Source organism: Argentina silus (genome assembly GCF_951799395.1).
Source record: "Argentina silus genome assembly, chromosome: 20".
NCBI classification, from domain to species: domain Eukaryota; kingdom Metazoa; phylum Chordata; class Actinopteri; order Argentiniformes; family Argentinidae; genus Argentina; species Argentina silus.
Genome location: NC_139674.1, coordinates 10,703,009 through 10,758,008, shown reverse-complemented (window position 1 = coordinate 10,758,008; position 55,000 = coordinate 10,703,009). Strand labels below are relative to the sequence as shown.

The 55,000-nt window shown below is 44.8% G+C and overlaps 4 protein-coding genes across 4 annotated transcripts in view; 1 reads left to right on the top strand and 3 right to left on the bottom strand.

The window, feature by feature from the left end:
- snd1 (staphylococcal nuclease and tudor domain containing 1) overlaps window positions 1–12,372 on the bottom strand; it is a 159,730-nt gene extending 147,358 nt beyond the window's left edge. Inside the window, exons 1-9 of the mRNA XM_083692103.1 lie at window positions 12,154–12,372; window positions 9,449–9,598; window positions 8,964–9,084; window positions 8,525–8,606; window positions 4,660–4,820; window positions 3,488–3,579; window positions 2,314–2,472; window positions 1,951–2,057; window positions 1,611–1,701 (exon numbers count right to left, since the gene is read on the bottom strand). Of these exons, the coding sequence (XP_083548229.1) occupies window positions 1,611–1,701; window positions 1,951–2,057; window positions 2,314–2,472; window positions 3,488–3,579; window positions 4,660–4,820; window positions 8,525–8,606; window positions 8,964–9,084; window positions 9,449–9,598; window positions 12,154–12,228 (1,038 nt within the window). The 5' untranslated portion in view covers window positions 12,229–12,372. The remainder of the gene's footprint in view (window positions 1–1,610; window positions 1,702–1,950; window positions 2,058–2,313; window positions 2,473–3,487; window positions 3,580–4,659; window positions 4,821–8,524; window positions 8,607–8,963; window positions 9,085–9,448; window positions 9,599–12,153) is intronic.
- A 3,740-nt stretch (window positions 12,373–16,112) lies between these two features.
- pax4 (paired box 4) lies at window positions 16,113–19,013 on the top strand (the record flags this gene model as incomplete). Its single annotated transcript, XM_083691888.1, has 8 exons — window positions 16,113–16,122; window positions 16,276–16,320; window positions 16,725–16,855; window positions 17,012–17,231; window positions 17,517–17,663; window positions 17,936–18,018; window positions 18,209–18,290; window positions 18,913–19,013. The coding sequence occupies 8 exons, from the start codon at window positions 16,113–16,115 to the stop codon at window positions 19,011–19,013; spliced, it is 819 nt and encodes a 272-aa protein (XP_083548014.1).
- Window positions 19,014–22,215: 3,202 nt separating this feature from the next.
- On the bottom strand, window positions 22,216–43,416 carry hgfa (hepatocyte growth factor a; the record flags this gene model as incomplete). The annotated part of the gene is made up of 17 exons (XM_083692113.1): window positions 22,216–24,041; window positions 24,271–24,413; window positions 24,665–24,774; window positions 25,048–25,185; window positions 26,435–26,509; window positions 26,809–26,959; window positions 28,448–28,590; window positions 29,888–29,981; window positions 30,861–30,994; window positions 31,301–31,466; window positions 33,817–33,935; window positions 34,569–34,689; window positions 35,411–35,553; window positions 39,297–39,411; window positions 40,040–40,152; window positions 40,507–40,657; window positions 43,353–43,416. 17 exons carry the CDS (start codon window positions 43,414–43,416, stop codon window positions 23,856–23,858), a joined length of 2,166 nt encoding a protein of 721 aa, XP_083548239.1. The 3' UTR covers window positions 22,216–23,855.
- A 9,672-nt stretch (window positions 43,417–53,088) lies between these two features.
- LOC310820471 (voltage-dependent calcium channel subunit alpha-2/delta-1-like) overlaps window positions 53,089–55,000 on the bottom strand; it is a gene marked incomplete at its 5' end in the record, with an annotated part of 88,097 nt that continues 86,185 nt past the window's right edge. Inside the window, one exon of the mRNA XM_083692102.1 lies at window positions 53,089–55,000. This exon is cut by the window's right edge and continues 1,599 nt beyond it.

The following is a 55,000-nucleotide window of genomic DNA, read 5'->3' as shown; positions in this document are numbered from 1 at the left end:
GGATCCATCGGGAAGGTCAAAAGGCTGCAATGACGGGACGGAGCCAATCGAATGAGGAACATCAAGTCAAGGTGGCATTGAACCGTCTAACCGGCTCAAGTCAGCAAATTAAAACGTTGAGGAGGTGCAAACCCTGCAACACTCCTAAGAGATAAAACATACCAGTCCACCCAATACAGACATCACAATACCAACACCAATATATCTAACCAATCTAGCCAAAAGATTCAAGTTGCCATTACAGAAAACGTTGTGGCCGAGGGCCATCTCCGAAACATCCAAAAACTCACTCATCCCTACACAAACTTTCTGCGGAATAGACCCGCCCCCGCCTCCTCCTCTCTCTCTCTCTCTCAACCCCCCCCCCCCCTTTCCATCTCTGTGCCCTTCTTTGCCCTTCTCCCCCCCCTTCTCTTTTCAGCTTGCGTTCCCTGGGCTCAGGAAGATCTGAGGGCAGCTGAAGCCGATATAAATGTTTTATCCATTTTCCAGAGCTCCAAGTCTTCTTCTCTTCTGACTCAGGGGAAAAACACACAGTGTTTATTTTTTTTTGGTGTGTGCAAATTCTCAAACTCATTCTGTAAGCAGATTGCTAAGCAACACCTTTATGTAACCAAAGGCTAGCCGTGAATTTTTCAGGGGGTCTCGAGAAAAATAAATAAATAACGCAACTTTTGGGAATTTATGAAACCTTTTTGATACTCCCCCTCCTAAATAAGAGACATTGTCCGAGGAAAGACAGAGAGTCTCGCTCTGGGAATGAACAGAGAGAAAACTAGGTTGGGAGAGCCCAGTTCTCAACATCGGCGCAATTTACACTGTCGTCGAACAATGAAGAGGGCTTACGATGTGTCATCTTAAAACACCAATAAAGGCTCTCAGCTACATTCCAGAGGTCCCTGCCGGGGGCTTCATCTCACTTAGGTTGAAGTAATGGGCTTTGACAAGGGACGGTTCTGGACACATTTCAAAGGCAGCCCCCCCCCTTGATATTAAGACAATCATTCTCCCCCCCGCCCCCGATAGGAGAGAGCTAATAAAAGCTAATATCCCACATCTTCAGTTGGGCTCGTTGGCCTCAGCGAGGGGCGCTGGACGTCAGCTATTCTGAGGTGATTTGACTGGGGAGTGCTCAAGGTTGCTGCTAAGCACCACTCTTTGTAGCTCCTCTGTGTGTGTGTGTGTGTGTGTGTGTGTCTGTGGCATATTTTGTCAGAGCTTCAAGGACTGCTGCAGTGCCGTGACAAACACAGTTGGGCCGTCTAAATGCTGCAGTAGAGACACCGCGACGGACGACGGTAGCCACGGAAACATTCCCCCTGACAATTCGACCACGTAAACAAAAATAAATAAATAAATAAATCGGCGACGGCTGCACTCCGTTCCGGGAAGTCACTCCGCGATCCTACCTTCGGCCCTCGCCAACCACCCTTCACAGATGTGATGTGACCGGATAGGTGAAAGCAACATGGATGGAGGACACCAGACCTATTTCTTACACCTACCTGGTCACCTCAGATCTGTAGAAGGGGACAGAGCTAGGGCGGCAGAGAGGTGGGCACGAGGTGTTGTTTGTATTGAGATGCAGCTCTACGCTCACAGGGGCTTACCTTGGCTACGAACTGTCTGTCCTTCTGGTCCATGTTGGCTGTGGGGGCCACGTAGTCCTTCCAGATACGGACCTTGCGCTCTTTGGCAGATCTATTCAACAAATAGGGGGGGGGGGGGATGTACCACCATCATTATCTACACTTAAAGTACTAGCTTTAATAGTACACAGTAGTCAGTTGAGTCTGTGAGACTGGTCTCCTGTCAGGTCAACCTCTCTAAAGGAGAGCAATGTGAATCCTGAATCAAGTGGAGCTTATATGCTTATTGAGTTGGTAGCGGTTTGTGCATGCAGTTGAACATTGCATTCGTGCAGTTAAAGGATTGGGAACTGGGACTGACTTTTCTCCAGCTCTGAGTTTCTCTGCTCCCTGTGTGTAGACGGCCATGGACCAGTCCACGCAGCGGGCGAACCCCTCCTTCAGCAGCAGCTCTGTGATGTTACCGTTCTGGAGGACACACGCACATACAAAATCGAGTCAAATACATGGTTATGTAAACAATTAAGACAACAGGGTTATAGATAGTGCATGTGTATCTAAATGTGGAGTGTGTGTTAAAACATGCAGTGTGTGTGTGTGTGTGTGTTAAAACATGCAGTGTGTGTGTGTGTTAAAACATGCAGTGTGTGTGTGTGTGTTCAAACATGCAGTGTGTGTGTTAAAATGTGGTGTGTGTGTGTGTGTGTGTGTGTGTGTGCCTCACCGGGTGTAGGATGGTTCCCAGTATGATCTGGTTGGGGCAGCTCTCCAGGATGATCTGAACGTCTCTCTGGAGCAGGCGGGACTCGGTGAAGAACTTGGCCTCGGCGGCAAACGGCTCTGGTGTTTCTGTGCCGTCCGCCTCGCGCTTGAACGACGGACACTACAGGAGGAGGAAACAGATATGTTCATTACATCTGATCATCATGTTCATTCATATACATATATTCAGGTTCGCAGGCACATGTCAGTATTGACCCACATTTAAGATGGATATTCAGCATTCAGGGTACAAAACTCATAACCATCAAATAGTTTAGTTGAATTCAATTTAAATTTTTTAATCTAAATTATATTTCTTTTTTTATGGTGGATCAATACAATTTGCCGGTGAGACCAAAAATCCCAAAGGCCTTCGATAAAAATCAACCAAAGTAAACAAAAATACATAGAGAGTTGTGTATCATCCACATTCTACAATATGTTATGAACTGTCGTCTTCATGAGCACAACCTATTTATCCTTATAAGCTATCACATACATAAATACAAAACAGATGTACAAGACAGAGCTGGAAGATTAGGCAGTAAAATAACCGCACCAAGACAGAAAAACAGCTCCAAAAGGGGTGTAATGTCTTAAGTGTGAGATGGCAACGATTTGTTATCGTAAGTGCACCATTTGTAAAACTCAGCTCTGAGAAGAAGATGGATGGTGAATTTGGAAATGGGAAAAAGAGGGATGTTAAAATGTCTTACGTGGGTGCGATAGCAATAACAGAAACGTCTCAGGCTTTATTGCATTTCTTATCCCTCATCCCTATTCCTTATCTCTTGATATCGACCATGACTCAGACATACTACATGTCACCTGGGGAGTTTCTCTCTCATCAAATATAATGGTGAAATTCCAGATATGGGAATATCCCCTGTTAAAAGAAATAGGACCCCCCCCCCCGCAGTAAAGTGAATACATCAAGAGAAAACTAAGAAAAAGAAAGATATATCCTCCATTTAACGTTATGAAAACACGCCCCATTAAAAAACAATATGATTATCCTCTACTGGAAGTAATAAGAGTACATTCCATTCAAAGCAGTGGGATGTGTCCCCTGTGGACCTGTGTACAGTCGATAGCGTCCTTCCCACGGCAGGGCTTGTGGGCGCTTGGTGACTCACCTTGACCCCAGAGAGCATGACTGTGACCAGGTAGTAGTCAGGCAGGAGAAGGGCACGGACCACGCTGCCGTCCCGCACATGCTCAATGACGGCTGAGAGAAAGAGAGAAAGATGGCGCGCGAGAGAGAGAGAGAGAGAGAGAGAAAGACCGGGTCATTCAGACAAATCAAAAACAGCACACAATAATGCAGCGACCATCTCATTCAGTTCTATAGGTATATCATGTTCTATAGGTTTGTTTAAGGTACAGTGAGACCAATTCACTTCCCCGTAGGTATTTTTATTCGAGCCCCAATAAAATAGTTCTTCTTGATTATGTGAGTTGACCACAAAAAAAATTACTTTTGGGCTATATCTCGGGCCCCGGAGTGTTCTGGGCAGGCTCAGGTCCGGTCTGGAGGTCAGGAAAAACCATGCCTTTAATTCAGTGATCCTATACAGTACAACATGACCTTAACCCCTTTTACTCGATTCTCACGCTTTCAGAGAATCGAAGCGGTTTATACGTGTTGTCGTTTATGCCTCGGAATCCTCATCCCTCCTTTTGTGTGTGCCCTGACCTCTAAAAACGCCTCATAGGGCGAGAGAGGCAGCTACGTGAAGTACATTTTCAGTTGTAAATGGTGTTTTGGGGGGGGGGGCTTGAATGGATGCAGACTGACTCGAGGCTCGGCCGTAATCCAGACACAGGAAATTGCTATTCCGATTCTAGGCCACAGAAAGTCAATGGAGGGCACACTTAAAGCGATCCGGCTGGATTGCTACCGCCCATTTAAAACAGGCCGGCTGTCTCCCTGAATGGTAAAAAGAAAGAGAGCAAAACTCCCACCCCATTTCTCCATTCAATTAAAGGGAGGCGAAATGAGCTGCGCCGCTGTTAGCAGCAGTCACCCGGGTAGAATGGAGAAATACATTACACGGTGGGAGAGGAATAGAAGGGGGGGGGGAGGGGGGAGTCGTAGAAGAAGCCCGCGAGGTGTAATACAGGGAGCCATTATGGGCCCAGACACAGACATGGAGGGGGTAAACAACTAGAGCCAAAATGGTGGATTCCGCAATGGTGGTTTTTATGGACAAACTGAGTGCCAAACTGACAAACTGCTCTGTGTGTGTGTGTGTGTGAGTGTATATTCATTGCACCGCATGTGTGTGTTCTGGATTCCTCGACGTACCATTGACGGGTTTCTGGTGCATGGAGTCGACAAAGTTGCGGGGGTTCTCGATGCTGTACTTGAGGTCTCGGACGGTTTGCATTCCGCCGCCTTCGGACCACATGCCCTTCTTGGAAGCCTTGGCCTGGTCTTCAAGATCACACAGTCTGGCCTGGTCTGGACTGTAGAAAGATGGAGGAAAAGATACAATCAGTGTACCATACACAGGTACAAATCTTCCCACTGAAACTTTCACTGATAATCGTTTCAGTATAGATTTTTTGTGGTTTGGTTTTGTGACCCACCAGTTAGATTAAAAAAAAAAGTGTTCTAAGCCGCCACCACCACCAATCACACGTGTTTTGATACCGTTCCTCATTCCATTCCATGCATTACAATGAGCCCGTCCTCCGTCTACCTCCACTGCTCATAAACAAAATGGAAGTTCAGGGGAACGACTCAGTTTCACTCTCTGTTCATGCGCCAACATTTCCTCTATGTGCTTACCACCAGCGTGCTCAAACACCTGGCAGACGGCTACGAGTGGAGTTTCCCAATTTCACTCATCTTAAGAGGGCTTTTCAAAAAAACACCTCTTCGGATGTAGCTTATTAAACTGTTGGCAAACAGCGTTTAACAGTGTCAGGTGTACGAAAACAAAATGAGTGTTGATTTAAGTGTTTGCATTTGAAGGTTTACTAAGAAAGTCTGACTATAGCATTACTGCATCTAAGGCAGATTGACGATAGCATTGCTTTGACTTTAATCCTGGAGGCAGCCTGTGGCCTCTGCTGTGGAGCGTTATGTAAGCCTTGCTATGATGTTTGGGCCGGAGACGGCCGATAAGCAGATTGTAAGAGCCTCTAAAGATCACAGCCCCTTTGAACACAACATGTTGTTCAACAATTCCCTCAAAAGTATTAGGCAGCGGGCCACACATATCAATTAATTTACTGCTGGTTCAAAAACTAAATCAATAATTCTGGCCCTATCTTTAAAGACCATTGTTGTTTTTGATTTGTGAGTCCCACTTCTTGTTCTTTTCTAATTGTTCTCCGTCATGTGAAGAGTTTTGTTCATGTGAACAATTATTTTTTCTTTTTTTTCTTTTTTTAAATCATGGAAAAGTAAGGCTGCTCAATTCCTGAGTGCGATTCTGTGGTTGGGGCTTTGTTGTGTAAATTGAGTTTTCCACATCAACTGAAATTGAGGATGCTTGGTTTAGAAAGGCCACAAAGTAGAACTCAATTAACACACACACACACACACAAAATGAGAGAAAGGCCCTGTGATCTAAAACACTGTGTTCCTAATTGGAACATTGGACTCGCGCCCAAAACACAGGTGCTTTGTTCCCCCCTTTGCACTGTTTTAGACACAAACCCCAATTGAAATAGAACTGTTTCTTGCTTACAGAGCAAGAAAAAATACTTTCTGGGACAGGCCACGGAAGCCAAGAAAAGTCGATAGCATTTAAGCTACTTACGAAGCTACAGTAGCTGTGGCAAGCTGAGGGGGACAAAAAAAACACTGCCACTGAGGCTAGCGGGCGTTAAAAGGGCACAGCGAGATACTGGGACAGGCTGGCGAGCCGTAATCAGCAAACATCATTAAAGTACACAGGCGGTACTTTGTACTCGAAGGGAAAACACTATTGAACAAAAGATCGACTATTTCTTCATGATATTTCACTCAATATTTCTATTTAGGTCACACGAAGGCTCACTGGCTGAGAAGAGAGGTCGAAACCTATTCTATCAAACCAAGAGAGAGAGCAGAGTGGCGGGGGACGGGGGGGGGGACGGGAAACCGAACATCGACTCACAACTGACTGATGAAAAGTAGCATCATGTATTATGCGCAGATAATCAGCCTTATTGGGTCATTTACAGAGAGTGCTGGCGGTTTGCCAGGCTAGGGAGTTATACATTAATGCTCACCAATGACGCAGATGCGCTACACTGGTGGGGGGGTGGGGGGTGTTCCCCCCCGATGGGTGGGCACAGTTTCCTCACACAACTGGGACCTGAGTTTAAAGCATCAGCAGGGGTGCAAGGCAGAGTGTTATCCATGCTAATTTGAATTCCCTCCCCGCACACTGTGGAGTTACATAACCCCCCGCTACCCCTCCTTAATAATTCAACAAACGGCCCCAGACAGCCTACTTTCTCATTGGTTAGAAGGAGCCTGCCAAAATATCAGAGTGTGGTCATCTTGATTCACTCACTGAAAGAGACGTTGGATGAGAGGGAACTGTGTGTTCGAAGAGGGAGAGAGAGAGAGAGAGAGAGAGAGAGAGAGGTGTGTGTGGGTGGGTGTATTAGGAGAGGTGTGTGTCTGTTTGGGGTGTGTGTACTGTATGTGTTTGAGGAAGTGTGTGAGTGAGTGAGTGAGTGAGTGAGTAAGCCAGCGACCATAGAGGAGAGGGTCAAGTACACATGCTTGCCTGAAGACCAAGAGTGTGTACAAGAGTGTGTCCCAGCTTGCCTTAGCAGTGAGGGTGGGCACGCAGCCCAGGAACTTCCATTTTAATTGGCTGCTGGCTTCTGGAGCCGCGGCCAGGTTTTGAGCATGTGCTCGTCCGCCCCGTTTGAAGCCCATCATTGCCCTCCGATTTAAGCGATCATCGCGGGCAATCACAGGGCTAATGAATATGGGGGCCACGGCGCACCGGAATAAGGCTCAGGGCCCTCCCTCTGTAATGATGTCAACACCCGTCCCACCAAACGATGCCCGCGTAGAGCATTTACATTAGCGGCTGTTCCGAGCCATCGCGTGGAACGCTGGAAACGGGTCGTTAAGCCCGAAACATGCAGGCCATCTCTGGGGTTTTTTTCCCCATTCGTTTGCTTCCCGTAGTGAACAAGGTTTTGCAGCATGTTGTGTGTGGCTATATCCACAAGGGGGAGATAAATCACTCAGGGGGTGAATGGGCGTTTTGGGAGAGTTATGATACAAATGGGGTTTTAATTGGATGATATGGCTGTATGTGTTAGAGAGACACTGAGCCTGCTGATCAGCGGAGCCTCGGTTTTACAGCAGGGCAATACTGCCACCATCTGGAACGTCACATTAAATCCCTGAGCCTCGATGACAGTGGGACAAAAACAAGAGATGGAAAAGGGAGTAGAATTACAATGTCTACTGTGACATCATCAAACTGGCCGACCGTGACATCAAGCTGGCGTATCGTGACGTCACACTTGGCTCTTGTGACATCACACGAGGCTGTTGTGACATTGCATACGCGTGTGAGCGAGGTCACACGGCTCTCAGAATCTTGTCATGGAGAACGCGGCAACCTAGTGACATCACACTAGGTATTTACGCCATCACTGTGGGTGCATAGTGTGATCAGATCATAATGCACAAAGAATTGTATCACATCACGTTGCATATAACAAAAAAATCTTGAATTGATTGATCTACATTGTGCATCTTCCAAAAAGCCGTGTTTCGTGCACCAGTAGCAAATTCTATTGGGTTGATATGGGGTTACCAATGAATTATGAAGCTTCTATGGGTTTGTGCTGATATCTGCACAGGCCTGAATAGAGCATTGCTACAAATCGATACAACTTTCTCAACACACACTCAAACTCAACATACTGTATCAACTCTTGCTTTAGCTAGTGTGTTACAAGCACTGCCAAGTCTATTGGCACAGTGGTTAGTGCACTGGTTTCGGGAGTGGGAGGTCACATGCTACACCTCCCCACACACACACACACACACACACACACACACACACACACACCAGAGGCATCATATCATCATCAACAATGACCACCCCACCCCTAGGCCACAAGGTTTACAACCATACCCCTCCCACCGCTTCACAACATCCCCACTCAGTCGAAGGCGAAGGCAGTATTACAAGTCTTACTTGTTGCCTCTGATTCCTTCCCTGCGGACCATGGCGAGGCCTTCGTTCACCAGACACTCAGCAAGGTTCTCTCCTGTCGTGTCTGTGGTGGGAGAGAAGGTGAGAGAGAGAGAGATAGATAAAGAGAAAGATCATTTTACATACAAATCAAAAGGAATGACAAAACCTTTGGTGAGGGGGGGGACTGTGGAGGGTCTACCAGGAGGTATGAAACCGGTGGGTGTGCATGATCCGTTCATTAGATAAACGCAAAGGCAGTCAAATAAGGGAGGGAACTGAAACTTGTCCCAGCAGAAAAGGATAATGCATAAATAGAACTGCCTGCTATCTAGGCCCTAGTTCTGGGGCACTGTGCCAGCCAGGCCTGTGTAATTGGTAATTGGTAATTGAAGGAGGGGGGGGGGGGGGGGGTCAGTACAGTGGTGGTCCTCCTCCTCACCTCTGCCCAGGTAGACCGTGCTGTACTCTCTGCCCTGGACGGTCTTGATCTCCACGTTGAAGCACACCTCCTTCCCAATCAGCTTCTTCCGCAGGTACTCTCTGGCCTGGAAGGCCCAAGGCTGCAAGGCGAGAACAAGAAGACACGTTGACCTGTTGATCATGGCGGTTTTCTACCACTTGGGGGCGCCAAATAATCACAACTGCCCCCCCATTGACCCTTGGCCAAAAACTTCAGGCCACTTGTATGGATTATCCTTGTAAGGAATGTAGATAGGACATACAGATACTTCACTTGACGACAACAGATACTGTACATTACGTAACTGTCCAATAGATAAATGATTTAACCATGTCAATGGTACTCAAAATACAGATTACTCCTACTCCGCTTCAATGCTGGATGGATCAAGTGGGTGAGAGTGTGTCTGTTAATGCAAACCCTCCTACACACACTGACACAAACACACACACTGACACACACACCTCGTCAGGGGTGTCCTTGCTGTCGGGCAGGCTCTGGGCGGCTCGACGGGCGAGCGCTCCGGCCCGGATGTTGCTCAGGTTGATCTGGCGCTCGGGGGGCGGCCCGCCCCGAGGTTGGCCTCGCACGATGATGGCACATCCTGACAAGATCTACAGAAAAACAGAAGAGTAGATATCAGCCTAACTGTTTATAGGGGGGAAGGGACAACATGACTGGCATCACTGTGGTGGTGGGGGGGGGGGGGTGACGGATAACAACAGGTAGGCTGGACCTCGAGGCATTGCTTGTTGTGCTACACAGCTCATAGGATGTAACGGTGAGCTGAAGTCTTGTGTGATGACAGCAACTGTCCGGGGAAGCAGTTACTGTACGGCTGTAAGCCAAACAACGGCTGTGGTACTTGAGGTAGCAACAGTTGCAGTGTTGTCAATCGTAGTGGTGGTTGTAGCTGTATCAACAGTCCTTCAAAAGTGGCTGGTGAGTGTTCAGACAAGGGACGGCATAATTTATCACACATAATGATAATGCTTAAAAAAATATAACAACATTGCTGTAGAGTCCATGACAGTGTCTTATTGCCTGACGGTCTAGGAAGCATCAGATGAGAGTTTCCACCCCACTCAAGAGTGACTCACTCCTCAGAGTACCATGGCTACAGTACAGGAGGCCTATGCTGCAGTTCTAGACTAGTACTGAACTAACACTGGAAAAACAGGCACTTCTCTCCTCCTCTCGTTCTGTTTACTCAAGGGCTGTGTTCCAATCCACATGTGGCCCTGATCTCTAGTCTTCTTTCCTGAGAGACCCACGGTGGAAAGGGACTGGATAAGTGAAGTGATAATAAGCCTGTTCAGAGTGGTAGTTTTTTAGGGAAAGGACTGAGACAATGGTACCTCGGGACTAGTGGGGAAGCTTGTATAGGTCAACATTACAGAAGGGAAATGCCACCTTCTCTGTCCACACCAAAAGTCAAATAGACAACAAATGAGGCATCCCTCTACTGTATCTTGTCTGTGCTTGTACACACACACACACACACACCTTACTCCTACAGTCCAATGCCACAAGTGGTAAGCCTAATGACTATTCCCTTGCTCTCTGAGAAAAACATAAGAGTCGCTGGGAATAAGGCAGGTCTATATAATTAGGCCTCTGCACGCTTCTAAAAACAGGACTCCCAATGGCCCTAAAAGAAAGCCATCCAGCTCTCACTTAGTCTGATAGCTGGATGCTACTGTGTGTTGGAAACATCTAGCTAAAAGAGACAAACAATGATTTGGCAACTGAAGTTGAAATGCTTTCCAATAAATTACCTTCCATGGCATACTGTAGAAGGCATTTAACATCTGAAAAGAACATTCACATGCAAGTTCTCTCTGAAACAGGAAGCTGTAGCATTAGCTAGGGGCATTATAGGGAGCTAGATGATAATCTGAATCAATGCCAACTGTGCTGCTCCACACAGGAATGTGATTAATGGCAAGTCCATACGAGCGACTCGAACTATTGACTTGAAGAAAACGTTTAACCTGGATTCAATGTGAAACGACAACGTGTCTCAGGGGTTACTTTGGGCCACTGTCGGTAGACTGTGATACGACCACTACGAATGGGAGTAAAAGGGGGGGCCGAATAACTACGTGTCAGTTTCTCGTGGTCGCTACAGGCAGAACAGCAGAAGCAAACAGCCCGAAGATTCAACACTGTCAATGTTCTATCGAGGCCTCCGGGGTTCGATTGATAGTCTGGTCACATTCTTTAGGCGGTAGATAATTCAACCCAAACAAATACCTGAGCTACTAATTATAACTGTTGGTGAGGTTGGGTGACTTGAAAAGTGAAAGAAGGAAGCAAATTAGCTAGCCACAAGCTAGCTCGCTAAGTCGCTTAGAAATTCATTTAGGAGAAGATCAACTTTGCAAGCGAACCATGTATGGAACCCACAATACGCATGATTCCATTCCAATAGTAACACATGCTCAGACCAGGACACGAACTTTGAACACTCTCCACTGGCTATCTAGCTAGCTAGCTCGCTAGCTAAGTCAGATGGCAGGCTTTCACACCTGCCAATGAATGATAAGAAGTCATTTAAAGCCAAACCATTAGCTTATAGCTAATAAGCAATGTCTAGCAAGTAAGTCATTAATACTGGCAAGCCCCCTTGTTGTATTTTTTAGGTGGAAGACAAACATATGTTACAGAAGCACAGCAGGCACTTTAGTTCTGCTGTTTGCTTAGCATTGTTGCTGTTTGTGTTTTGAATGATCTCGTAAATAGCGTCGGGGTGTTTGTCATTGCTACAATGTTTACAATGAAAAGAGTGTTATCAATGAACTTGGGAAAAACACAGTGAGCCACACACTTCAAAAAGTAAGCCGGCAGCTACTGTACCTAACTAATCTCCAAGTGCTGCAGGTGTTTGTCGCTAACACTACTGGTGTGCCAACTCAAGTCACTTGAATGAATCTGTGATGTGGACAACGACGTTTAAACACACTGACAGTGCCCACCATGACATGGACAGTGCGTGTATGTTATGAAAAGAGCACACAATGATTGAGAAGTTGCATTTCAAGCTGTTTGGAAATCCCCAGCTTCCCAGGTCCCAAGCTAACAAGCTGTTAGCAAGCTAGTGTGTTAGCAATGCTAGCTAGTCTAGCTTACATCCCATCATATCCCCACACTGTCCATATGTTCCTACCATCTTGACTATTCCTCTCTGCAGTGGCGCTGCTGGAGCAGGGTTCGCCTGAGATTGTGCCGATACAGATGCCATGTCCACTGATTTCGATACGCCGTTTAAGGGAGAGCCAGGTAAGAGAAGCCGGGAAGCCAAAAGTGACTGTTCTACTGAAAGCCAAGACGGAAAGGCTGAACACCGATGAACACACACGCTTTACCGGAAACACACTGTAGCATGCATACACGTCAAAACCGTTACTTTTCCGGGTCCAGGATCGTAGTGATCCGTGCACATTGGGCATCTCCTCGGCGCGTAAGCGTTGTTGAAACGATAACTTCCGGTGCAGAGGAGGTACGACACGTCAGCATAGTATTAACCCTCACGGAGGATGGTACCATTCATAAGATGTTCGCACTGACACACATACGAATGTCCCCATGCTTGCACGTTCAAAATCAACAATAGGCCTACAGTGTTTTTATCATTCAACCGATTGAAATAAGATGTCACATCTTTTGGAACCAAATATAACGATCAAACTAATTCTAATTTGTTTTTTTTAAGAGTGGAGAGATAAGACTATAATTAAAGCAGATTTGGCTCTCATATTCTGAAATGCGTACTGTTAGACTCTTATCAATGTCTGATTTTTCCATTGTCCTTTCTATATTCTCCTATTTTAGAAGACAGTTTTGGAGTAGGTATAGTTTTGGAGCACTACAATGATTTAGGGGGTGCTATTTGGATGAAAGACCCTGATGATCCTTTTGCCCTTTAACCCAATGTACTTGTGTAGACGTTAAGGTATTGGACATGAGTAAGTAATCTGGTGAAAACTCGACCTGGCCTATCAGAGGGAACGATATATTCACTAGGCCAACTCATTATATTCATGATACTACAACCAATAACACAAATGCTACAGCATCCATTACATATTTGGGGTGCATCTCATTAGTGGCTTTGTTTCCTTGTGTACTTTATTTGATCTGCACTGATCTGTAGACATGGGCTTGATGACAGCAATATGGAGGATGCCCACCAGGATATTTTGATTATATCTGTTTCCCAAGGATTGTAATATTGGCAGCTTATCTTTGGCTGAGTGCATAGTCCATACAGTATAGGTCCTTGAAAGGTAACGCCCAGTAAAAACATGTCTAAACAGATCTGGGGAATATTTCAGAAATGTATTTCATTGTATGGGCACTTGTGAGAGGGTTGTTTATGACATTGGTGCTGGTTAGAGTGCACTGTCAATGTCTCTCTGTAAAATAATACTATAAGTAGCCTACTGTCCTTAAAGTCTAAATTAAATATTGGAACCGGATCAGTATTGAACCTCTAATTTTTGCATCACTGCACAAAATCAGGACTATTCCACTATACCAAGTAGACCCTTTGATTTGTCATTACTTTATTCTAAAACAGAACAATCCGCATTTGCTGGATAATAATGGTTAACTATTGCAGGACTAACTCATTGTCAAGATTACCCCCAAACAAACCTGTATGTCACAGGCGCCCAACTGTTACCCTACCTACTGTTGTCATTGTGGAGGGGAAATGAATGTCCATATTCTTTCAAAAGTAATAAGTAATAAGTGTTTGCAACAGTTTTTGCTCAAAAGTAGTTAGAAGGATGGACCTGCGTTCCACTGTCTCATTCATACTGGATATCCAGAGTATGAACCTAAGGACCGTGTTTGGTGATCAGAGACATATCCATTGCTCCATACCTGAGCTGTTTTCTACTCATACCAGACTAGTTAAGACCCTTTAACAAGGTGTACCATAATCTCTTAAGATAATTACACCTGATTAGATCACCAGTGGGCTTTGTTCAGCAGAGGGTAACTTGCACAGTGGCAACCACACAGCATATCCTGTACGGAATAGGACCCATTCTACATATCCAAGTTCGATTTTGGAGATAAGAAAGAACATTTCAAAAAGAAGAGGAAAGAAAAATGCCAAGTTACTCTTCCATCATCATTGTAATTGCTGTAACAGTAATTCAGGGGTTATCATGACTGAAGAACATACATAGCTTATTGTTTAACCCAGAATATAGATGTCTAAATAATATGTTGCTTCCTTGTTCAGTAATAAACTATCAAAAGTAATTATGAGAAATAATGTATTATTCCTTTATTATTGCATTAGTATAATATTGTGTATATTATCCCCCACAGATTATATCAAAAGAACAGTGTTGGCATTTGACCTTGAGAATGACGCTCATATTGCTTACACAAGTCGATGCTTTTTGAATAAATATCCGTTGGGGTTCAAACGCGGTCCAAGGTAACTTGGAAACCAAATGAGGTGAAAGCGGAAATATATTGCTTTTGTGCTCATATTGATCGAAATACACATTCCACCTTCACACTCCTTCCAAACAGAGTCAGATTGTTTCATGCCATATATCAGCGTGGAGCAATGTTCTTGAAGGTAAGGCTCTACTGGATGTTCTGTATCGCGCATGATGCAACTCGGTGCGCTTTGGATAGGTTTACGGTTCCCTTTTACGCGGGCGAAATAGTGACATTTGTTATCACTTAATGACACTAGGAAGAATAAATGTATATATGTGGAGCAAAATAGAACATTATTTATCATTCAGATGTGGTAGATACGTCTTTTTAATTTCGCATGAGACAAAAATGTTTAGCCAACGCATTCGGCGAACTTGGTGTACATTTACGCACCGAGAATGTTTAACCATGCCCGTGCCCACAGTGCGACTGTTTTATTAACCTTGGTTTGTACACACAAAATGTGCAATAAAGTACTCCAAATCAATCGCCGCATGAACTCTGTGCAGTAATAAATAAATACTTTATTTGTCTTTTCTGTCTGTTGGCAAGGAGATCATGGTGTCCGAGATTTTTATCCTCTATGTACAAAGCGTCCTGTACAGGAAATATTATCGTGCGCTAACTCGTGGTTAATGTATAATTTGGGCCATATGGCATTTTAAAATCCACCCTTTATTTTGGTGGCACTTCGATCTGTGTGGACCTAGCTAATGATGCCCAATTAGTCATTAAACAGGGGAAAAGACGAGGCTTGTGTGGTTTCACATTTGCTAATATTTGCTCGTCAAATATTTCCTTTGAAACGTTTACAACGCATTTTATCTGCTGGCTGGTCAAGAGACATCTGCGAGGGTTTTTCGCCTCTCTATTTCATAAATGAAGTCCCAATTGGTCCCCTCCATTTGCCTATCCGAGTCTATTTGTTCATGCTTGAAAGAAAATGTAATAAAAGAGGCTGGATGATGGATTTATGATTTATCAAAAGCACTTTACCATATGGCAGTCGACATCTGAACAGATTTCCAAATGTTTGTTTTAAAAAAAGAGACTGTATCGGACTAATCTAAAACACTTACCTGGAAAGGATGCTCAGGTCACGTGACCTGGAGATGTCCCATAGAGATGAAAAAAGCTTACCTGTTGTTTCACATTTAGTGAAATCCGATTTTGATATACCAATTGCATTGATGTGCCACAACAGGTGCATTGCTTATTTATTTATTTTATCTTGATATATTGTGGACAGTAGATTTACCAATTATAGGCCTTCTTCGGGATGCAGTGTCCATATTCCCTCAATGAATCCCGGTGTATGCGCAAGGTGAAATATATGAGAAGATAGATAGGGCCTAACTGATAGGAATAAAATCCTTTAAATGTGCAATTAGATGTGCAAAATCAACCTGTTGCCCCCACAATACTTACATGGTCTCATGTTTCACGTCCTCCATTGCAATAGCAGATATGGGCTAGCACAACTTTGAAAACAATTTTCACTAATAACACATTTTCACATCAATATTCACTAGGCCTATTTCTGTTGGTGCCCATGTCGAGATACAGTTGTGTAGTCATTCCAATAGTTCGTGTATGCACTTTAAAATATGAGGCCAAATGATCTGGTTCACAGCTTGATTCAGACAGCATCGAGTCTGAATGGGCCACTGTAGGTCTTTACTTGTTACAGACAATATTGACATTTCTCGCAGAGCACTACGTCATCTAAAAGACCGTGTTGGGCTATATATTTGTGCAGTCAAGCGTGATTCCTTTCAGTGGACTCTTGTGGTGCGACAGGTGTGAATTGGAATCCGCCTAGACTCTTGGAATACAGAGAATAGCCTGCTGCATCCACAACTGACAGGTGAGTTCCTGAAACTCTTTTCGTATTGTCACGGCATCTTTGTGCACCCTAATATCAGGCACCCTATCAACTCAGTTGTGTATGAAAGCCTACAATGTCTATCAATTGTTGATGTATTGGATCTCTTACTCATCGGAAGATTATGATTTGGGATTATGCGTTTTACAATTGTTGGTTTGATCTCTAGGTTTGGGAGATTTTGCCATGTGCGGAACGAATGACCTGCAAAAAGAAGGTTTTGAATGATCTTGCCTAATACATTTTGTGGACTAATAATATGGCTTTTCATTGATAGACCTATACTAACGAAGTAAAATAATTGTCCTGACTTTATGACTGATGTATCGTTTGTATTTCACCAAATATGTTACAATAATCTAAATGTCCGTCTCAATTTCAAAAAGATGGTGGTTGCGTAAACCAGCTTGGAGGGGTGTTTCTGAACGGCAGGCCACTGCCATCTTATAAAAGGAGAAAAATGATCGAACTTGCGTCGGAGGGTGTGCGCCCATGTGAGATCTCCAGGATTCTACAGGTGCGCATCAACCTCAGGCAACGCCTTTGCGCCTACGATTTTCGATTTTACATGGCATTAAAGTTGATTGTGCTTTGTTTGTATCCGTGTGCTATAACCGCGTTTTGAGTCGTGCGTCAATTTATGAAAACCCAAAAGCGCACTCCTCTTTGGCAGGTGTCCAACGGCTGCGTCAGCAAGATCCTGAGCAGGTACCATCAAACCGGACTCCTGGACCCAAAGGCGATCGGAGGGAGTAGACCTCGTCTCCTCACCCCCGAAGTCATATCCAAGATAATCCAGTGCAAGAGTGAACACCCCTCTATTTTCGCCTGGGAAATCCGAAACAAATTGGCGGCCGAACAAATCTGTAACTCGGCCAAAGTTCCCAGTGTAAGTGAGATCACGCTTTCCCACACACATATAATGTTTTATAGTTGAGTGCTAGATGGCTATATTTTAATTCATTTGCACTTTATTTTATGCTGGTCAAAGGTGTCTTCTGTAAATCGAATTCTGAGGAGGATTCAGCTCGACCCTGGGACTTTGGGTGTGGAGATTTCAGCGTTGAACCCAATCAACTCAAGTAAAGCATTTTCGTAGGCCTATCTTAAAAAGAAAAAAACAACAAGGTTTGAATGACATATTGACAATCTAAAAATCACATTCGTCTTACCGCCAGATCTCCCTGTAGATACCATGAACCAGATGGTTGAGAAGGAAAGGGAAGAGATGGAGACCGTTGACCTGAGCGATCTGCAGCCTACAGGTCCACAGCATCGCAACCGTACCACATTCACATCAGAGCAATGCAGAGTATTAGAGGAAGGTAAAGCACAACTAACAGTAACACCCCTCTACAGTACAGTTCCAGTGCAAATTCCCTTCAAAACTAGCCAACAACAAGGCCTATTTTGGGTACATATGTCAAAGTTAACCTACAGTACAATGAAATACAGTTCTTAACTTTTTTTTAAACTATTTCATTTGTTTTGTTTTGTAGTTTGTAAGTTGTCATCTCTGATCTCTGACATTGTGTGTTGAATTCTCCTTTACAACACTTGTCTCCTCCTCTTTGTCTTTACCTCCTAAACCCACTAGAATTCACTCAGAGTCACTACGCAGATATGTTTACCAGAGAAAAACTGTCATCAGTGATCAAGCTTCCAGAGGACACCATAAAGGTAAAACTGTCATACAAAAACATTTGTAATACAGCACAATTCATTGCAAAAAGTTAAAACCATATTTCACATGGACAAAATAAACAAATAAACTTGATAAACTTGAAATTGTGATGTAAGGTAGGCAACCCACAATGTTTCTTTACAACTGTACACCTGTATATTTCCTCCTTGCCTTTCCCCTTTGAAGGTCTGGTTCTCAAACAGACGAGCGAAGTGGAGGAGAGAAACTAAACAGAAGGGTAGTGTCCAAGGTGTCCAAGGTGTCCAAGGTGAGTGTGTCTGTCCAAGGTGTGCAGTGTGAGTGTGTCTATCTGTCTGAGGGTACATCAAGGAATGACCTCATTTGCACCAAATGATCAAGTATTAACATAGTCAGGCCTACAGAAATCAAATCAATGTGGTGGAGTTCACCAATCCACACTTCAGAAAAAACAGTTGTGAATTTGGAAGCAGAACATTTTGATGTATGTGTACTGTAACTAAAAGGTTTGGTTTCTACTCTTAAGGATAAACTTATTCTCTCTACAGCTACCATTTTGAGGGACCAAAATAATGTGGATTTTCCTCCAGTGAATCCTATGACAATAACAACCAATCATGTGACTCAACAGGTACACAAACATTCAGTGTATAAACATGTTCATGACCTTAACACATAAGTACACACACCATATGTACATTTGTGATTTCCACCTATGTCAACTTAGAGAGGCACACCACTGTTATGTGTGATAAAGTGTAAATTGCCACGTGAGAACATTACTAACTCAATATCCATTTAATATTGTGTTTTCTTGTCTGTTGTGCGATTGAGACAGTGTGTAGCGTGTGTGTTGTATGATTCTGTACTAGTGTGTACTGTAGCATTTCTAATTCTGTTCATGTGTTTAGACTCACTGGAGACAGAGAAGGGGTCTGGGAGTCCATTGCGACACCACATGTTCAGACGTTTCCCAGAACTACAGCACAGCGACTGCTACAGAGAGAGGTAAGGCTTTCTGAAGTCCTTCACTACAACTATTGACCAGTTACATTGGCCATTGACATAGAGAGTTGCATTTGCTAGTAAAACATCATTTGAAGACTGAATGTACTACCTCATGAACAGGTATGGGAGGAGTAGAAGCGTTTGGCGACAGAAGCTTCTCCATTTCTCTTCCATCCTCATCATCTCATCACCTAAGCAACAATGCATTCCCATTGGCCCCTCACGCGAATGAGACATCTCCATTGGCTCACCACGCAGAGAGATTCGCTTTCCCATTGGCTCATCATTACACCAACGTGAGGACAATCTACCCATTGGCCCATCAGGCAGAAAGGACGGGACACCCATTGAATTACAATTGGAATCAGGAGGCAGCTTATCCACTGGCTCATCATCAAATGGATGAAAGGTTTCTATTGGCTCATCACAAGGACATGACATCACATCTAGGGCAGAATGTGCCACCCTTGTTCTCGCATCAGTGAAGCCCATAAATTAAATAAACAGTGTTTAGCTGACTTGTTGACAACAGGAGGATATCAAGATGATGTCAAATTTACCTGAATCTCCGATCATGGATGTAAACATCTTTTTTGTCATTTAACAGAGCGAAATGAGTGAAAGATTGCTCAGAACGATAACAAGTAATTATTATGAGCAGTGCAAGGAGCTAAATGTGCAAGCATTCAGGCAATTTGTATGGCTTATTGTAAAAGTTAAATAATGAAGAGTACATTTTATGGTTTTTAAACCACAAGTCGTTTCATGAATTAAAAAAACCGATTATCATTCACTGAATTAGATTGATTGATGACACTCTATTAAAACAGACTTCCTGGATTGAACTAATCTGACTGGAGACTCGAGACTGTTGAATCTTTGGCCTGGCCAGCAGAGGGAGACAAAGGCCAATAGATGCAAGCCTGCATTCCCTCCTTCCTACAGTACAGGTTACCTTACTTTCCACTGGTCACAGATGTATAGACAGAGAGAAATAGGCAGAACAATAGGGCAGGTACATGGGGATGTGATAATGGACATTAGACAATTGATTATTGACGTGAAGGAAAATAAAATTCCTTCACGTTGGTGTAACACAGACAAAGGTGGATGGATGCACCTCTACTGTAGAATCAACAATGATTCAATGCAAGCTATTCAGTTCAAACTATCAGGACCAAAACCTATTTTTTTTGTCTGTAGTTTTAAGGGTTTCAATATCTCACGGAGTGTTAAGCCCTTTCTGTCCAGGTTCAGCTTTAAAAAAAAACTGCTTCCATGTAGGCTTTGGAAAGGAGCATGCATATTTCAGCACGCTGACTGAGCAAGATCAACACATAAACATGGGTCAGGAAGCTCAAAGTTATATTTAAGCATACCTCCCATTGCATTGCCTAATATTTTATCTGTCATTGCAGCGAAAAGCATGGTTCTAATATGAGTGCCATAAATCATTGTGTTAGATTGTAAGGTCATAAGACCTTTTCATGAAAGCTTTGCACCATGTTCCAAATTCCTTTTACAACGCTTTCCCACCAAGATTTTCCATTGGACTTCCCAACAAGAGAATCCTTCAAAATCGGTTTCAAAACGTCTAAACCTGACCTGATGTCTGTCAGGCCGGCGTCAGTTTTCATGACAGCAAAAGCACGGAGGAAGGGAGATATTTCAAATTCTGTTACCATGAGGTGGAAAAGCCTTGGGTTGATTTATGACAGGCCATAGCGGGTAAGGCAGAGGTCAAGGCAACAAAGTGACGATGGTCAAGATGACAAGGCGGCCATTCTGTAATTGGCACCAAGGAACCTCAGGAACAGGGCCATGGCCTGATTAGCCACCTCAAACTTGATAGGATGGACAGAGAGTAGAGTCAATACAAGTATTTCCATGGTGAGAGGTTTGAACTCAAACTGGAATTTGAACATTAAATACGTATGTTGAATTATTCTGAGCGCCCATGCTTTTCAGAGGGGATGTGCTACCCTGGATCCCATGAACACATATACACACACACACACACACACACACACACACACACACACACACACACACACACACACACACACACACACACACACACAGTACAGTATGAAAACAGGGGAACAGTGTAATTTACATAATTTTAATATTAAAATGTGAATATGACAAAGGCTATACCATTTTTCTAAAACAAATGGTACATATCGAAGAATGAACCCATAAAAATAGCAGCCATTATAATGTTTACAGTATACAAGTTTATAAACAGAGTGACCGGATATAAGTACAAAAATATTGTAAATAAGTGGCAAATAGTATTTTACACACAGTTTTTTACATACTATTTACATAACAGTAAAATACAATTACAGCAACCTCCCTAAAAACATAGTCTACAAAAGAGAAGTCATTTCAAGGTATTTCTCGGGACAAACACTGAAAAGGCGGAGGGCCAAATCCTAATTTGAAATACTTGCGCGTAACTCTGACTTGGGAAAATAAAGTTATTGAATTTAAGTGCTCCTCAAAGAGTAATAACTGACAACATAGGATGTTCGGGAACATTTAAGATCCCTGGTTTTACTGCTATGACATTCTCATGTCACTTAACTTTCTGTATCCCTCAAGGCAAAATGACCGTGAAATGGGGATACGGAACGTTTCAAATTATAAGCCAGAGCCTGAACCCCCCTTTTAGCAATATGTACCCCTTCGTCAACTTGGATCTCTGGCGCCTTCTCACTGGGCCAAATTGAAAAGAATAAATACACTACATACGAACTGCTAATCCGTTTAAATATAAAATATAACCAGACGGGAGAGGAAGCTGATGTTTCTGAGTTAGGCAAAAATATTCCAGATCTATAAGACCTATAAAATAATACAGAGTGCCAGAAACACACTCAATAAATCCACAGTTATGTACAAAAAAAGTCGCTCCACACGAAACTCCTACTGACCACACACAGCCCTCCAGGGGCCATATTTTCCCTCCAGAGTCATAAGCCATGTAATGTTTGGCTAACTGTTGGAGAACAGTTGGCCCACTGCTAGCCTGTAACCCTCACCATCAAAGTAACTGTTACTATTAGCTAGGGAACAGTTAACCTACTGCAGGGGTGCACAACATACGATCCGTGAGGCAAATTTGGCCCGCAATCTGAATTCTTGGGGCCCACAGGTGTCTTGGTAAAAATGTTTTTAGTTTTTTTAGGGGTGAAAAAATGTTATTAAATCTACATTTTATTGACTAAAACCTGATAAAAAACTGGAAGAAAACTGTTTTGTATTGAAAGATTAATGTGGTAGATTGTGCCATTGTGGTTCACACAATCTCCCATATGGCATGAGTGTCTAGACACACACATGTACAGCTCCTCCTCTGGCTGGCTCGATCGGGGTGATCAGAGTCAGGCTGGGGGATGTTAAATCATACTGGACTGTTCCTACTTTATGTCATGTTTATCTATCTATCTATCTATCTATCTATCTATCTATAGTGTCTTCATCTAGCCCTTTAAAAATGCAATGAAAGCTAGGCAGAGGCAAAGAGCATTGACAATTCCTAGGTCTTGAAGAAATGTTTGATATTTGAGAAACCATGCTGCAATGCCTTCTAGCAAGTGAACATCATTGCTACCAGGTGAAAATAAAGAGGCCCTATGCAATGCCAATATATAGTATGTGTACCATTTGTCAGCCCCTTAAGTCATGTCAATATCTGAAACCGGCCCCCTTGACAAATACGTTGTGCACCCCTGACCTACTGCGAGTGGGTAACACCAGGCCCACACTAGCATGAGCGCCATTTTTAAATATCCACATAAAAAAAACGATCAGGACAGGTGAGCGAAATCACGAAATGACAGATGAATGCATGAGATTTCCAAAGGCTTGCTCGGCGCAGTTCGTCTCAAACAGAAACAGTTCCTACATTAGCGCTGCCGCTAATTATTCTTGCAACGCTCGTGCACGCTACGTGGGTCATGTGGGGCTGGTGTTACTCTCACCATCAAAGTAACTGTTACCAGGAACAGCTAGCCTACTGCTATTGACCTAGCCATGCTAACCACGACTGCTGTTGGCTGAAGAACAGTGCTGACAGTGAGGAACCCTCACCCCTTTAGCAATGCCTGTATTAGTGAACTTATAGCCTTTCCATTGCAGAATTCCAAATCCACCCCCTAGCCCCTACCCCCTTGGCACTCTTGACAGCACCTTTCTAATCTCCTCAGATCTAAGGGGTAGTTTAGGTCTTGATGTGGGATTCATAATACGTATCCTCAATGTGACCTTAAACCTGCGGGACATTCCAACTACTGTCTGGATTCCCCCCCGCATGGCTGTGGTTTTGGTTCTGACCATATTCAAGTATTTACCAGGAGACAATACTGAGTCATCAATACCATTCCTATTGTCTTGTGGGACGAAATGAGAGAGTTCTCATCCTTCGTATGGCTTAAGAGTTTCAAAATATTCAACTCATAATAAAAAAAAACGGTCCATGTGCCAGAAACTGATATTTTAAAAATAAACGGAATTAAACTAACTAACAACCTGCATTTGTTGATTTGCATACACTGTAACAACTGTTCACATCCTCGTCTTCCTCTCCCTGACATGTCCTTGTATGACAGCCTCTGACCGTTCCAAAACAATGACCCTACTCTTGGTCTTTCCCTTGGGGGAGATGTCCAGCCACAAAATCCCCCAAATGGCCGCTTCCCGTAAAGTCAGTTTCTTCATTCTTATATCTCCCAACGGTCTTGTATACATCCCTGTTGGAGAGATCCATTCTCTGGCCTGTGGCCACCCCTCCTCCTGCAGGCTGTCGTACAGTCCTGTATCTAGAGTTGGTTGTGTTCTTTTAGTAGTCATTCCTCTCCAAGATGGAGTAATGCCTGTAGACTTTGTGAATCCACTCAGAGTAGAAGGCCACATTGACAAAGATGGCGGGTCGCCTGGCGAGGGCACAGCCCCGTCCATGTATGCTCACGCCAACGATGACTTTACGCTCTTGCTCCTGACACACCAATGGGCCACCGTAGTCTCTCTGTGAAGGATAAACCAATTACAGATCAGTACGGTGGTGAACATACAGCCAATCAAATGGCATTCAGATGCAAAATGGTTTGTTTACTTAGCTTAGCATTAGCATTGCATTAGCATCGGTGGGTGCAAAGCAATGTGAGCGATAGGGTCCCTTTTAGCATGCTCCACATTACATGCTTATTTTTAGGTATGGTAAGCCAAATATTTTCAAGGAATGTTAACTAACTCACCTCACACACTCCCTGGTCTTTGCTGCCTCCAGCACACACTTTGCTTTCAGTGATGGGCAGGCTACCATCGTGGAGTTCTGAACACCTGTCGTTACTGACCATGGGCAGACTCACAGCTTTCAGTGCCCCCTCATATCCTGTACCTGGACAGGATGTGATGTAAAAGGGGCAGTTAGTGACAGATGCCGCATATTGTTTTACAGTTGCACAATATCTATCAAATCAATGACATGCTTTTCCTTATGGCATCAGGGTAAAACCCCTCTCTTCCTACCCTGTTATTGATCTCTTAATCAAATATCCACCTCACAGTTTACAATGCAGGAGCAGGACAAATCAGTTGACAAAGGGGGGTGTTATTAGGACCATGCATAAAGATATGCTAGGGCTGTACCTTTGGTTTCCCCCCAGCCGAACATGCGACAGTTGGTACCTTCTTTGACACTACAGCCTGTCACTGGGAGCAGGATGGTGAAGGCGTGCTGCTCGGTCAGAGGGGCAGGACTAAGGATGGAAACACATACACAGAGTGAGGAAACACACACACACACACACACACACACACACACACACACACACACACACACACACAATGTCAATTGAACGTTTGAATAAATAAATGACTAAATGAATGAATGAATGAATGCTGTACTTAGTAGAACAATTTGAGCAGATCAGATATGAATGAACATACAGATGAATGAATGAATGAATGAATGAATGAATGAATGAATGAATGAATGAATGAATGAATGAATAAACAAGTGCACTGCTTACTGGGCCAGTTTGAGCAGCGCCAGGTTGGAGCCCTCCGGGCCACAGACCACATGAGCGATGCGGAGTCTCGGGTGGAGGGCGGAGGAGTTAAGGTGGAGGAGCCCCACCTGCACACTGTACTCACTCAGGTCGGGAACACTGTGGACCACATCAACCACAGTCAGACACAACGTTATAGACCACACAGTGACCACAGTAAGCATGAACTGAAACACTGAGCACAGCAAACATTTGACTGTGAGAAAAGACCACAGTCTTGCTAGAGTTTCAACACAGGCCAGTGAGGAGGTTAAGCAGACATCACATGTCATTGACCACAGATTGACCACAAATTGACCACTGTCAGCGTGGACTACGATCATTGGTGAACACACATTGTAATCAGTCACAACAACACACCAAACCCATATGGAATACTACTGATATCAATGACCACAGACTTGATGAAGCAATATCCAACAATGTTGGCATCAGGAAACCTAGATTAGCTCAAAATAATATCAAACAGAAATGATTGGAATGATTAAGGCTTTTCCAAAGTCTAAATGGGTTTAACTGTTGGGAGGAAGCCGGGTCTTACGTATCTGATTTGACAGTAGTATGATGCAGTCTGACTTCTGCACGAAAGCCATAACGATATCAATGAAACGAAAAAAAGCTTTCACTTCAGGGTCTCTCAACCGTTAAGTGTAAAATTAAAGTCAGATGGGACAGCGTAGCGTGCGGGAGCGTTACATAATTACCATGCATATCTTTTATGTAGTTGAGTTCAAAATTGAAAATAATTACTTTAATGTGTAGTGATTTCATCTTCCCCTTATTGTTGTGGAAAGCACTTTCAATAAAGTGTGATTTGATTGGATCTGTTCAAACTGGGTCAACGTGATCAGGTAAAGCCCATTTGGACGCCTGGAGCATGGCTAAACATACAGATTCAGGGAGGTTTTCATTCAAACGGCTATTGCAGATCTGGACATATATCACTGATGCTGACACGGTGAGCTCCAGAAGCTAAACAGATCTGTTGGGGCTAATGTGTACAGGGCCGTAGCTCAGCCCTGGGGCTGGGTGGCTGTCACTCCCCACTATCATAAACAGGATATGGGCTGCATCTTCACTTATAACAAGATTAGCAGAGAGAGAGAGAGAGAGAGAGAGAGAGAGAGAGAGAGAGAGACGGGAGGGCACAAATCAAAGAGAGGAGGAGAAGGAGAGAGAGAACTAGAAAAAATATGGAGTGTTCAAGGTTTGACAGAGAGGGAGAGGGATGAAGGGAGAAAGTAGAGGAAGAGGGAGAAGCAGAGGGAAAGTGTTCCTTGATGACGAAGAGGGAATGAAAGAGGGAAAAAAACAAAACTGAGAGAGGGATGGATGGGGGAATGATTACCAGGAGGAGAAGCACTGCTGGTCGGTCAGCACCCAGTCTTCTCGAATCAGAGAGCCACCACACCAGTGAGTATTTCTGGGAACAGAAGGAATGTTCATGTAGTTAGACCACCACAGACAACACACACACACACACACACACACACACAAACATTCTGTAAAAAAAAAGTGACATTGAAAAAAAGAAAAAAGTGACATTGCCTAATCCCAAACTGACCTTTGAACCCTGGAGAGGGTCTGTGAGGACTGGATAGGTGTAAACTTGTTTGCTTTATCACATACTGTGTCTGGCATAGTTGAGATGGGGTGCACGTACAGCACTCCAGGTCTTAAAGTCAATGTACATTAGGTCTCCAACTATGTGATGGGCCTTACCCTTTTTGGATGCTAACTACCCAGCTGCCATCCTTAACCAAGTGAATCTGGGCACCTCCGACAATCCTGGTGGTTTTGTGCACAAAGCAGGATGGCTTCAACACGCTGCCTTGGGGTAACGATATGAAGGCTGGGTTAGATACTGTTATACCTCACATATCATCATGTTCCTCAGTAAGAAACGACAGGTATGTTCTGCGCAGGTTGAAAAGTATTTAAGAGAGAGTAAGGAGAGATATACAGAGATATTATGCATATCATGCATTAACTTAAATGATACAAAGACACTGCAACAAGGCATTTGTTTTACTCATTGTTTGAGAAAGATGGCAATAGACAGAGATAAAAAGTGGAAGAAAAAGGGATAGGGAAACGAAAGACACTCACTCCTTGGGCTGGCAGTGTCTGGGGATGATTTACCTGGAACAAAACAAAACAAAACAGTTCATCACAGATGTCACAAAGACAGGAGATGACAATTCACGTTAACCAGCGCAACTTCACCATTCATAGCATGCAACCTCATTCCCCGCCCTCCAAAACTAGTCAGCAGCCCCTGCCATTTCAACCCATACAATCTTATCTTTGCATCTGCATTGCTACTGGGGGCCATATTGGTCAGAACCCACAGTGAATACATCTGCCAAAAAATGGAGGACATGTTTGTTGTGTCCATACCTTTATACATTAATTATATTGTATTGCATTCTTTAATTCATTATTACATTGAATTACTGTATAATGCATTTGTGTGGTTTTACCTGCTGTAATTGCATCCTAGAGGGCGCTCTCTAACATACAGAATGTATACATCTATATGTGTGCATTGTGGTTGTTGAGATGTACAGTATGGCTACTAAAGCACCTGTTCCCCTGTTCCTCTGCTTCTGTGTCTGATTGCTAGTTCTTTCTAAACTAGCTTCAGCTACACAACACTGTTTTACAGTATGGAGATTATAGCCCGGCCACTCAAAAGAGCCTCATCAATGCAGGCCTATTAAATCCAGCCAAAGAAAATGTTGTGACAACAACAACAATCACTGAACTGAACTATATGGATTCATATAGCTCAAATAAATAAATCAAACAGTTTGCATCTGTTTAGAGTTAGAGTGTGTCGCGTTCTGAGCAAGTTGGACAAAACCATGATTGACTTATTACATGTCACGCTGAGAGGGAATAAATAGCACATGTCAGCAAACATTTGATATTCCCTCATACAAATACTTGGTTAGTAATTCATGTCAAATTTTATAGTACATTAAGGTTAGGGGAAATTGGGATTTTCAGATATCTTATAAAGCATGTTTCACAGCAGATTTACAAACATCGTAAATTATAATGATAGAAATGTTGCCAATGTGTTATAAATGTGTAAATGTGTAATAGTCATGTCACCAGCATGTCATAAACAAACGCCGAGCTTAGTGTTGCACATTGAGACCATTTGGCCTCTACCTACTGCACCACACAACAATACTACAACTTGATGGTACGTAACTCCAAAGAATAATAGTTTTCACCGGTTATAACTCACCATAACTTGGGAATGTTGAGAGTTTGGTGGACATAGGCTAAATGCAGGATGTGAAGATGACTGAAATAAGAAGATGGATATAAGCCAGGATTTGTCAAAGACACTTACAGCGCTTTAGTTTGCAGTAGTCCCAGGGAATGGAGGGGTCAGTGGTGTAACACCAGGGGCCGTGCTTGTCCCTGTCCGGATTCCTGCATAGGTTCCTCTCCAGCCCCTCAATGGATAATGCAGAGTGAGGGTCTCCACTGTAAAACACACACAAGCACGCAAGACAATACGTTGTCACAATGGCCCCGCTTCTGCACAAACACATGCACACACCGATACACTGAGTCAGACATACACACACGCTGAAGAACACACACACACGCTGAAGAACACACACAAGAACACACACAAGAACACACACACACACACACACACACACACACACACAGAAAAGACAGCAGACGGCATCACTTTGACTCAGCTGTTCCTATAGGGCAGTGAATCTTCAGAGTTAGCTATGCAGAGCCCTTACAAGGAAGCACAGCGTTTTTTGAAGAGTGCTCTGGGGAATATGAAAGTATGCACTCGCAGCATTCACCACGGTTCAGACCAGCAGGAGCCAGCGCCTCCAAGGACCCATTCGGTGGTGCTCCAAAAACTGTGAACTCAAATCTACTCTTACTAAACATGTAACATGTTACAGTACAATAAGACTTATTGCTCAATTGAGTTGCTCAATTGATGTTGTCCATAGGCTTATAATTCAACGAATTCACACTCACAGACAGTTTTATTATAACCACAATCTAATTGGGAACATGTTTAGGAAGGATCAAATTCAAACACGGCCATCAGTCATGAAGGACAGACAGCCTCAGAAAACAAATGTGAAGAATGGGGCAACGATTCATCAGGGGGTGCAGATAATGTTGCTACCCCCGCCAATGTTAAACAAGCTGTAACTTTCAGCAGTTTCTAGGCCAACCCTTTGACCTTGAGTGAGGCAGACTCGCTGACTGCGGGCCACATGAGGGAGCTGATTGGCTTTGATCTGCTCTGCCGAGAAAGCACTTCCTGGGGTCAGGGGTCGGCTCTGGAACATGTCCATCTGTCGGTGCCATTTTGGCTTTTAAAATTCCTTTAAATTAAGTCATGCCAACAGCCCTACTTTCAGCATGGAGCAACAGGCCACAGAGTAGGCGCCCTTCCTCCAGGGTGGTTCTCCCTGGAAGCACTGCAGGGCTTCCTCTCCTGTCAACTAGACAAATAATAATAGGGCCGGGCACTGACCCGGGTGGGATCCCTGATTTCCTCTCGCTGTTTGTTTTCACGGCTTAGCTTTATTCATTTGCAATGGATTTTCACAAAGCGATGGGAACTAAATTGTCAACAAACATCGACAACCCATCGACTGAGCTGTAAACCGTTTCGAGTTTTTGGAAGCTATGTTTACATAACACCCATAGTTTTGTGTGAGAATATGCAGCATGTGGAGTTTCGCTATATGATGTGGGGGTGACATCTGTGTGTGGAGGGTTGATGAGGATTCTGTACCTGTTAGTATGATTTGCCCAGAGTCCACAGGGAATGCCCGATCTGGTCTTGGACAAACTGCCTCTGTAATTCACCCCATTATCTTCGTAACAGTCTGTGACAGAGAGAAAAAGAGGGGGAGAAACACATAAATCCCCACTTTGAGTCGTCCCAAGCGGTCCCTTTATCTAGCAGTAACAAAAGAAGTTATTGAGTTGTGCATGTTCTCACACTCCATACACATGCCGTCTGAGAGAAGCACAGAGGGAGAGAACCATAGCCGGTTTATTTTAAGGCAGCGAATTTCATTCCAATATCGATGCCGTCATTAAATAAACGCGTTTCAAAGTGGGCTGTATTTGCGGTTTGGATCAAGTCGACGTCAAGGGCCACTCTGTAATTGGTGGTTCCCAAAAGTAATAGAAAGCTGGGGGGAGGGTTGGGGGGGGGGTTGGGGGGGAGGGTTGGGGGGGAGGGTTGGGGGGGGGGGTTTCAGGCCCAATGTGTCTGTTGTTAACCAGAACCAAAACCAGAGAGAAGTTCCTTTAGTGACAAAGGGAGTTGTTATAGTGGGAGAAATGTGTGGTCTTTTGAAATGCAAAGCAGAAAAACATATGAGACAGAATACATTCCAGACCAGGTTGAATGCTGGATAGAGACTTGGCCAAACAGAGAGGTCCTATCCACTGAGTTAGATCACCATACCAGTTCTACACAGTTGGCAGAGATTACGTGCTGTACTTGAACAGGCTTACGCTTGTCAGGTTGGGCGATTACTTGCATCGCATCAACACGACAAGTTATGACGGACATCTGCAGCTGCAAGTCATTTGTAGCAGTTTATACAATTAGTTGTAGTTCAGACAAAGTATGTAGGAAGACAATCTTACAGCTGACAGGTATTTTGGGTCAATTTGCAAATATCAGTCATATGCACCAGATTGTACCACGTACATAGTAAGTACGACAGCATTGAAGCAGACTTGCGTCTCACCTTCTGGGTCAGTGCTCTCTGTCTCACACCTGGGGATGTTGGTGCAGAAGGCTAGTCTCTGGTTGGGGTCTGTAGTGAAGCACCATGGGATCTCTGCACCATCAGGGTTGCGGCAGTAATTCTCTCTAAGGTCTCTGTGATAAAAGCACTCAAATTACACACAGAGAAACGTCTGCAGGCCGACACACACACACACACACACACACACGACACACACGACACACACGACACACACACACACACACACACATACACACACACACACACACACACACACAAGCTTTCTGAGCAGACCTAGCCATTTTAAATAAAACTGGGCCACCACTGCTATTAATCATGTTGAAAGAAATTCCCATGTTGGCAATGAAGAGTGGAAAAAAAATGTATTCTGTTCTGAAAGAGATTCTGAAAGACAGGGCCTGGGTGGCATTGTCACTCACTTGCACTTGTAGTTCTGGGGGCTGTAGGAGTGGTTGTGGGGGAACTGGGAGTCCCAACGTTGGCAGGTGACCCCTGTCGGGGTGACACTCACTGTACCGCGGTAACTCTGGCCCTGGCTCTGGAAACAGGACGTTGCCGCATCAACATCAGTGTCGTTAACTGGGTCTGAAATGGGGGGTGGGCAAGATGGATAGAATAAAATAGAGAAAGAGAGAGGGGATATGGATATCATGAGGAGACGGGGAAAGAGGAGTGGAAAGCAGGGATGGGAGAAATGAAGCAAAGACAGAAGGAGGGAGGGGGAGGGAGGCAAAAGAGGTAGACAGATTAATCCCAAAGAGAATTTGTTATGTTTAGCCTAAAGACACATGATCAAAAACAGTAGCTCCCCCCCCCAGCTGAGATAGTACGGTCCAGCTCTCTGTGTATCCAAAACAATGATGTCCCACATTCCTGCATGCAGGAAATGATAGAACAGCAGACCAATGATGTAAAAGGATTGTAGGTTACATAGCATTGGGTATACCTGAGAGAGAGAAGTGTTACTGTGGGATAGTATATGCCAAGTATCCAAAATATTATAAAAGTTAACCAGTTTGTGTAGCAGGTATCTTGAAATAACGTTACTTTTTAAAGCATGTGGTTCTGGGGATCAGAGTTGACAAAAAAAACGCTTTTCAACCTGGAAATTATAATTACAATCTCCTGAGTAAACTGCAATGACTTGGAATTAATCTGACCCTTTCTTGGAATTCCTTCTGTTTAATACCACCCACCTCACCCAATTTACCGTACTGTGTGTGTGTGTGTGTGTGTGTGTGCATGGCCTCTGCACCTATGTATGTGACCATACGGGGTGAGTTACAAGACCAAACCCTGATGGATGACCCCAGCCCTGCCAAGCCTAACACTGCCTCCAGCACACTACGTTGGCCCCCTTTAGCCTCTACACAAACTATTCCAAACATGTTAGCTGGAATTCCTCTTTTCCCACTGTACAGTACACACGGACCGATTTCACACTCTCCAGATAAGTGTTTCTACAGCCTTTGATAGATGAGATGGATATGGAGGGAAAGGGGAATGTTTCGAGAGAGAAAAAGAGGAGGATGAGGGGAAACACGAGAGGGATGTTTTTTCTTGATGTAATGCATGCCGGTGGTATCTGTCTGTCTTCAGGTCAGTGTTTTAGTGTTTTTATCTTCAGGGTAGGCATTATAAAATACATCTGGACAAATTGTTTTTCCCTCCCTTCTTGTAAATCACGATGCACATGCGGACAGCGTTTGAGCCCAAGGTCAATTTTCGACATCCCTTTCGATGAAAAAGAGGAAACTTTTCAAAATGCCTTTTATCCACTTCCCCCCTCCTCCTCCTCCTCCTCCTCCTGCTTTCTCTCACTCTCCCCCCCCCCCCGTCTCTCAAATCTTTTTCTGTGGTGCCAGAGGTTTTGTGGACGACACTTCCCACAAGAACGCTGACAGTATGCTTTAAGTTTCAACATATATGGTGTTACTTTATGAAAGTGTGTTCTGTGATTGATAAAGATGGAACATGTCTGCGTGTGTCGGTAGCAGTTTCAGCTGTTCATGTCGTTGAGTGGTCATATCGTTGAGTGGTCTCAATAAAGAGCTTTTCTCCCTCCCTTGTTCAAACACAACCTACTTGTCGCAGAAGGAGGTAAATAAATTGCAGCTGAGAATGATATTAAATGCTAAACAGCGTAAACAAAGGGTGTCTGTGTGTCTTTCTAGGGGGCTCCCCAACTCCAAAACCTCTGTCTCAATCCACCCCACCCCACACATCCCAAACAATGCCACCATCTAAGCACCCCAGAACAACTGCTTGCCCCCCGCCTCCCCTCCTTCTGAGGACTCCACCACAAGCTCAGCAGGGTCCACTCTCTGATCTGGCAGCGGAGTCCCCTGGCCTATCACACTCCTGCTATAGTATGAGGACAGATTGGAAACTTAGGATCAGAGGTGTTATAAGCCAAATGTGTGTGTGTGTGTGTGTGTGTGTGTGTGTGTGTGTGTGTGTGTGTGTGTGTGTGTGTGTGTGTGTGTGTGTGTGTGTGTGTGTGGTAAAGGGAATGGGGGATGTGTATGAGCGAATGGTAGAAAGCTTGGTTTGGACAGGGCCCCTCTCTTACACTGTTGAGATGTGACGGCGCATAAATGAGGATTAGGAGTGTGTGTGTGTGTGTGTGTGTGTGTGTGTGTGTGTGCGTGTGCGTGTGCGTGTGTGTGTGTGTGTGTGTGTGTGTGTGTGTGTGCGTGTGCGTGTGCGTGTGCGTGTGCGTGAGTGTGTGTGTGTGTGTGTGTGCGTGTGCGTGTGCGTGTGCGTGTGTGTGTGTGTGAGTGTGTATGCTACCTGACAACAACAACAACAACAACACAACACTAAACAGCGACTACATAGCAAATGCACAGTCGTCCGTCTTCTTTCCCTAAGCTGACATTCTTAGGCAGTGTCACGGGTACTTGGAAGAGAGGAGAGCTCTGAGTGGACTCACCACACACACTGATGTTGCAGTACTCCCAAGGTACCTTAGGATCCGTGGTGTAACACCACGGACGTAGGCGGTTGTCTGGGTTACGACAGTAGTTGTCGTTAAGACCTTTATCTGGGTATCTGGGAGAAAAGAGAGAGGGAGAGTGAGAGCGGAGGTGGGAGGGAAAAGAGGGTGATAGAGTGAGAGTGAGAACAAGAACAAGAGAGGGTGGAGAGAGAGAGAGAGGGAGGGTTATGACAAATACACAGAGATTAAGAATTGGACCAAACATTTGGTGAGGTACAGTATCTCCCTCTCTCGTGTATTAGGGTTGAGAGAGTTTGTGCAGCTGTGATGGGTGTGTGCACGAGGTATGTCTGTGGGAAGAGTCAGTGTGTGTGTGTGTGTGTGTGTGTGTGTGTGTGTGTGTGTGTGTGTGTGTGTGTGTGTGTGTGTGCGTGTGCGTGTGCGTGTGCGTGTGTGCACATGTGTGTGTGTGTGTGTCTGCAGACGAATAATGTGATGTACTGTATATAACACTGAGGATTGGGATAAGTAATTTCCTCTTCACATAGTCACCAAGCTCTCATCCAAAAATGACTTATAGTACACTCATTGCAATTGCAAAAAAAACAAAATGCACTGTCACAGCCATTATTCAAGCATTACAAGCAAAACACTTAAAAGTGATTCATATCCTATTTCTGACATATATTAGCATGTAAGCATAACATCTACGAGGCAGCGAAAGCAGCAGGGGAGTCTTTACTCACTTCGAGGGCAGGTACGGGTGCCTGTGAGGCTTGGACGAGTCCCATCTCTGACACTCCCTGCCGCTCTCTGTGTGGTCCATCGGCCCTTTGTAGTCCTCCCCGTTGCACCTCATACACTCCACTGCAAACGTTAAAACAACTTCAGAACAACCTTCTCACAACAGTGCAACACATAAACAAGAGAAAAGGGGACGGGTCAGGGTTACTGGGAGTGCAGCAGGTAACTTAAGATGATGGTCAACTATTTCATCAAGCAACATTGGACATGTTCCGCCCTAGGAACCCTATTACATCAAAACAGCAATCAGGTTTTCCAGCCAAGACAGATATAAATGATTTCTTATGCTGCAAAAGAACACAAGAGGCTTGTTGTTATCTGGACTTTAATCAGCTTGTTTAATTAGCTTGTTGTTACAGGACTGTAATCGAGCCACTGACCGAGGCGTTTTACAAGCTGAATTGGGCTGAACACGGTACGAACACACCCACAGCCTGGCCAGGATGACACAGCAATTAAATATGTTTCAGTATGACTTGAAGTGGGGGAGTAGAGCTTGGTATGGTATGGTTAGGAACTGTTCCCGTATAGCTTGGTACTGCTACACATTTAGCTTTCTACAGCAATGGGCATGAACAAATTGTAACCTTTCTGTACTGTTATGACTGGTATGACTAGTAATATTACTTGTACTATATTACTCGTGTCTGTGTGTGTGTGTGTGTATGTCTGTGTGTGTGTGTGTGTGTGTGTGTGTGTGTGTGTGTGTGTGTCTGTGTGTGTGTGTGTATGTCTGTGTGTGTGTGTGTGTGTGTGTGTGTGTGTGTGTGTGTGTGTGTCTTACCCTCTGAGCACTGGGGAAGGCCACACTCCTGGTGTCTCACGTCAGGGTCTGTAGTAAAGCACCAGGGACCGCTACTCTCATTCTTAGGGTTACGGCAGAAGTTCCCACTCAGGTCCTTCTTCCCCAATCGCGCTGGCTGGAAACTGAGAGAGATTTGGTCGAAAAAAACAATATTATTAGAGAAATAGTATTTGAAGATTGGTACAGTATGTTGTCATTTCTGTCTCTTTGTTTCGGTTGTCGACATGTCAATACTGCAAATCGACAAAACGTGAAACAAAGTCTTTTTTTAGTTAAGAAAGATGTACTATTCCTTTCGGTCTCATTGTGTTCTCAGTTTCTGTGGTATTCTAGCTCCCTGTCATAGCATGCACCATCAAGGCTTCCAGAACAATCTACAAGCCGGCCAGCTTTTGCTGCAGTAAAGCACTGGGTCTCATAACAGGGATTAGGGTATGAATCAGCAACAGCAGCTGAAGCACTTCACATTTTGGCCAACTTCATGCATTTGAACACAATCCCTTTCTTCTGTTTGATACATCAATGTGGAAGGGTTTTAAGAGACACACCTTTTCAGAGAAAAATGAAGGACCCGTATGGACTGTAACAATGGTGACCACACCACATAAATGAAATTAATCTTCTTGAGAGCTGGATGATAAAAAGCTGGCGAGTCAACACCCCAAATCCAACCCTACCACAGACCTTTCCCACCCAGGGAGAGAGAGAGAGAGGGGAAGGGATGGAAGGAGACAGAGAGAGAGTCAGAGAGAGCGAGAGAGAGAGAGAGAGAGAGAGAGAGAGCAAAAGAGAAAGATGACTAACGAGAGAGCTTAAACGCATTAAACAGATGATTGAGAAAGAGAAGAAGATGATGGACAAATAGAGTGAGAACCAGACAGGCCTTTCCATCAGCAGCTTGGCAACTCATCCCAGTGACAGGGGCTTTCTTGGGGGAGTCTGCTACACTTTACCCCCTGTGCCCTGCAGCCTCCATGGATTCCAGCTAATGCACAACATCACTCAATCCACTGCCAGAGGAAACCTCAGGGATCTCACTGGAGAACACGAGGGAGACTTTAGCCAAAGAACGGGGGGAAGTGGAGCTTTAGCAACTAGCCAGCACGCTACGAACAAAATCTTTCCATACGTCTTCCTCGGGAGCAAAGCCCCTGTAATACTCCTAGTTTACCTTCCAAACATGAGTCAAGACAGTGGCTGTCTTTCAATGTTCATATTAACATCGCAATACAGCCAATACATTGCTTCACTATGCTGTATCCCTGGGTGGATATGAGAAACAGTGAGTCCAACTTACTTATGGATATGTTCCATAATGGCTGAAAACTAAGTCACACTTCAGTTGACATGGTGACTAAGACATGGTCCTGACAGTGTCACGAAACTATGTCTTATGTCACATTTACGTCCATTTCTATGTCCTCGCGACCGCGTCAACATAAAGTGACACCCACAAGTGTATGAAATGTGATTTAAAAAAAAAAGAGGCTCAGGTCTTTGTCTTTAAGAAGCCTGCATCTGGTGAGCGTCCCTGGGCCCACGTGAGGAGTGGAGGTATGGAGGCATAATGATGTTGTGCTAACAGATGGTAGCCAGCTCTTCATCTCTCTGCCAAGGAGCGCTCCCCCTATGGTGTTCAGGCAGACACTGTACACATATGTACATATACACTCTCTCTCTCTCTCTCTGTCTCTCTCTCTGTCTCTCTGTCTCTCTCTGTCTCTGTCTCTGTCTCTCTCTCTCTCTCTCTCTCTGTCTCTCTCTCTGTCTCTCTCTGTCTCTGTCTCTGTGTCTCTCTGTCTCTGTCTCTCTCTGTCTCTGTCTCTGTGTCTCTCTGTCTCTGTCTCTCTCTCTCTGTCTCTGTCTCTCTCTCTGTCTCTGTCTCTCTCTCTGTCTCTGTCTCTCTGTCTCTCTCTCTCTCTCTCTCTCTCTCTCTCTCTCTCTCTCTCTCTCTCTATCTCTCTCTCTGTCTCTGTCTCTGTGTCTCTGTCTCTGTCTCTGTGTCTCTGTCTCTCTCTCTCTCTCTCTGTCTCTCTCTCTGTCTCTCTCTCTGTGTCTCTGTCTCTCTCTCTCTCTCTCTTTCTCTCTCTGTCTCTCTCTCTCTCTCTCTTTCTCTCTTTGTCTCTCTCTCTCTCTCTCTTTCTCTCTCTGTCTCTCTCTCTCTCTCTCTCTCTCTCTCTCTGTCTCTGTCTCTGTCTGTGTCTCTCTGTCTCTCTCTGTGTCTCTCTGTCTCTGTCTCTCTCTGTCTCTCTCTCTGTCTCTCTCTGTCTCTGTCTCTCTCTGTCTCTCTCTGTCTCTCTCTCTCTCCGGATGGGGAAAAAACACCAGCTTGCCTTTGGATTTAGCAACTGTAAACTGAACCAAGGAAAAGCAACAAGAACTTCCAAAATGCAACATTGCCAGGGGCGGGAGAAACCTGGACAAGGGATAAAATGCGGTTCACTATTAAATGTACCAAATGTTTGAAGTGAGTGCAACCTAGCATCAATTCAAATGCTGAAAGAACTCAAAGGGGCACCTGGGAGTGACTGCACTCTCAAAAGGGGAAACATACAACTTCGAAATGCATCATTCCTAGACCTCACTGCAAACCAAGGTGAAATGCCAAACCCAACTTTTAAATACACATCTGGGCATAATCCAACTCTGTTTCTTCTTTCATCAACAAGACTGGTTTATATGCTGATGACACCTTGCTTTTTCTACAAAATCCAAACACTTCATTGAAACTCTTAAACAAGTTTCGGTAACATGTCATGATTTCCAGCAGGACTCCTTACTTTATACAACAAATGCAACAGTCTTATTTCTCGAAGGAAACCTCCTAAAAAATCACCCCAGAGCTGCAGTGATCGGTCAAGCATAAAAATAATAGTTACACGAAACCCAAATGACGCACGGTTCATTATGTCTGTAATCCTCAAAACACTGGGACAGTCTCACGCTATTACCCACTGTGGCTCTCCCTCTCTGAGAACAGGGAACTCCAGGGAAGTCAGGCTGCTGTCAGGTTGGGTGGATGTTGCATCAGTACATTCTGTTAGTCGTCAGACAAAAGGCCTGAACTACATGTCAAACCAAGACAGGATATTCAGAGGCCTTGAGTGAAGAAAGGGGGTCTGGAAGTATGTGTAGGTGTGTAAGTATGTGTGTGTGTGTGTGTGTGTGTGTGTGTGTGTGTGTAGGCACGTACATGTGTACCGTACGCGTCTTATGTCTGTGTGTGTATGACTCATTCATGCAGACACGGTGTGTATGAATAATCCGCCGTCTGATCAAGGACGAGGGAGGAGGAGCGGGGGGGGGGTTTGGCGGCGGAGTCAAGGTGTCCTGGGGGAGGCGAGAGCAAGGCCCTGTGTTTTCATCTGGGTCTGAGGCTCGTATTTTCCTGTGTCTGTGGCTTTGTGAGCTCAGCTGGAGAGCAGACAGAACATGACTTCAGTTCATAAATCTTTGCACTCTCTCTCTCTCTCTTTCTCTTTCTCTCTCTGCCTTTTGTTTAGCTTTTTTTCTCTCTTACTCCTCCCCCCACTCAATGCTGTTAAAGCGTCTTGTAGCTAACGAGCGCCACTAACGAGATGTTGGCTCGGAACCATCTTCAGATATCCCCCGGTTCTGCCCTGTTTCCCCTGCGAGGCTTCCCTGCTGTACCTGTTGACCTGGCCTCTTTTCATTCGGACTAGTTACATTGGGTCAAGAGGTTTAAGTGTGTGTGTGTGTGTGTGGGGGGGGGGGGGGGGGGAGGGGGGATCCCTAATCAGGTAGGAATGCAAGCATACAGTCCACCACTATGACATAACCACACAGCCTGAAAACAAATCTGAATACAGCAAAGAAAAAGGAGTGGAAAGGAGAGAAAAGTTACTTGTGTTCGTGAGGGATGGAAGCACTCCAAGACTGGCAGGGGATGTTGGCCTTGGTCACAGACCTCCTTCCTTTGTAGCTCACCCCCGACCCGATGATACACTCCCTCACGTAATCTAGAAAAGGCAAAGAAGAAGCATGAATAAACATCAGACACCGCTCTTCTGATTCCTATGAGCATGATTCCCATAACTCCCTAAAAAGTTCGTTAAACGTTAGCGAGGACACGTAAGGAGAATTCTCGAACGCGACTCTCCGCGGTTTGACTTTAAACAACCCCGCGCCCCGACTGTAAACAAACGGTGCCTTGTTTACACTCCAGCGGATCCGCCGCATGTTTGTGTGCTCGTCTCTCGCCGGCCGGAGAGCTATGAAACGGCGAGTTTAAGAAAAGAAGGCGAGTGTTGTGTCAACAGTAACCCAAGAGCTTTAAACTATGGAGACTTCGGTTCCTCCGTCCCCCAAGAACCAACAAACAAGAAGTATGCTCCTCATAAACCTCTTCACCCCCCCCACCCCCCCGCCTCGCCCCGCCTCGCCTCATACCATTTAATCCAAGGGGAGAGGGGAAAAAGTGAGATGTAAAATGTGAAGTTTGAAGATTAAATGAATATCCTTGAAGTCAACAATCGAGAGTGGAAGTGGGTGGGGGGTGGGGGGGTGGGGGGGAAGGTCCCGGGTGTTAAATGTCATGTTGGAGTGGAAAAAAATACAGAGAAGTCAACAATCGTGTGTTCTGTTTACCTTTCTTCTCGTAAAGGTCGACGTTGACCTTGTGTTCCTTCTGTACGCCGTCGCTGAAGCGGTGAAAGGAAAGCAAGTGGCATTTCCTGTTATGGTGGTCAAAGTAGAATGCCCTGAGAGAGAGAGAGAGATAGAGAGAGAGAGAGAGAGAGAGAGACAGACAGACAGGAAAGAGTGCAGGGATGAGTGCAGGGCAAATACACGGAGCCAAAAACATGTAGGCTGTATGGAAGGAAAAAGTCACTTTGAGCTGCGCAGTACAGTGTGTGTGTAGAGACGAATGAGAGTGTGTGTGTCGAGAGGAATGAGAGTGCAGCTACTGCACATGTGTGTGTTATTTTGTGTGTATGTTTCCTTATTTGTTTGCTAGTGTGTGTGTGTGTGTGTGTGTGTGTGTGTGTGTGTGTGTGTGTGTGTGTGTGTATGTGTGTGTGTGTGTATGCGTGCGTGTGTGTGTCGCATCTCACCTGCAGGTAAAAGATTTCTTCTTCTTGCTGCACTTGCGGGCGCAGTGCTCTAGAGAGCGGTTGTTCCTGGCCACAGTGGGCTGAGGGCAGTCTGGGCACAGCAACCGTGTGGCCTCACTCTTCTGGTACTTCTGGAGGGTCTGCCTACACTCTGAGACAGGAGAGAGAATGAGAGAGAGTACACACACAGACGTACACACACACACACACACACACACACACACACACACACACACACACACACACACACACACACACACACACACACACACACACACACTTACTCTACCTACCTCTCTCATCTTTCTCTCTCTCTCTCAAAGTACATCATTATCTGTTCACTTCATTAAGCTTCCCAACCAATTTGCAATACCAGAAGTATCACATTCAAAAACCATTATACAGGACAAGAACATCATCCCTCAATGCTTCCATTTGTGACCGACCAGGATTCAAACCCAGGTGTCCTGCAGTGAAGACATGCGTCTTTAGGACATTAGTTAGGGGAACTGACGCATGTCTTCAAGGTCTTAGGCAAGGGCACTGATCATGGGAGAGTGCTTCCAAACCATCTCCGCTACACATCAGCGGAGGCCGGTGGAGGTAGAAAGGTAGAGGACGGGCTCATTGTCATGCATGGAACGGAATCTGGTGATTGATACCATTCCCTGTTCCGTGACATGCATTACAATGAGCCCGTCCTCCGATTTCTGCCTCCACCAGCCTCCACTGCTACACATGCACATGACTCCAACTGGGAGTAATCCACAAGAGAGAAAAGGTTCATTGACCTTCTCAATATCTCTCCACTCTGCAGCCTGACTCAACAAAAGGCCCTGGGATGCAAACCAGTGATGTAAGCGTCATCTCCCCCCCCTGTACTGTACCTCTATGCACTTAGAGGCCACTTGGCGGCCCTATGGGGGAACTCCCAATTTCAAAGGATACTGTCAGTGCTTTATGGAGTACTGTATGTTTAAATCCCAGCTCCACTGGTGGGGTAGGGATAGACGGTGTTACATTGACTACACATTGGCTACAGTAGACTGTTTCATATTTGGTTATTGCAGCCGTTTCTGTATACTTGGCAGCAAGTGGTAAAGATAAATCATTAAAGAACGTCATGTTGTTGACATTTAGAAATATGTCCATGACCCCAAATCAGACACAAGTCCTTATGCATGTACTTAGGGATTCACTGTGGGACCTTGTGTTGTCTAAAAAGGCTCCCCATGGTGGAAATTGTTTTAGAGAGGATACATTATTAATGTTTGGGTTGCATTCAACCACATCTGGCACTCATCACGCTGTTGTCTCAACATTGATCTCTCCCCAGGCCGCACAATTAGACTTCACTTAGACTCTTCCTCTCTTTGAACTCAGACGTCCCCGACTCCCGCTATCTCGGCGAGGTAATATTAGATTTAGGTGAATTTAGAAATGTAATAATATTAGAAAAGTACTGTGCTGTATTGTGTTTGAGTGATGGAAATGGACAAACATCGGCTTAGCATTAACATTAATCATTGCAACGTGGGTCCATTCCTTTTTGCAACGTGGAGAAGAACTGTATCCAATAAAACGCATCTCCTCTTAAAAGAGCAAAGGAGCAGGTTAAAGGTGCGTCTCGGTCAGGAATTTGCATACGCATTTAATCTGTTTCAGGGAACACTTGAAACTCGGCTAAAAACGTGAAACTCGGCTCATGCGGCCAGATGTCGTTCCCTCGCGCACAGCCTGTGCGCGCGTGCACGGATTCCACTATTCGGGCATGCGCACAGCATCACTGCGCTTGACCAGAGGATTGGCACGAATCTTGAAATTGAGGAATTTGGCGAACTTATTGGTAATTTGCCCTGTGCAGTCAGTGATATTTTTAAACGAGTTTCCAGGCTGCCTTGGAGCAACATTAACTACATACGTTGCGTAGGTAGCGGCATGACATCCATCCAGTAGCTATGCATTATCGTTCCACGGACTTAAAGAGCCTATTACTGAAATGGACATAACCTATATAAAATGTTAATGACAAAGCAGTAACATCACTAGCAGATGCACTTCAAAAACATCCCTTCAGCCAGTGCCAACATGTTTCAACCCACTAAAGTGTCCTGTGTGGGCTACCTTTACGCAGCTGGCTTTGTGCATTAGGCAATGGGAGAAGCAATATCCCACAATGACATGCATTTTACCAAAATCATTTATTAAAATGAATGATGCCATTTTCCTTATTCGAATTACCTTTCACTGTTTCGTGGACTGTTTCATGGGCATTACAAATATAGAAACAAGTATGTATGTCATATATTAGAAAGGATAAATAAATGACTAATGACAATTAAGTTTGACACATAATCAGTGAATAACAAACATCCCTTGACGACTATATCCTATAGGCTTGAACTCAAAGCTAATACCACATGCCCGGCTAAACTGCACAAGTGAAATCCACACCATTTAAATGACAAAACATTCTCATAATTCACGCCATTACTCTTAGCTGTGCTTATTTAGAGAAAGACAATGTTTAGCAACTACGATCCCCGCCGAAATGTCAAAATCTTCATTTCAGATCAGTGGCTAGATAACTTAAAATATGTTGTTATTGTCTGCATGTCTTGAATAATCTGGAGGTGCCAAGTAGCCTATGCGGTAATATAACTATTACGCTATAGCCTCAAAAGTGCAGTCTTATGATCTATGCGCAAAATGAAAAAGTACAGCTCATCCTTTAAAACAATAAGTGATGAATGAAAATGACCATATGCCGAGCGCACATTGATAACTCCAAGGCACGCAAAGCGCACAATCCCCTATCCAACATTCCGTTAGATCCCGCTGTTTACCTGAATTCACGGCGAGGACAATACACAGCAGCGCTTTGTAAATCCACATGACGTTTGCCTTCATGTTTGATGCTGGAGTGGGATAATCCGAGGTTTTGCGTTGGATTGATTGAGCGTCCTCTCAGCGTTGTACCTGCTTATATGGTCCCTTCTGTGATTAACAGGAAAACCCTCCACACAGCCAGCGATGCCCCCCTTTACTGGAAAGAAGCCCTCCTTGGTTCAACCCCCCTGTCCGCTTTATCACACCGTTTCCCCTCCCCCAGCTGCGGAACAATTAAAACAGCACTTTTACCGCACTCTTGTCCCTTCGACGGCCTCACACAAAGTGCGTTTGTCAATTTGTTTATGTAACCAGAGAGGGATGATGCCAAACCGGATACATGTCACTTCCCTCGAAATTGACTGATAGTCACTGCGACGATGATGCATTTTGGTGTCATACAAGACATTTGAATAGTACACAGACCACGGTTCCGTTCTAATTGGTTTTAATGTGTCGACTGGTGTGTCGATGATAAGACATTTAAATATGTTTTAGAACTACCCTTTCTCCCTCCTCGACCCATGTCTGAGTTTTGGCTAAGCAGCAGACACAGATGGGACGATTTGCACATGCATGAAGGAAACGTTATTCAGAGGAGTGATTGCGGCCCCAAAGGGCCTGTGCTCCAAGTGCTGCCAAAATGCGCAAAACCCGGTTTGCACCAAAAAGCGCATGGGGATTAAGACGTTCCGCTGACTTCCTTATAAAACGTTTTGGCATACAGTGTAACCTCCATGATGCCTTAACATGCATTTGGTGTCATGGCAGTCTCAGGTTATTAAGTTGTCCATAAGTAGACCTAATGCACTGTGGAAGACGGTCACTGTTTAAGCTGCATTGCCTGGTGTCACAGGTGTAAATAAATATAAGGGCGCATTTCAAATGTGAGAGAAGTCTGGATAATATTGCAGTCAGTGAAATGTTAGGGATGCCATGACAAGACACAACTGTGTCCAAAAGTCAATTTCATGACAACTCAATGTGGGGAAATATTTAGCCTACCCCATACACATTCTTTGCTTGGCCTACTTTCAAATCACATAATGTGTGTTAACCATCTGAAATTATAGAATAGACAGAAATAATGAAGATAGAAAAAATGGGAGGGCAGGAATGTTGGAAACTGGCCGCCTTGGAATCATATTTCTCTTCTGGGTCAGCAATAAAATACAATGCCAGCTTTTCTAGTCAAATGGCCACATCATGACGAAGTACAAACACCTGATAGATCTCTGTTTATCTGCTTAGCCTACTCAAGGCATCCCATCGGGAGCGCTTTTTGGGGACAGTGACAGCCCCATTCGTGTCAGTGCGTCAGTGCGCTTGCTCTTGGTGTGGCGAGCAAGCAGGAGGGGGTGCACACAGATGGAAGCAATCCCATTTAGGTACCAGCGTGCAGGGGCTTTTTTGTTTAACTAAGTGTTCCTGAGTTTTGGACACGAACCCCGTGGAGGGCGCGATCGTTATTTGACAGGAAATCCACACTTCGGCCGTTAACGGGCGGCGGCTAGAGCTCTCTAGAGAGAGAACGAGAGATGGAAGAAAGGGCTTAGGTGAACGCCAGACTCCTGGCTCGCTCCCATTAAGTCGCGTGCAGGTCCTTTCTTTAGCCTGGACCTTTTTTAAGGTCCCATGCGCTCATGGTGTGTACGTTCAGCGGAGCACTGAAAAGCGCCAGCAGGTGTGTGTGTGGGTATGTGTGTGTGTGTGTGTGTGTGTGTGTGTGTGTGTGTGTGTGTGTGTGTGTGTGCGCGCGCGCGCGATTGCGTGCGTGCGTGCGTGTGCGTGTGGGTGCCTCAATCGAGAAAACCGCAGCCGGGGAGGCCAGGAGCGGAGGTGCTCTGTTCAAGGCGCGTGTCACGCTGGAAACGTCAATCAACGTCAGATAAAGGAGAAATCCAGACCTGCTCTAAAAATATTTCTGGGAGCAAATTACTGAAGGTTGGTCAATTTCAAGCCCCAGCCAGACTTGTCCCCTGTGATTTTACACGTCTTACCTAAAGTGAATTTTGACAGCTGATTATGCGTTGAGGCAGGTGAGGTTGAGAGTCAAACCTTTTCTCTCTCCGCCTATAGCAACACTGTCCTCATCATTTCAACATTCATTCTCATAATTACACAGTATCAGGTAGATGGGAACAGGGATCACTTCTGTGACCGATAACAATACATCATTTCCCTCTCCATTCCCCTGAATAAGAATGACCCCACGGTTAGACACAGCTCTCTGGCTACGGTCCACTTGACCAGAGAGCTGGACTGTGATCGTGTGTGTGATGTCTCTCCAGCCAAGTCCCATTATAGACCACCCCATTAAAACTCTATCAGTCCTTCCCAGCCCCTCTATCTTAGATCTCCCTGCTATTCCCTTGCATAGACTCAATCTCTCCTCATCAGTTTAGGAGAGGGAGAGAGAGAGAGAGAGAGAGAGAGAGAGGGAGAGAGAGAGAGAGAGAGAGAGGGGTAGAGATAGACGGAGGGAGAGAGAGAGAGGGGTAGAGATAGACAGAGAGAGGTAGAGAGAGGGGAGTTCAAGCTCAAAACATTAGAATGCCCCCCCCCAACACCTTTCCATTTCAGCATCCTCTCTGAGGAGGTTGTATGCCTGGAAAACAACTTTCACACATGTCCACCTCCCTCTCTGAACCTGCCCCCCCCTCTCTCTTTCTCTCTCTCTCTCTCTCTCACTCACTCACACACACACACACACACACACACACACACACACACACACACACACACACACACTCAGTGGAGAATGCTGAGCTCAGCATAGAGGTGCGGACAGGAGAGGTGAGGAAAAGGGAGGAGGGGAGGAGAGAGGAGAGGGCCGGAGGGATGGGTGGTGTTCCTTACCAGGGGGACCGTCCTCTCCCAGGGCCAGACCCTGTCAGCGCCATGCAGCCGGATGCCTCCACTCGCTCCATCTCTCACCTTCACGCTCACACACAAACACACATGCCTTCTTGCATACATATGCACTGGCTTGATATGCACGGATGCACGCACGCACGCACACACAGCCAAACACACACACACACACACACACACAGCCAGACACACATACACACACACACACACACACACACACACACACACACACACACACACACACACACACACACACACTCACCAAGGGTATCATATCATCAACAATGACCACCCCACCCCTAGGCCAGGTTTACAACCATATCCCTCCCACCTCTTTACATCATCCCCATTCCCTCTCCCCACATCCCACCCCTCCTCCCCCCATTCCTCTCCTCCCACAAGGGGGGGGCTAATCACTGGTGTGATCTCCTCTTTTTCACCTCTGACCCCCCCTGATGCCAGAATAACAAGCCCCCCCACTACCCCCAACGCTTCCCCCCAATTAGGAGGGTGCTTTTCCCCTCGCAAATGACAGATGAGAGGTCAGGGGGTTGGCGGACCCACACGCTAGTTTCTCTCTCCTTTCTCCTTTCCACTGAAGGATGAAAGACGCACACAGCAAGCATAGCTTGTTGAAGACACAAAGGGTTCACACACAAAAAGTTATATTGAATAGAGTAATACGTGAGAGAGAGAGAGAGAGAGAGAAAGAGAGAGAGAGAGAGGGAGAGAGAGAGAGAGAGAGAGAGAGAGAGAGAGAGAGAGAGAGAGAGACAGTGAAGTGGAACTGGTGGTAACACAGGTATGATGCATCAAAAACCGGCGGAAAATGGCTTACAACAGCTAAAGATCATTATGAGAAGATATAAGACATTATAACACCATCGTTTAGTGCATTACAAATGCATTACAATTCATCACAACTGTGTGCTTTAAAGTGTTACCAAGATGTTTTTTTTTTTTTTTTACGAGGAATACAAGAAGGTTTAAAAAAAAGAAAAAAAAAAAGAAGGAGCAGATAGATCCAAACTAAGGAGATATAATGAAGCTGTGCTCACTGAGCTGAGACGAGAGAGAGTCCATATCCTCGACCCCTAATAAAAGCAGTGGTGCAGTCCTATGAATCAAGGCATTAGGGGGGGACTTTCCTCTGTGTGTTGTGTGTTACGTCCAGCGCTAATAGCCTGCAGATGTGGAGGTATTTCACAAGTGTGGCTTTGGAAAACATTCCTGCGCATAAATCCAATTAAGTTGAGCCGTGGACGTGAGCGAGCGAGCGGCCGCCCGCTCCAACGCTACAGATGCTACGTCCAGTTGACTTAGATAATAGAGTTTAAAAGGTGGACGAGGAAATAGTTAAATAGACACAGACAAGGTAGTGGCGTTAGGCCCAACTTCGAAGCCAGACACTAATTGATTTAGCACGCTGAAGCTGAGGTAAGCTAATGTAAGCTGTTGTGGAAATTTGGGTTTGTCTGGTGTGCGTCAAAGCATTGGATGAACATATTTTTAACTGGTGGTCACTTCAGTTTTCTCAGACTCCAATGTGAGATTCCCTACTTTTTTAACTCTTTCTCATAGTTACTCAGGATCAAAACACCAAACACAAAAGAACACGTCCAACCCAACATGGTGTAAGGAAAATACTAGTATCAGCGCTCTTCCAAATTCATTCTGTTGACCTGAGTTGGACAGGGTTGATCTGAACCTGGACCGGTGGACTTGGACAACTACCTTACTCCGGTTGGACGACGTTCGTCCAAGAGCCTTTTGGTTGGCGTTGGTGTGGCAGCAGCTGCAGGGTCTTCTGGCACCTCATTCACCACTAACTGGCTCCACGTGTGTATGGGGACAGGCCCAGATAAATTAGCCGCACCTAACTCCCCGACCCCCTCCCTCCCTGGCATAAGGCCTTCTTTTAGTGGCACAGCGGGACTGCTGTGGTCTTGTGTGGCTTTATTAACTGGGGTGGGGTGGGGAGAGGTGAGACTGGGGGAGAGGGGGGAGAGGGGAGAGAAGGGGGGGGTGGGAGGAGTCCTACCAGGTGCTAATAGATTTCCTGCAGCTTTGAAACGTTTGGTCGCGTTTGGTTCCCCTCCCTCCCTCCCTCCCCCCCCACCCTCTCTCCCTCCCCCCCCACCCTCTCTCCCTCCCCACCCTCTCTCCCTCCCCACCCTCTCTCCGTCCCTCTCTGGAATGGAGTAGGGTTTCATCTGTGGCAAATTACCTGGACCGCGGTTTGACCTCGCCATAACACACGCCCCAGAACAGACACACACGCGTACGAATAACACACACACACACACACACACACACACATCCAGACACATGTGCACACACACCCAGACGCACACCGAACACTTTACTCCATTCCTTCGCTCCACAGACATACACACACACTTAAAAAAAACCACCCTCAGAGACATAGACACACAATTACACACCTTGAAACACATGTATACACAGTCCATCCATCCGTGAACACACACATCTAATGCCAAACACACACTAACACCTGATATGCAAACACACACTGTTAAAATCCTGGCAACATTTGGAGATCTGCTGTAAGGTGGGCAGACTGTTTGTCTGTACAATGTTTATGTTTGCAATACCTGTTTCTTTTGTCCACATGTGTGTGTGTATGTATGTGTGTGTGTGTGTGTGGGCGGTGTATGTTCGTGTGAGTGGGCCGGGCAGGGGGTCTGGCGATGGGGCTGTGTGTATGACTCAGGGCTGCGACCTGAGGCAGGGGAGGTAGATTGTGTGTGTGTATGTGTGCGTGTGTGTGTGTGTGTGTGTGTGTGTGTGTGTGTGTTGTGCTCCACAACAGGCAGCTGTGGGGCCTGTCTGGGTCCAGACATGGTAAACAGGGCTATCGTGTCAGAGGATCTTTATCTGAACTAGCAGGCAGCTTCCTGTGTGTGCCAGACCCCACCTCTTAATCACAGACACGCTATTACACACTACAAAACTGCTGACTCTCAGTCCCAATCACACACCTGGGGCTCACAGCTGAGGAAATAACTCACACAGCCCCGTTACAAAGATGTCTGTCTGCCTGTGTTTTACAACTGTCTGTCTGCCTGTGAGTCAGTCTGTTTGTCTGTCTGCCTGTGTTTTACAACTGTCTGTCTGCCTGCCTGTGAGTCAGTCTGTTTGTCTGTCTGCCTGTGCCATCCGGCTACTGTCTGTCTGTCTGTCTGTCTGTCTGTCTGTCTGTCTGCCTGCCTGTTTATCAGTCTGTCTGTCTGCATGTAGTGCATTACTGTCTGTCTACCTGCTGATCAATCTCTCTGTTTGGCCATCTTACCTTCAATGTATTTCTAATTCTATATATCATCTCTCTGTACAAAAGCATCCGTCTATCTGTCAATCCTCTCTCTCTATGAACATAAGGAAAGGAGTACAATAAAAATGTAATAACAATAATATAATACCAATCAAACAATAAGTGGGTGGAATGTATACAGATGCATAGTGTAAATATAATATAACATAGCAGCAATGGTGGAAGTGGATGTGAGTGTGTGTGTGTGTGTGTGTCGGTGGTGTTCAGCGGTCTCTCACGGCAGAGACAGGCCCCCTGACCTCCCACTTCTACGTCATCCCAGCAAAGAGAGTTGACGTGCGAGCGCTAGTCAGGTGGGCGATGTTTGTCTCTGTGATGGGAACCACATCAAACTATCAGCAGTGTTGGTCACTCTCTACTCAACGAGGCGGGACCCGTCCACATCTGCCTGGGGGTACGTCGGCTTTCTCCCGCTGATACGGCGAGGGCGATTCACTTTCACAACGGCCGAAAAAAAAACATGAAAGGAACATGAAAAGCCAGCGCTACCAGGCTGCAGCAATTATACTAAAGTGCATGTTTAAACGGCCAGCATATGAGTCACTGAGTAAGAGCAAACCTCTACGACTCCACAGCCAAGTGCTGCTGCGAAGATTGGGGAATTGCAGGAGGTGGTGGAGGGTTTGAGACGGAAGCCATATTGGAGGGGAAAGTGGAGGGAGGCACTAAAAGGTCCAAAAATGTGTCCACCAAAATACCATCGTCCAGACCTCAACCGTAGCCAGGCAAACATTGTCCAAAGAAAGTAGATTATCTGCATGGGCAGGTGGCTTATCAGTGGTTTATTATACAAGTACTGTATGAAGCCTTCTTGTCACAGGTGTACGGTCATGTACTGTACTTTAAACCCTTTTATTCCATCCACATTAAACCCCAACCTAACCCCAAATCCAAACCCTCAGGATCATCATAGCAGTTAAAGCTAGCTGAACTCTTACAAAAGGCCAGTGAGTATACATACATTAATCTCCCCACGTGTTCGTATGGCCCCATGCAAGCTGTACTGTGTCTCACATTGTTCTGTATCAGTGGCGGTCTAAACAGGCTGCCTGGTCTCCCTTGCCTACAGTGGGCCCCCTGATGCAGGAGCCCCGGGCTTTTCCTACAATCTACTCTATGTTGCTCTAATCTAATCTGGAATGATGACTGGAACAGAGCTGCGTGCTGGGGACCATGAACCCTATGGGGACTGGCCAGCTAAATTAAAGATGTACAGTACAAACAACAGCCTAAATATAGCTGTCTGTTTACCCCAAATGGGGTCCTTTTTCCTTCAAATCTCGTAGGGTTATGTTATTCACCACAGTCATGATTATACTACGAGACTGTAATGGCAGTCACAAAAATGGGCTAAACTAACAATCTTACGAGGTCCTTGAAATGCAAATAGGTGGGCAGCTAAGAACCTAAATTGGAGGATCTGCAGACAAACGCTAAAGTTGTGTAGAAATACAATGGACTTCAATAAGGATGCTAACGACCTCTCGGCACTACACAGAGGAGCCAACAAACAGTTTTGAAACAGGCTAACCAAAAACCTCATCAAAGTGTTGGTGGTCTGATCGTCTTTCTGTGTTGGTTGAGGTTAAGAATACTGGTTTTTCCACTTCTCGCCACGAAGTTTTTCTTGCACCATTTATCTTCACAAACACCATGTGCCGACCACATATATCATCTCTGTATGAAAACACAATTTTGTCAGTCTGAGTAATGAAACGTGTATAATGTGTGCATTATATTGTCTTATCAGCTGTCTCATCCACATCCACATCCTGAGAATCCTGTAACGCTTTATTTTACAGCCCTGTTTCAGCTGGAATTTACACATATATTCATGTGACAGGGGTTCCTGGAAGACATCGGTCTTTGACACAAAACTGCAAGGCGAGACTCAGATAACAATCAAAAACGCAACAAAACTGACCTCATAACACAAACTGACATGGCCGTCTTGTAGCCAGACCTTAAAACCAGAGCCTCTGGCATAGAATGGCTGGTGTCAGGTTGAGATGACCACAGAAGCATGTCTGGCTACAAAAACACTTGCTAAATGACCTTTACCAGTGCTATCGTGTTTACGCAGGAATATAGTCATGACATAACCTATGGCATGGAGGCTTTCTAAATAACGTTTTTTTTCTTGAACAGCATGGAAACACAAACATTTGTTTAGTGAAAACTCTTCTGGTTCTGAACATGTAGAAGCCCAAGTCTGAATATCAAAGTCTAGTGGGACATGTGCTAGTACGCAATGAGGTCAAGCATGATATTACACAGAAGGCCAGGTGGCCTAACGTATGGAACATGGCCATTATGGAGCTGATCATGTTAAAGGGAAATTACAGCCAAAAGTCAAAGTTTGTCAGCTGCTGTTAGACCTCAAACATAGTCTCATGTCAATATGAGTCCGAGTCCCATGTAATCTGTCGTGTAGATCCAGCTACAGTATATGCCTCAAGCCCAAATTAATGGAGAATATAAGCATTATTTAATTTCCTAAACTAATTCTGTGCATATCTTTTCTACTAATTAGGGGTTGGAGCATGGGACATGCTGATATTAGAGTACCTTTGAGCATTTTGATGCTCATTTTGTATCATAACATACCCTATAATGTTTATGCTGCATCACAATTTTATTACGACGACACAAAAATAGACAGTAAGGGAAGACTGGGCATTGAAATAAAACTTTGGTCGTTACGGTTAATTTCCTGCACCGGGTCTGTAAAATATGTAATTTCATATTATTGCTCTGCGCTTAGTAATTTCCCCAGCTGTGCTACCACTAATAAAGACCATTTTATTAAACATAAATACTAAAGACGTTGTAATTGGTCTCATTAAAAATGTCCCTTAGCGCAGAAACGAAGTGCTCCGTTACGGGCTTGCAGTATACCATACAGTACAAGGGACAATTTTAAACATCGGTTATAAACAGTAAAATGAGCCTGTAGTTTGTCTTCGGGGGGCAGTGAGAAACAGTGGCTCATGGATCTGGACTATACCAAGTGGAGTGCTGCTGGTGTAGGGTTCAAGTCCGAGAGGCACCTCGGCTACTAAGAAAGTCGATTCACAGATAATAAACATACAGTAAAATAACTATAGATGTAAAACCAGAAGCTCTTATAGGGTCATTCCTCCTGAATGTGTCCGTGAGGTAAATTCAATGTCATAACAACCACAGAGAGATATACTGTAGATACTTCTCTTTCCCTTCCTGGATATTGTTGATGTTGGCTGGGCTTCAATTCTCATCGCCGATGGCCAGTGAGAGTCACTGGGGGACACTGCAGCTTCCTCCACATTCTCACACACATTTTTTGGGGAAATGTGTTTTGGCAACACGCCACTCAGTAAGTAAGTAAGTAAGTAATGGTAATCTGAGCTATGGCGGAAAAAAAACCCTTACATTTACAACAAAGCACATCAGCCAGAACCGCAAGAGGACACCATGCAACAGATAAGTACTGATAAAGTTTTATTCTGAATATACTGTATTTGCACATGAATAAACACATTTCCAGGATTATAAACATTATTATTTTCTCTCTGTTCAGAATAATAACATTATTGTACAAATTTATATACCACTGACTCAGGCAAATCGAGTTCCACAAAAGTGTCACATCTTAAAGCACAATCGAGGGAGATTGACGGAGAGGCCCACCTTTAGCCTGCCAAAAGGGCGGCTGGCAAGGGGAGATTGATGGACAGGTCCACCAATGGACCTGCCATAAACCACAGGCAGAGAAAGATTGACAGGCATGCCCGCCTATGGTCTGCCGTAGGGCGGCAGGTATGGGACACTCCACTCACAACACACATTGAGCAATTTCGAGAAAATAGTCCAGAAAAAGCATAACCCACACAATCCACACAGAGAGCACCAACAGCATCAAAAACACTTCCAATCACATCGCTAATATGGTATTCCTGAGGTGACAGCATCTGATTTTAGCACTTAGAGTGGCATGGGATAATTTACAACAACTGCGCAACCAACTGATTGGTTAATCCCATACATTTCTGACAGGTTCTAAAACCCTGGTCTTGACTGTTTTCACTCAAACAACCTGTGACAGAGAGGGAAGTAATACTCTTTTACTGTTTTGATAACAAACCAATGCACTTCTAACATCCGATTGGCTCAAAAGAGATGATTGACACAGGGTTGTAACCAACCCGTCAAGCATTTAAACACCACACCGCCAAATAGGGCTTCACCTCAGAGCCCACTCAGATTAGGGCGGGACCAAATGCTGTCTCCCCAAGAGAAAGGCAGTGATAGCTGATCATATCATATCATGAACAAACGCCTGACACCCGCAGAATTATGCTTCCCAACATCACACACCAAAGCAGGAGCACACAGAGGAGATCTTTTTCTCTTTGCCGGCCCCTATCATGCAGCACAGGGAAAAATATACATGAGATTTGCATTTTTCCATTTTTAACGTTGCATAAACGTTATTACAGTATAGGTTTTCCTGTAATAGAGAGAGAGACAGAGAGAGAGAGAGAGAGAGAGAGTCCTATGGCACTTGATAGTCTTGAGTGTTAGTAGTTGTTGAAAATATTAAATACCGGTATGTTAGTTTCACCACATTGTTTTGATTACAGTAGAGTTAGACAAGAACATCCAAACAACCGATATGGGACTCTAAACGGCACCTCAGACCCCATGTACAAATGTTGACATGATGGCGGTCTGCATTTGTTGATGGTACTCTAGTTTACCCACATTATAGTATACTGGCAAATAAGTAGAGAATTTATTCCCCCTTCTGTGGAGAGATGGAAAAAGTGTGGCTTGTATTCTGTGTGACGTAATAATGCCTTTGTAATTACAATGGTAATGAGGGGGGGGTGAGGAAGAGATGGATCGTATGGACCATGGAGCATAGCCATGTGGTTGCCAACTCTACGCTGAATTGACTATGCGGTTTCCTGCATCCATACGCGTCGTTGTTCAAAGGAAATGATGCGTGAACGTCTCTGACATCACCCCAGGGGCTACGTCAAAGTCACTGTTTTGTTAGTCGTCTGCGATAACCGCAATTCAACGAGGTATTACTAATATGAGTCTTATGCGGAAACTATGATTGTCATTTCTTATCTGGATCACTTGATGATGTAAATGATCCCCATCAGAGCCTAGAGGTAAATTCAGTTCCCAGAACTCCAATGTTCTCCCATTAACCTTAAACATCTGATCTGATCAATTCAGGAAGTGATTTGGATTCAAAATTGGACCAACTTTTGATGTAAATGCCATCTCTTTTAGATTTTATTGAAAAATCGTTGAAATAAATGCCCTGTTTGCAATCATTTCATTTTCAATTAACTTCCTGAATTGACTGAACTGAAATGAGACTAA